Below are 72,089 nucleotides of genomic sequence, written 5' to 3' on the forward strand. Positions count from 1 at the left end.
AAATAGTAAGTGATCTCTACCAACTTAAAAAAGTAAGAAGAGATCAAGACAAGAGCCAACAAAATAATGAATTAATTGTTAATATATTTTCATAATGTTTAAATTTCATTATAAAATATTATTTTATGAATTTTCATTACTATTTTTGCTCATCGCATAATAGTGACTTGTTACATGTCTATTCATATAGCAACAGTCACATTATGCCAAGCAAATGGATAGGGAATTAATATGTTTTGTGCTTTTGGTGAGTAGATTATTAGTAGCTATACTATTGCATATGGAACAATTTTTTCATTTACTAGTACTTTTGGTGTGTGGGACTAATATTTTAGGCGCCATTGATATGCATACTTATGTGTCTAATTATGCACAAGATTATTTATTATTATTATTACAACCTTTATGCTATGGCCTTAGTGCAAGACCATTACTTTAATATGGTTAGAAATGTAATGTAGGCCTTAGAAATTATTAGCGAAAACAAGTTGTTCAAACAAGGAAAGAAAAAATCCCAAAATGATGCTTTTCATGATTTTTGGGCAAAAAAAGTAAATACAAATCATGAGAAGAAATTTCATTTTTCATCACTCATTTCTTTTGTATCAGTCATAATATTTTGATTATTTATAACAAAAACCCTTTTGTTAATCTGGTTTCCGTGTGTGTGAGTGTGCCATATTTAAGGTAAATACATGCATGAGATGCATGCATGGGGAGAGAGTGTATCTTTTCTCATGTAGTGCACTCTTATCTCTATTTCTCTCTTACTCTCTTATGTTTTTCTAACTTTTGGTGATTAATTGATTTAGTGAAGGTGGATAGCATATTTAAGGTCTCAAAGTCTCTTTAAGTCCTTCTCTGTTTATTTTTTAGTCCCATAACTGATCCACAACATTTTAGACTTAGATTCCAAAATACCCATGGCAGAAGCAATATTTATTATGACCTCTGATCATTGGGTTCACTCTTGTATAAATTATATAAACATATGGGTATATGTATTAAAATACCCCATAGACTAAATAGAGAAATCCCATGCATTGACCATTTAATCTTGTCAGCAAGCCATGAAGGCCTAGTCTAAAGACTAGGAATTGCTAGGGGATAGGAGAGGACAAAAGGATTAAGGAAGGCCACCCAAATGGAAGCCCTATCTATATATAGTGTGCTAAATTGAATAGAGAGCTCATTCTTATGTGTGCAAACTTGAGAGCTCTTTCATCCTTTTCCTTCCTTTCAATTGCCAAATGTTGTGTGTGTGTGTGTGTGTGTGGGGTGTGTGTGTGTGTGGGGGGGGGGGGGGGGGGCTCTCTTCTCCATTTCCTTGCTTTCTTCCATGTCCTTCTTCCTCTTGTGCCCATCTCCACATGAAGAGCTTAAGGTGGCCATAACACCATAACACACGCACACACACACACACACACACACACACACACACAGTCCATAGGAGAAGCTTTGCTTTCCATTATCACTTCCAATTTTCTTCTTCCTCATTGTATTATCAACATGGCATTCTTAAAGCAATTGAAAGTGGATTTAATTGAAAGGTGGCTTGAAGAATATCAAAAGAGCATCACTTGAATCATGATGCCATCAAAGCTCATCTCGATGGATCGAACTACAGTGAGAGAGGTAGAATAGGATGAGCCTACAATACCTATTCTTGAATGTTCTATTGCTTCTTTGGATTCATAGGCCTAAGTGAAAAGAGCATGGTTGAATTGGAGCATGAGTGTGAATTGACTATGTGAGAGGTAGTTTATATAAAAAGAGAGCAGAAGCATTTGGAATAATAATGTTGGCGTAAGAGGCCCTTGGGCCTACCCATGTATAGTGACCTCCCATATTCTTCATTCATATATATGAGATAATGCAATAAGGCTGTCGTATCATTTTGGACAGCACCTACATTGTGTGTGCTTTTCTCTCCCGCATCTTCCTCTTCACCTTCTCCACTGCCATTGCATCCCCTTCAATTGGTGTCACAACTTTGGATCAGAGGTTGATCGTGGAGCTTGGCCCGGCATTACTTCAGCCCGGATTGAAGACCTAGAGCTTGGAGCTTCAATGCCAGCCATGGCTTCTTCCCCCCCGAGGTAAGATTTCATCTCCTACTTCTCCTCAGCCCTCATAGGCTCTTTGCAGGTGTTCCTTGGCTTCATTGGGCACCTTGTATACCCCCATTTTCCCCCTTATCCTCAGCATAAGGCCCCACAGTCAGCTCACGTTTTTTTTGCACATGTTTCAAAATTTGGCTCCAAAATCTCATTTTTTCTCATATCTCGAGCATCCGGAACCCGATTTAGGCAAGGTAAGAGTCTAACTTGGGGTTTTGACATGCTTCGAACGCAATGGTGATGTCAAATCTACCAAATTCTAATCACAACATTTTTTGCAACAGATCTGTTGTCTTGTATGCGCTATGGTGATGCTATGCGCGACTTTGATGCTTTATAGCTGTGCACTGATGAGTTGTGCTTGCTTCATGAGAAGCATTCTTGGATTGCTCCATTGTATGGAGTTGCAAGATCGCTTATCTCCTGGATGTCGTGGACTCAGGGATGCTTGACTCTTCTTCTGCAGAGGTTCCTAACACTTCTTGCACATCACTTTCCGATTGGGCATTGGGTGAGATGTCATGATTCCTCACCTTGTCTTTTTTCTTTTCCAAAGGAAATGAGAGAGAGAGAGAGAGAGAGAGAGGAGAGAGAAAAAATGAGAGAATGAGAGGAGAGAGAAAAATATTAAACATAATAGGGAAAGAGAGAAAGAGAGGGTGAGGGTGAGGGAGGGAGAAGAAATGAGAGAGGGAGAGGAAGAGAGAAAAAGGAAATGAGAGAAGGAGAGGAGAGAGAAAAAGAGAGAAAATATATTAAACGTAATAGGGAAAGAGAGAAAGAGAGGGTGAGGGTGAAGGTGAGGGAGGGAGAGGAAATAAGAGAGAGAGAGAGAGAGAGAGAGAGAGAGAGAGAGAGAGAGAGAGAGAGAAAAGAAAATGAGAGAAGGAGAGGAGAGAGAAAAAATGAGAGAGAGAGAGAGGAGAGAAAAAAACATTAAACCTAATAGGGAAAGAGAGAAAGAGGGAGAGGGTGAGGGAGGGAGAGGAAGAGAGAAAAGGAAATGAGAGAGGGAGAGGAAATATAAAAAACATTAAACATAATAGGAAAAGAGAGAAAGAGAGGGAGAGGGTAAGCGAGGGAGAGAAAGAGAGAAAATGAAATGAGAGAGGGAAATGAGAGAGAAAAATAGAGAAAAAACATTAAACCTGATAGGGAAAGAGAGAAAGAGAGGAAGAGGGTGAGGGAGAGAGAGGAAACGAGAGAGGGAGAGAAAGAGAGAAAAGGAAATGAGAGAGGGAGAGGAGAGAGAAAAAATGAGAGAGGGAGAAAATAGAGAAAAAGAGAGAAAAAACATTAAACCTAATAGGGAATGAGAGAAAGAGGGTGAGGGAGGGAGAGGAAACGAGAGAGGGAGTGAAAGAGAGAAAAGGAAATGAGAGAGAAGAAAGAGAGAGAAAAAATGAGAGAGGGAGAGGAGAGAGAAAAAGAGAGAAAAAACATTAGACCTAATAGGGAGGGAGAGAAAGAGAAAAGAAAATGAGAGAGGAAGAGGAGAGAGAAAAAGAGAGAAAAAACATTAAACCTAATAGGGAAAGAGAGAAAGAGAGGGAGAAATGAGAGAGGGAGAGAAAGAGAGAAAAGGAAATGAGAGAGGGGGAGGAAAGAGAAAAAAATGGGAGAGGAAGAGGAGAGAGAAAAAGAGAGAAAAAAACATTAAACATAATAGGGAAAGAGATAAAGAAAGGGAGAGGAAATGAGAGAGGGAGAGGAAGAAAGAAAATGAAATGAGAGGGAGAGGAGAGAGAAAAAACATTAAACATAATAGGGAAAGAGAGAAAGAGAGGGTGAGGGTGAGGGAGGGAGAGGAAATGAGAGAGAGAGAGAGAGAGAAAGAGAGAAAAAGAAATGAGAGAGGGAGAGGAGAGAGAAAAAGAGAGAAAAAACATTAAACCTGATAGGGAAAGAGAGAAAGAGAGGGAGAGGGTGAGGGAGGGAGAGGAAGAGAGAAAAGAAAATTAATTGTTGTTTTTGTTGTAGTAGTAGTTTTTCTTTTCTTTTCTTGTTTATTGTTGTTTAGTTTTCTTGTTTTTTGTTATTGTAGTAGTAATACTTTTTTCTTCTTTTCTTGTTTATTATAGTGGTCATAGTCATGGTAGTGGTAGATGTGGTGGTCGTAGTCGTAGTCGTAGTCGTAGTCGTAGTCGTAGTCGTAGTCGTAGTAGTGGTAGTGGTAGTGGTAGTGGTAGTGGTAGTGGTAGTGGTAGTGGTAGTAGTAGTGGTAGTGGTAGTGGTCATGGCCGTAATCATAGTCGTAGTCGTAGTCGTAGTCGTAGTCGTAGTCGTAGTCGTAGTCATGGTCGTGGTCGTCATCGTGGTCGTGATCATGGTCGTAGTTGTAGTCGTGGTCTTCGTCGTAGTCATAGTCGTAGTCGTGATCGTTAAAGAAAATGAGAGAGGGGGAGGAAGAGAAAAAAGAAGGAACGAAAGAAAGGGAATAAATATACAGCATAATAAAGAAATAGAAAAAGAGAGAGAGAGATGGAAGGAGATGAGATAATGAATTGATAAAAAACAAAGAGAAAGTGGTGGTGAGGTCCGGTGCAACAACACGAGACAGAAAACACTCCGATATATATATGTTAATCTGTGGGTGGGTGGGTGGAGACTTTACATACGTTAATTTTTGCTGAGTTACAAGAGAAGAAATCCCTTCTCAAATAATTTAAGAAAGAAAAAAAGAATGATAACAAAAACAAATTGTTTATCGTAATGTAGACAAAATGGAAAACGATGAAGGTCTTGTTGTTCAAGATTGCGAGGCGTATCTTAATTAGCGTGTCCCATGTCCTTGCTCTCAATGCAAGCTGGCAATTAGACGAAAACGTCGATTGTCTATAGAACATGTACGACACTTCGGCGAGTTTCAATCTGAGACCATTGATCAAGCGATCTTGGATTTTCAACAAATGGTAAGAAAAGTTAATATCAATCATGCATTGTACTCGCAAGCTAATTGAATACCATATACAAGAAGATTGGGTGTGGCTGGCAAATTTTCTATCCAGGGAGGTGACATCTCGTCCCAAGGAGAAGTGCACCCTTTGCGGCCAATTAGAAGAGTTCGTGGGCATGCGATGGATGGAGCGCCTAAGCCAATCCACCACTTGGAAGGTACTACCCAATCTATACCGTCAATACCAAAGGAGACAGGCAGCCTTCCAGACCTACCCACAATCTTGGAGCCTGAGATGGAGGCAATGATCGATGCATTGATTCCCATGGATGTCGAGACTTCTAATCCCCTTAGAGAGGAAGCATCCATACCATTATATGATGGGTGCCGAGTATCTCACCTGAAGACATTGCTTGCACTCCTAAGCGTGCAACCAAAATACGGGTGGAGCAATGCAAGTGTGACCGAGTTATTTAATAGGTTCACAGATAGAGTTCAACGAATATCAGCGGATTCACGCACATGGAGCTACATTGACTCTACCTTCCCAGGCTTTGTCCGAGAGCCAAGGAATCTTTGGCTCAGTCTTGCAATGAATGGCGTGAACCCATTCGGTCTGGGCTCAACTTTTTACAATGTGTGGCCTATAGTCCTTGTCAACTACAATATCCCTCCATGGCTTTCTACAAAGAAAGGACATCTCATCCTTAGCTTACTCGTCCTTGGCCGCTACAAAGTAAAAAATATGGACATGTATCTTCGTCCATTAGTCGATGAACTTAAGATTTTGTGGGAGGAGGGGGTCACCATGCAAGATATGAGCAAGCGCGATGGTCGACGGTCTGCCAATATTCGAGCCATTCTCATGTGGATGATGCATGACTTTCCGGGATTCGGAGAATGCTCAGGTAAATAGGCTTCCGTTCTCATTGGTAATATCTATATTTATCTCGTTCAACTTTGTATTCACTGGATAGAGGTGTTGGAACAGGTCTGGTTACCTTAGGTTATCATGCATGTCCATTGTGGGGGCCACAGTTAGACTCTCGAAGGACACAAACCATGAAGAAGATGGTATATCAAGGACACATTGCTTTCTTGCCAATGGGTCATGAACTCAGGGAAGGTTTTCTTGGACGACCTCCAACACGTATAAATGCCGCAAGCTAGTACGAGTTGAAAATGGTCCACGCGGAGTCACATCCAAATGGAATGCGACGGTTCTCAGTTTTCTACGAGTTGCCATATTGGACCCACTTTTACAGATCAACCACTTGTTAGATCCCATCCATATTTTCAAGAAAGTGGGCAACTTGCTATGGGACTACATCACAGGAAAGAGAGACACTATAGGGGCACGAATGGATTTGAAGGAGGTAGGCAAGATGGAGGCGCTTTGGCCGCAGTCGAGTGCTGATGGTTGCGTGGAGCTACCTCGTGCTCCTTGGGTTTTTTCCACTAAGGAAGCGTGCATTGTGAAGCAAATAGTCAAGTCTATCTGCACTTCAACGGGTATGATGCGTTCTCTCAGGTCTGCATTTTCTAAAGACAACTAATTATCAAGGCTAAAATCCCATGACTGGCATAAGATATGTTAGGTTTGTACTACGAATGGATTGTAATTGGCTTGCGCATTTTTCTATTTTGAGTGTAGCCATTGTTCATAATGCTTTCTCATTTGTGGCAATTTGTACTATCGATCGTGATCGCATGATACCTTACTTCAGAAATACACATGGCCATTTACAAGTTGTCGATTTTAGTACAATGGATCTCATAGAAGGAGATTAAGACGTCCTCTATTGAATCCGCGAGGCAGGGAGCAGTGGAGACGGTCTGTCTCTTTGAGAAATACCTGCCTACCAGCATGCTCACGATACAAATCCACCTTCTTATGCATCTTGTAGATGAAGTGGAGATTGCTGGACGTGTCCATATGCGATGGATGTTCTTCTTGGAGCGCTTCATGAAAACCCTGAAAGGCTTTGTGCAATAATGAGCTCGGCTAGAAGGTAGCATGGCTGAAGGTTGGTTGGTGCCTGAGGCGCTAGTGCATATTTCACAATGGCTACCAATAGTGGATCCAAACAACAAAATGCTATGGTTGCTGAAGGACGATGATAGACTGACCGAAGATGTGGTGATTGGAAATGGGATAGAAAAAAGAATCGATGCTGCAATGGAGGAGAAGGTGAATCGCTTTTGTATGTTGCACCATGCCTCTATGGAGACGTGGCTCGCTAGGTACCAAATCGCTAGGCAAGATCGAGAGGAAGCGCGATCTGAATTTCAACGTAGTACGCGCCATCAACCGATTCAATATCCCAAGGGCATGGAAGAGATGCCGGGGTTCATGTCAACACGATGGTTGCATGGAGCTTTGACCACAGCGTCTCACGAAGAGGCGGAGGTCTCAATTGAGGAGTGGGAATTCTCGAGGGGATATAGTCCAAAGGTGATGATGTGTTTGGGATTTGTCGTATCTATATTTTATATGTGATAACTAATTTGAGTGTTTCAATGTACACTACAAAATATATAGTGCAACGTGGTTACACAGACGGCATTTTCGCGTGGAGCGTATTGACAAAATGCACTCCACAATGGACTGTGGTATCATGGCAAGGTTTCGAGCAGAAACAATTCGATGAGGTCCATCTAGATTTCTCGAAATAGATTCCGAAAAAAAATGGACGGATTTGCGTGACACCTTTATGTTGTCGGCCCATTGTGAACAGGTGCATGAACTCATTTATTTGTTAATTGTATTACGACATGGTACATGTCACAATAGTTTAATCTCTCTTGTATGTATTTGTGAATATGTAATCTTCTATCAAAACCCTCGACAACCTCGATGGTGGTATACTATACCTTCAACTCCCCAAAGTGCGAGAGTATATGATCAAAGCGATGTTCCGAGCATAGATGAGAATAATATGCAAATAGAGGGGTCAATATTGCAAGGGGTGCAGGCCACCGAAAGCTTGGAGCATGTAGAGGAGCCAGCATCGGCTAATAATGATAGAAATACAGGAGTCCAAGAATTCTTTGAGAACGAGGTGGACTCATCCTTTTGTGGCGACATGTCTATCGACCTTCCAGTGTATGTGAAGTTGTGTCAGGAGATTGACATGGGACCATAGGATACTTCATACTTGGAGCATCTACTTACTCAATTCGTTGACTAATCACTTATAAGGGTACATAAGATACGAAAGGTGAGAAGGATCGAAGCTTGAACGCGAGCTATGGCAGGAGAGCAAGAGCAAGAAAGAGAGAGACAAGAAATGGGAACTCCAACGGTCATAATGTGTGACCGGGCCTTCCTTTATTCAAACTGTCACTAAAAGAATAAAGAATAAAGTGACATGACGGGCGTCCGCCACCTGCAGTGTGCAGTGGCAGGTACTGTCAGTGTAGTAATACACGGGGGGCGGCACGGCGGAGGCGCCTTTAACCCCAACAAGATATACATTTTAAGTGAGATCATTTTTTTAGGATTTATATTAGCGTGCTTTGTATGATTTAAATTGATTATGCTAACATCGTTTTTTGCTTGTGCAGGTGACCTTTTTAGATACTTAGATCATCAGGATGAGTCGAGGGATGAGCGACAAGGAGTTCCAGGATATCTTCACGCACATGTCTCTAGATCAGATGGCCAGATTCAGAGACATGGTGGACTAGGAGTTGTTTCGGACATCATCAAGCCGCTCTATTAGATCTACTTCGACGTGATCAGATGCTTCAGCTTCGAGTAGACGAGGTCGACGCTCCAGACTTGGGCCAGAGGGAAAGAGTGCTTCAGGGTCAGGGGGATGCTATAGAGATACGGAGGCAGTGATCTCGTGGTCGGCACAGGATACAGGGCTCAAGTGGTTGCTGTGGAGGCACGGACGTGGTGTCTCCGTCTTGTCATTCTGCTGGAGTTGCGTCACCTCCAGGATTTGTCACACATATGGGGACGTCTACTCCAGTTACTTCGGCTTTTACTCAGCTATATGTATAGGTGGCACCCCTATGGGTGCTACACCGATAGATACTACCTCGGTCGGTACACCGGATGTACAGGGGTCTCTTGGATATACCCAAGATCGTGGACGCAGGTGGGAGAGGACCCATCTTAGGCATAACCCAGAGGGATATGCGTATCTTGTCAATGATAGGTCATGAGCCATCATCATGAATGATGAGGGAAGGAGGGTGATGGCTCGCATGAGAGAGTTGTGCCAACAAGTTTTTCGGCACAATGTCTTAGATAATTGGAAAAACATACCGGAGGGGAGCAAGGACTACATAGTAGCATCCTTGTATGAGGAGTTTCCGGTTCCAACCACAGCAGATAGATTTTCTACGGGTTGGATGATGGACTGCATGCATGTATATATGTCACATAGACGATCGGACACACGCAAAGCACTCAAGAGTGGGGCTGCAAAGCCCAAGTGGCTAGACGCGGACGACTGGCAACAACTGAGGGAGGAGGCTACAGATTCTCCAGGATGTTGGAGTTAGCAACGCAAGGCGGTGAGGGCACGACTAGAGGCCGGAGTGGTCCATGATCTTGGGAGTGGCGGCCACAGGACATATTTGGAGGACTTTGTAAGTTTTTCTTTTGTTTTGCTTGCTTATTTTTTTGCAATATCCTTTATACTGACAATCATGTTTCTAACAGTTAATATTTTGTTTTCTTTGCAGCACTCCATTACAAATCGCAATCCGACCGACATTGAGACTCGATATGCAGAGAGGCACGGTCTCACTGCATTGATCGACTGATTATATAGACGCGGTGGCCTTATAAGTCACTCATCTTTCTTGTCCGTAGTTACCATATTTAATTAGAATGCATTATTGTATGGTGGACCGATGTGTAGTTGTTTCTTTTTTTGCAGAGTTCGTTTGATGCTCCTTTGCAGCGGGATGAGCTTTCGGATGGTAAGGATGTATAGCTTGCCCTTGGATCCCTGGAGCTCACACACCCTTCTTTTTTGGTCGCTTAATCTGTGTAGACATTTTCTATGTAGTAGTGATATCTTGCCATGATTGTACAAGTCGCATTCATTATGCGATCATGTATTTATTTCATGTATCAGTGTTATGATTTAAGTATACTTTGTTTTTGTTTACACGAGCATTGTACACAGTGCAGAAACTATTTTGTATGGCCCAAATAAAGCACACAGTGCTATATGTGGCAGAGTAGCTTGCAAAATTTTTTCCCTGTTACCGTCGCTATTAGCATCGCAAATTTACATGCACGCATCGTTATTGGCATCATTATTAGCATTGCAGAGCATCATTATCAGCGTCGCAAATGCAATGCTGATACCTACGCAAATAACGATGCTGATAACGACACTGATATTAACTATTCTATGGCATCGCCAATAACAACACTTTTTGCGACGACCGGGGCAAATTTTGTTATTTACATTTTCGTCGCTTTTAATGTCAGTATAAGGCCTATATCTTGTAGTGATTCTCTCTCTTTCTTTTAAATTTTATCTTCTCTATAATTCTCTCTTTGTTTTTTCTCTCTCTCTCTCTCTCTCTCTTCTTCTTCTTCTTCTTCTTCTTCCTTCCCCCCTTCGTCTCTCTCAAGGTATGTAAATTTTATATTTCCCCTCTCTATAATTCTCTTTTTGTGTTCATATTCTCTATCTCTCTGTCTCCCCTTTTCTTCTCCCTCTCCTCTCTTTTCCTTCTCTCTCTCTTTACTTTTATCCTTTTTTTCTTTTTTCTCTGTCTTTGTTAAATTTTATATTTCCTCTCTCTATATTTCTCTTTCTCTATCCCCCCTCTCTCTTTCTCTTCTTTCTTTTATTCTCTCTTTGTATATTTTTCTCGGTTTTTTGTTCTCTCTCTCTCTCTCTCTCTCTCTCTCTCTCTCTCCCCCCCCCTCATTTTTCATTTTCTCTCTTTCTCTCTTTCAGGTTTTTTCTCACTCTCTTTTCTCTCTCTATATTTTTTATTCTTTCTCTTTCTTTCCTCTCTTCCCCCTTCTTTTCCCTTATTTCCTCTCTCTCTCAAAGTCAAAAACTATGTCAAAAAAGGTTTCATTTAAAAAATACTATTCTCTTTCCTCTTTTCCCCCCTCTCCCTCTTTTTTCATTTTCTTCTTTTCTCTCTCTCATTTTCTTCTCTCCTTCCTTTTCTTCTCTCTTTCTCTCTCTCCTCTCTTTTCCTTCTCTCTCTATCATCATTTTCCCTTTTTTTCTTCTCTCTCTCTCTCTCTCTCGCTCTTTTAAATTTTATATTTCTTCTGTCTCACTTCTTCTTCTCCTCTCTCACTCATTCACTCACTCTCTCCTCTTTTTTCATTTTCTTCTTATTCATTTCTCTCTTCATTCTCTCCTTAATTTTTTTCTTCTCTCTCTCTTCCCTCTTCTCTCTCTCTTTTCTTCTTTTTCTATCTCCCTCTCAAAGTGTGTGAAAAACTATATAAAAATTTTAAATTAGAAAAAAACTTTTAAAATATTTAACTAAAAGTGAAATAATTTTTTTTAAAAAACTTTTAAAAAAGATTTAATTGAAAGAGGAGAAAAAAAGAGACGAAATTTTAAATTAAAAAGTTTAATCATATATATATATAGAGCGCGCCTAGGCCCTACACATGACAGAGGGGGGGTTTCAATTAAAAAAAGAGAGGTTTGGAAAGGGGGGTAGGTTCGGGAAGCCCTATGGAAGTTTGGGGCTCCCCAAACCTACAACCAAAATAATATAGTAGTAAGATGGCATGGTTTAGTTGTTGAATTCATTTTCCAATACTTGGATCACCTAGAAATATCTTAGGAAGAAGGCTTGATCTATCATGCCATTACATCATTGGGTTTTCTCCTCCTTGAATGTTGTCTTTGTGATATGTGATCTTCTTTTTTTTTCATAATATGCATAAATTATATCAAGATAATGATAATGACATCTTCCATAAAGGGTAAAAGGTAGCTATAATACTTATGGCTAGACCAGATTTAGAAGAAGCTTGTAGAGATAGGCTACTTCATATTTTGCAAGAATTCTTACCAGCAAGGCTTAGTAAAGGGGCATTGCAATTGAAGTTGCAGAGAGGCAAGGCAGCTATAACGTTTATGGCTAGACTATCTTCAGAAGAAGCTTGGTGAGACAGACTTAAGGGTTTCATCTTTTGCAGACATTCTTAGTAGTAAGACTTAGCAAAGGGGCATTGCAAATGAAGTTGTAGGGAGGCGATATAGATGTAGAAACCTATGCACGAGGTTGTGCATGGAAGGATATCATATGTGGTCCTATTTATATTTAGTTGTTTATTGATTAAAGCAAGCCCTTATGAATACTTAATTTGTGCATGGAAGGATATTATATGTCATCCTTTTTATATTAAACTATTTATTGATTAAAGCAAGCCCTTATGAATACTTAATTTGTGCAATAGAGTAAAATGCCCTCTGAGCTTTTGGACAAATTGATGCTCGGCTGCCATTTTCACCTTATTCATTGCACATGATCAAGCCCTATTGTTCCATGAGTTTTGCATGTCGAAGGGGCAAAATCTATGACAAATTCCATTTGTGGAAATAGGATTGCTGCTAATGCCTATCGATATGATACCAACTTGTTGCAGATGCAAGCAATATAACCTTACATCAATGAAGAGGCCAATTTGATGCCATGATGCCATCATCATCATCATCATATTTAAAGTAACAAAGTTGATTCATGTTGTTGGCCCTTGTATCAGTGCAGATGTCTAAGCCCTTGTACACTCTCCAAGGCAATGTTCTCTCCTTGGAAATGGGCCTTTGTGTTCATTCACAAAGGATGTAAACCTTAATGGATCGCAAGCTTATGTATAATAGTTTTGCAAGTTATTATTGGCACTGTGCAAAGTTTCAAATTAAGAACACCCAATTTCTTCACAAGTTCAAGCTTTTGTTGTAAAGCTAACAACTAAGTTTTGAAATTAGGAAAAACGATTTCTCAAAAGCTTTAAGCTTTTAATTAAATTTTCCAGAAAGCTAGCAACTAAGAAAGAAAGAAATTGCTTCTATTTTTTTTTCTTACTTTTTGATTTATTTTTATATGAACTGAACAATTCACTCGACGCTAAACGTCAATAGTTCGTCTCGTTGAGGTCCATTTATAAGCTGCAGAAGCTTCCTTAAGCTCTCTTTCTCTCTCTGGCCGTGACACAGGAAGTGGTATTAGGATGATCGCTGCGGTGTGCTGGGTGCCCAAGGGCGTCGCCAAGCCTGTGCCTGAACCAGTCGAGCCTCCCTCTGCCGAGGAGCTGCAGTCCCTCATCCAGCTCCATCATGACCAGCTTGCCGCAGGGTAAGTTACAGTTCGACTCTCTTATCCACCCCTTTACACAATCGCAGGTTTGGCCCAATACTGTTTATTCAAGCAATTAGAGCCTCATCTCAATGCCGTGGTGAGTTCCAATGGCGTCTCAATGTCGTCAAAGGACAATGCTTTCTCTCAGAAAAGGATTCTGCACTCAGAAGATCATCAAAGAATAAGAAAAATCGAAATTGTAAAAGACAAATTTTCTCAGTAGAGGTCTTTGCACTCTCAGAAGAACATCAAATAAAAACGAAAATCACAAGAAAACATATATATTTTTTCTCAAGTAGGGCTTTTTGCACTCTCAGAAGTTTATCAAAGTAAAACTTATCGTGATGCTATGGACAGTTCTGACGATGGCTCAGACGATGAGCCCAGTCCTGAAGGGGAGGACATGCAGATTGAGGCCAGGGCTCAGAGTGATGTGGTGGCCACTGCATTGGCAGCTGCACGTGCCCTGGGATGTGATGGCTCTGCACAACCACGCATAGATGATGTTGCGGATGGGCTTGCTGAGCTTGACATGGATAATTATGATAAAGAGGACGAAGGTAAGTGTGGTGATTGATAATGCACTTGCAGAAAAGTTGTTTGATAATATTACTGAAGAGGACGAAGATAAGCGGTTTGATCTTTTGTGCACTGCCTCATCAAAAGTTTTGATATATATACTGACTGTCTTTTATTTATATGAATGCAGCAATAGAGCTTTTCGGCAATGGAGGTCTCGGGGCTGCTTATTATCCAAGCAATGAAATGGACCCTTATCTTACCAATAAAGATGTAAATATTCTTATCTTATTTGTTTCTCTTATATAGTGCTGCCTTATAAGAATGAAACAGCCAAACGAATTTATGATCTCTATTTACTTCGCCAAAAAGTATTGTTGATGATGTAGCTAGGGCTTTCCATTTATCCAACACATTTGTCTTTGTTTGAAGGACTCATCTGAATTATGTGGATGCTAAGTGTTTAGCAATGATGTCTACTGCACTGTTCTAGGAACATTTCTACACTTTTATTCGTGTGACAATGACTTTTGTGAGCAATACACCTATCTTCAATTTCTTGGCCACAAAGAGTAACGAGCACCTCTTAAAACTGCACACAACCTTTTTTTGGCAAAGAGAAAAACATTGCCTAAATACTTCTAGTTCATCTTGCTTTACCATTTGACTTACCTTTGTTTGGAATTAATTTTTAGAAAAGTAATATTAAGTTGCATGTTGCTTACTTTACGATCTTGTTTGCTCATCCTTCTACTTCAACTGCAAAGAAGTTTGATGCTTGGAACAATTTTGTGCTCCTCACTTCGTTAGTTATTTGCTCACTCTCCCAAGTCCTCAATCTAGTGCAGAGGAGATTGATGCAAGAATGGCTTTGTTTCATCATGTTATAGATGCACAGGAAGGACAACACATGGAAGAGCTATTTGCATGCTTAACTTAGCAACATATTATGCATGTTTGGGGAATGGGAATTTCTAGTTTGGGATAGATCTAGACTGAAATCCTTTGCAAGTTTTGGGAGAACATGATTTTAAGTATCAAGAATGAAGTTTGGTATGTTGGATAGTTGTTTCCATCTAAAAAAGACTAATTGGGGGGGGGGGGGGGAACACATACTACTGCTCTGGCAAAGGCCTTGTCCCTCCAAATGACATGTGGAGAAGATTTGCCAATATGAGCAAATGTAGGGGAAGCAATATTGCTCAAGGCTAGAAAAATGAGTTGTGATAGTAGTGCCATCCCTAAGCATGCCCTCAATATAAGAGTGTATAGTAGTCAGGAAAGGAAAGTGAACATGGAGAGAAAGAAACTAGCTGCAACAGGTAGGCCCCAACATGGAGGATTGAGTGTCAATGTGAGTGCTAGATGGTAGCAGGAAGATGCAATGGAAACATAGAGACCTTGGATGGATCACTTTTGAAAACTCTTGTCGGGGATGGATGAGCTAAGCCTTTAAATCAACTATGAGATGATAGTGAGAAACTATTGAAGGTGTCGTAACCTACAAAGAAGCAATAGGGACCAAGGGCCAAATCAAGGAGTCATATGACTCATGCACTGCTATCGATGAGACAAGGTTGCTCAAAAGATAAGACAGCCAAAAAAGGCTCCTCCACCTGATGAATGTGAAGAAATAATGACTTAGTGGTTACAGTTGGTGATGAAATAGAGGTAGAGGGAGGCTTCAACATAGATCCATCCTTTGCTCCTAGATGAAGGTGAGGGTATTTCTTCAAGCACTTCTGCTAGGGGTGCGAGGTCTTTCCATAGTGAGGATACTTGGGATATCCTTTGCACTTCCCCTCAAAATTTGTATTAGAATTTGAAGATGACTCCGATTTCTTCATCTTCCCTTTCTTTGGCTTGGCGTGTCTCACACATGTAGATGATGCTGCAAACTCATGGTTGTGCATTGGTCCACTAGAATCTCTCTCCCTATGATGTGCATCATACTCTAGCACCAATGGAACTAGTTAGATGCAAGTGAGTCTCTCATGTATGATAGGTGAGAAGACTGGTGTAGCACACATCATATGTCCATGATGGAAAATGTGAGAGAAGTATCACAGAGAGGTCCTTTGAAGGAATGCCTTTACCAAGGGATACAAGATCATATTGAATCTCCTCCATCTTGTTGATGTGATCCCTCATTGTAGGGGAATTAGTGATAGAGAGAGAGAGATGATGCCCTAATGTTTGGATTTGGTAGAGTTACCAATCTCTTCCAAACCTCTACAGCAATGCGGATATGTCTTACATGCACAAGCATAGAATCTGCATAACTTAAAAAGAGAAAAGTAGAAAAGGTAGAACAAGCACTTGCTCTAGGGGTGCCAAACCTGCCAATTGGGGACTTGTAGCCTTGGAAGAATGCAAAGGGAGAGGATGATAGGACGGTGGTTGATCCAAAAGGGCGGATCCACATGATCTCCCCAAACGTACACATTGTATTGGTCTCCCATAGATGTCCTTCAAGAAAACCTGGAAGAAAACACACATAAAAGATGCTGCAACTAGGATGTCCTCTGCTTGCTTGAGGTCCATTGATTTGCTAGGCAGCTAAAGACTGATGTGCAGCGGCTAGAAAAAACGTGGTGCCACCCTGCAGATGTGCTGCCCAGCTGTAGATGAATGTTGCCCAGGTAGAGGAAGCTGCCAAGGCCCAAAACACAGCATACAAAGGACTGGCTGCAGCAAAACACAGATGATCAGGGGCCTGTTCCTGCAAAAACAGCAGTCATCAGGTTGAAGTTGACACCACCTTGCACTGATAAGGTCCCGCCTGCAGCAAATGCAAGTCTGCAGCACTCCCAAGATGACACCCTACTGGCTGGTAATTTGGACAGATTGCTTCTCTTTGAAAACTCTGATTCTTGTGTGTGGCTGTGATACCATGTGAGACTGCGCAGCAGAAATGAAAGGAAAGTGAACATGGAGAGGAGGAGGCTGAATGAATGCGAGAGAGTGAACAAATTGATTGCAATGGTTAAAACTTAAAAGATACAAGGCTGTGGGTCAGCCCCAACATGCAGGAAGATTGGGGCCATGCCCATAATAGGGGTGCCCAAGACAATCTACAATGCCCAAAAAGAAATGCACCAATGTACCCTCCATCTGAAGTGCCTAAAGCACATAAAATGAAAAACAAAGTCAATGTTAGAGCTCCTAACGTCCTTGTCCAACTCAAATGGAGGCTTGCAGGTAGGAGATGTCAGTACAAGACACGTTTGTTGACACTCAATCCACTTGTCAAAGAAAGCCACAAAGATTTGAACGCAATCCACGTTTGTTGACACTCAATCCACTTGTCAAAGAAAGCCACAAAGATTTGAACATCTAGGGTTGGTAGCAAGCACTATTTTGGATTGCTTCGATGTGTTGAAGCTGACCCCAAAACAAACTTTTCCTAATGAGATTACTTTCATAACCCTTGTGGGGATGACTGTGAGAGCTATGTTAGAGCTGGACATTCTTGGATAGGCAGGAGCAATAGGTACAACAGGTGACACGTGGTAGTAGGTTGGCGGCACGTGGCAGTTGACATGGTAGGTCGGACAATTGGTTCAACCGACCTGTTATTTTTGGCATTTTCTTACTGGCCTGTTTATTGGCCTCGGTCTTTGTAGCCGACCTGTTATTTTTGGCATTTTCTTGTTGGCCTATTTATCAGCCTCGGTCTTCACAACCTTAGTTAGTTATGCTCCTAGTTTTGAGGTTGCAGAACATGGATCTGCCTTCGGGGTTCACAGAGAGTGAGATCTTTGAGGTGGAGACATATTCAGGTATTCTATTTGCATTCGTGTACGGCATTCTTCATTGCAGATTTTCTGCGTTTCAATGTCTCTTCCTCTCTCTCTCTCTCTCTCTCTCTCTCCTTTCTTTGTTCACTCTTTGTCTTGGTCATTCGCTTCTGCATTGCTTCACTTTGACATGGTATCAGAGCATTGAAGAACTGACCTAGGGTGGATCTACCTGAAGAAGAGATTTCAAGGTGACAAGGTTGCGTTTTCAGCATTCAAGGGCGAGCATGAGGGGTGCACATCAAAACAAGGCTGAGCTGAGCGTGAGTGTGTAAGAAAGGAGAAGATTTATTGAAGTTGCTGCTGATTTTTGTTGTTAGAGAAGGAAGTGTCGGAGTGCAGCGGTGCGGAAGCGTAGGACTGAGAGAGAGAGAACGCAGAGAGAGAAGAGAGAGAAAGAGACAGTGGAAGATGAAGATCTGCTGTATAAAGTGTGCTGAATACAAAGATATGCAGATATATACACGGGCGCAGTGCGCTAGACTGCGTGTCTCCACCTCGACGATGCAACCTGCTGTTCACCTCGAAATCCGCTACAGTCTGCACTGTCTCCTGTCTGAAATTTGCGAACAGAGACGGAATCTGCGCGTCACCGGTCTGTAATCTACGAGCAGAGAAGTGGAGACTGCTGGAGATGTCGGCTATTTATAGCCAGAAATCTGGGAAAAATAGGGTGCCAGAAAACTGCTTGTCGGCTGCATTAAATGCAGCCGACTGCTTGCACAGGTCGGACTGCCACGTGGCAGTCTGACTGCACACTGCTGTACCTGTCTGACTGCACCTGCCTGACTTGCCTGGCTGTGATCTCTAACATCCCATCTCAGAGCCTGGGCAGGGCAGAAGCCTGAGGGATCTGGAATGTCTCCGAAGCAGAGCCTGGGGAAGTGTCTTCGTAAACAAATCCGCAAGATTGTCCTCCGTCTTGTAGTACTCCACAGTGATGGTCTCATCCAGAAGCTTTTCTCTGATGAAGTGGTACTGGATCTCTATGTGCTTCGTCTGGGCATGAAAAATAGGGTTCCGTGCCAAGGCAATGCAACTCTCATTGTCACATTGCAGCAAAGTAGGACGAGTCTGGGGGCACCCAAGCTCCTCCAATAATCTCCGAAGCCACACAGCCTCACATGTGGTGGAAGACGCGGCCCGATACTCCGCCTCAGTAGACGAAAGGGCTACTGTGGGCTGCTTCTTGCTACTCCATGAGATAACACCTGTACCCAAGGTAAAACAGTAACCTGTAGTAGACCGCCTGTGGTCTACATCACCGGCCCAATCCGAGTCGCTCCAACCTGCAAGTACAAGTTCTGAACCATCTGTCCTTGCGGGATAATGAATCCCTAAATCAGACGTCCCCCTCAAATACCGAAGTATCCTTTGAGCAGCCTGCCAATGCACCGTCTTAGGTTCACTCATGAACCCTGCCAAGAGCCCAACAGCAAAACAAAGATCAACCCTAGTGTTGAGAAGCCAAATCAAGGACCCAATCCACTGACGATAGCGGGAAGCATCCGCCATAGGAGAAGCTGAATGGGAAGTGGCCTTCCAGTTCGGATCCATAGGAGTAGAAAGGGCCCGACAATCCTCCATCTCAAAAGACACCAAGAGCTCCTGTACATATCTCTGTTGAGAGATGAAGATCCCCCTCTGAGACTGATAAATCTCATGGCCCAAAAAGAAATGGAGTAGACCCAAGTCCGTCATCTCGAACGTCCGATGTAAAGCTGACTTCGTCTCTTGGACCTGTTGTGCATCATCACTTGTGACAATCAAATCATCAACATATAATACAAAAAGCACACAATCATCATCGGAAGTGTGAACATAAAGCTGCGGATCGGCCTTGGAACGCCGATATCCCAACTGAGACTGGAGGAACGAATCAATCTTCTCGTTCCATGCACGCGGAGCCTGCTTGAGGCCATACAAGGCCTTCTTCAACCTGTAGACTTTCCCATCTGAAGATCCAAAGCCAGGAGGCTGCTCAACATAGATCTCCTCCTTCAAATCACCATTGAGGAAGGCCGACTTTACATCCAACTGGTAAACAGGCCATCTCCTATGGCCAGCCAAGGCAAGAACAACTCTAATGGTCGCCATACGAGCTATGGGGGCAAAAGTATCATGACAATCAATCCCTGGGCGCTGTGCAAAACCTTTAGCAACAAGGCGAGCCTTGTGCTTATCCAAAGAACCATCGCTAAGGTATTTGGTCTTGAAGACCCACTTGACGCCAATCACCTTCTTATTCGGGGGGCGGGGCATGAGTGACCAAGTGCCATTCCTCTCAATAGCCTCCAACTCGGCTTCCATAGCTTTCTTCCATGGTGTGGACTGTAAAGCCTCCTTCACGGAGGTGGGCTCTCGATCCGGCATAACACGGGTCATCAAACAATAGTTAGAGCAAACAAGCTCCATAGAGTGTGCCTGGTGCCGCCGTGACCGTCGCGGACCATCCTGCGGTCCCCACTCCTCAGGAACCCCCTCGATCCCTGAATCACGGAGTGTGTCACGGGCCCACGAGGAGGAGGCCGAACCTCCCCTCGTCTCTCTTCATCAGCAAAAGACTTTGGAATATCCACCGGTGGTAATTCCTCAGGGGTGACCGGTGGAACAGTAGACTCTGTGTCAGAAACATAATCATAATCAAAAGGCACGGGCTCCAGTGGAACTGTAGCAGGAGCCCAACTCTCCCCTGGATCTCCGAGAACGGGATGCTCCTCACCCGTTGATATGGCCGGAACCTCCACAAACCGCACATCGCGGCTAGTGTACACATCCCGCTTGACGGGATCATACAATCGATAGCCTTGGGACTGGGAGCTGTAGCCAACAAATACCTGTCTTCGGGAAGCTGCGTCAAATTTATCACGGTGAGCCTTGGGAATGTGAACATAGGCATCACACCCAAAGACCCTGAAGTAAGAAACATCTGGCTTTGTCCCAAAGTAAGCCTCAAACGGGGTTATCCCTTCCACGGCCGAAGTAGGGGATCGATTAAGGATGTGGACTGCAGTAGCCATAGCCTCGGCCCACAGAACTTGAGGGGTCTGTCGGTGCTCCATCATGGTGCGCGCCATCTCGATCACACTGCGGTTCTTCCATTCAAGAATGCCATTTTCTTGAGGAGTGTTGGTATTGGCAAACTCCTGGTGAATTACCTTTATCTGCACAAAACCGAGCAAACTCATTAGAAACAAATTCACTGCCCTTGTCAGATCGCAAGGTCTTCAACTTCCTTCCCGATCGGTTCTCCTCAAAGAGAAGCCAATCCTTGAAGTGTGAGAAAGCTTCTGACTTTAATGCCAAAAAATAGGCCCATGTCATCCTGCTGTAGTCATCTACTATCAGCATGAAGTACGAGCTCCCATGCAAGGACTCATTCCTCATAGGGCCACATAGATCCGTAGATACAAGCTCCATCGGTGAAGTAGACTGCTGCGAAGCTGTGTGGGGAATGGCATCCCTATGCTGCTTCCCCCGAATGCAGGAGACACATGGCTGCTGGCTCACCACTATATCCGGCAACCCTCGAACAAGCTGTCCACGTGACGCCCTCCGAAGATAATCATAGTTGAGGTGACCAAACCGAGCATGCCATAACTCTGACTGTGACTGAGAGGTAAGAAGAAGAGTAAAGAGGGCGGTGGAAGACTTCAATTTATAAATGCCGTTCTCCTCATATCCGGATGATAGAACCTTCCTCGATCCACGATCAAGGACTCGCACCGTAGTACTGTCAAACTCCACCAAAAGGCCAAGGGAGCAAATCTTATGAACTGACAGGAGATGGTACCCTAAGCCTGGTACATGCAAAACCTTTGAGGTATGGGTACCACCTCGTCCATCTGGAATAAGCTGCATCTTACCCCGACCTGCAATAGATACTGAAGAGCTATCTCCAATGAGAATCTGCCCACGCGAGGGTCGCAACTGGGCAACACCATCTGATGAAGGAGTCATGTGCCGGGAGGCACCACTATCAACGATCCACTCTCGAACCTGGGGAGCCGTCATCGCAGCATCAGAAGCATTCGGTGAAGCGTCCTCAATGACAGCTAGATGAAGAAATGCAGCTGATGAGGGTGCAGCCACTGCTTCAGAATCCTTGGTGTCCTTCTTGTCTTTGTTAGGGCAATCCTTCTTCCAATGGCCAGTCTTTCCACAAATATGGCATGTGGAGTCTTTGTCCTTGTCCTTGTCCTTGTCCTTGTCCTTCTTGGACTTGTTATCCCCCTTCTTCTTCTTTTGGTCCTTCCCCTTCTTCTGAGAGGCTTGACCTGTCAGCGCCTCCGACTTAGAAGCAGTCTATCCCTTTAACTGTTCCTCTTGGTCCAAGACCATAGGAACCAACTCTTCCCACCGAAGAGTAGACTCTCGCCCCGAAGCAATAAGGGCAGAGTAAAATGTACCGAATCGTGGCGGCAACTGGGACAAAAGTGTGATCGCCATGTCTTCGGAGGAAATCGGCTTCCCCGCATTCTGAACCTGCATCTGAAGCTGCCTTAGCTTGTTGATGTGCTCCCGCAGCGAAAAAGACTTGTTTACGGACAAGGTCCGCATCTGTACCTCCAAAGAAACCCGCTTCATAAGGGTCATTTGATTGTACATCTGATCAAGCTCCAGCCATATCTCGCGAGCCACCGTCAAGTGCTCGATGTGAGCGATCACGGCTGTAGTACATGATAGAAAAAGAAAGGAACGAATCCTAGCATTCAGTTTGTCCCAATGAGACTGAGCCTTGGCCAACTCCGCATGAGCATCGGAAGAGAGTTTGGACTCATCTCTTATCGAGGGCCGGTCGATCTCCTCCTGTACAAGCTCCGCCAAATCATAGGACTCAAGGATGGCCAACATCATGACGCGCCAAATGCGGTAGTTGTCGCCGTCGAGCTTCTGATCTGCAGGAAGAGCCGGTAAGACAGGCACCTTCCGGTCCATAATCGACTGGAACTCCAAGTCAATCTCTATAGACATCTTCACCTGTAATGCCTTCACAAACGCAAAAGCAACCCCCTCTGACTGTGAAAACTCAGCCTGCTAAGGCTCTTCCACGTCTTGAAACTTCTTCACCCGCCGGAGGCGATGAAAAAGCAAAACCTACACTTGTCGGCTGAAAACTCAAACTTCCTCCGCGTCAAACAGCAGTAAACAGCAGCAAATCCACCACCTGGACTCCTTTCCTGTGCGCCCACACTCGCTTTAGCCTTGTTCCAAGGCGCAGCCCCCCTGTCTGCCCTCAAACGCAAAAAACACAAATTTGTGTCGCGATAGAAACTCCTCTTTAGATTGATTCTGTGCTCAGTCAGCCCTTTAACACTGCTCTGATACCATGTCAGAGTGCAGCGGTGCGGAAGTGTAGGACTGAGAGAGAGAGAACGCAGAGAGAGGAGAGAGAAAGAGACAGTGGAAGATGAAGATCTGCTGTATAAAGTGTGTTGAATACAAAGATATGCAGATATATACATGGGCGCAGTGCGCTGGACTGCGTGTCTCCACCTCGACGATGCAACCTGCTGTTCACCTCGAAGTCCTCTGCAGTCTGCACTGTCTCCTCTCTGAAATCTGCGAACAGAGACGGAATCTGCGCGTGTCACCGGTCTGTAATCTGCGAGCAGAGAAGTGTACGAGACTGCTGGAGATGTCGGCTATTTATAGCCAGAAATCTGGGAAAAATAGGGCGCCAGAAAACTGCCTGTCGGCTGCAGCGACTGCCTGCACAGGTCGGACTGCCACGTGGCAGTCCGACTGTGCAATCCGACTGCACACTGCTGTACCTGTCCGACTGCACCTGCCTGACCTGCCTGGCTGTGATCTCTAATAGGAAGAAGGCTGCGTTTTGGGCCTTCAAGTGTAGATTTTACCTTTTCATTGCCTTTGGCAGGTGAAGGAGCGAGACGAGTGGTAAAGAGCCCTAGCAAGCTGCATTCTCACAGTTAGAGGGGGGCTGCTTTGTGTTTTGTGCTAGCATTGTAGGTGAAGATGTCTTTTGAGGCCGAGATAGAGTTTCAGGCGATCATGGACTGAAAGGTGCCCATCTTACCGTGTCTTCCATCAGATAGAAAGCTCGATGGTGAGAATTACCGCATTTGGTGGGTCATGATGCTTGCCATTTTGGAGTCCTATGATTTGAGATCATGGATTGGAAGGTGCTCGTCTTACTGGCTCTTCCATCGGATCAAAAGCTCGATTGCGAGAATTACCGCATTCGGTGGGTCATGATGCTTGCTATTTTGGAGTCCTATGATTTGGTGAAGCTTGTTACGGAGGCTATTTAGCGTCCTCCTTCGCGTGATGAGCCCATACTCTCTTCCAATGATAAGGTAGAGTTGGCAAAGGCTCAAGCACATTGGGACAAACTCAATGCTCGCATTTGTTTGTTTTTATTTCTCTCATGTACTTCAATTGTCATCTCTCATATTGAGCATTTGACAATGGCTTGGGAGATATGATTGGAACTTGATCAGATGTACAATCGTATGACCATCATGAAATGAGTTTCTTTGGAAATGCAGATGAGGACCATGAGTGTCAACAAGTCATCTTCTATGCGAGAGCATATTGACAAGCTGAGACAGCTTCAAATGCAAGTACAAAACACAAGGAATGTGATCACTTCTGAAGACATGGCGATAACTCTTCTTTCACAGTAACCGCCCCGTTTTAGTGGCTTTTATTCCGCCTTGATTGCCTCAAGGTGGTTTGAGGCTCTTTGGTGGAAAGAGGAGCAGCTGAAAAGGACCAATGCTTCTAAATCTAAGGCCTTGGTTGGTTAGTCCTCTTAGAAGAAGGGGAAGGACCAAAAGGAGGAGGACAAATCCAAGAAGGCAAAGAAAAGGAGTCCACTTGTCACATTTGTGGCAAGGTAGGTCACTCGAAGAAGGATTGCCCCGACTAGGAGAAGGAGGAGAAATTTGTTAGTAGATATGCCAGCTCATGTGTGAGTCTGAGCTGCAAAGGCTTGGGCACATTATTTAGGTTATTTAGGCATTTTTTAATTGTGTCATTTTATGGTCATATTTGGCATTTATTGCTGGCCGGCCAGCATTAAATACTGGCCGACTTGACATATTTTGTGGCATTATTTGTGCCTATTGATTCTGGGCTCCTCCTCCTTAGTTGGTCAATCACCACCTAGAGGTCCCGTGGAGAGAGGAGTCAGTGCCGGTGCCCATGCAGCGAGTGACTCACTGTTGTATGTGACAGTCTCGTGTGTGATATATGGATTCTATTTCTTGAGCACACATCTGAGTTCTCATTTGTATTGTGTTCTTTATTTCCCTTTCTCTTTTGTCTTGCGTTTCAGCAGTTTATTACAGCTTATGTTTACGCTTCCATTGCTGCACCACTTCTGACATGGTATCAGATTTCAGGATTTGTGTTCATTCTGTGTTTTCTTGCTGATTTCAGGACTATTTTCACCCTTGCTAATCAGGTGATTGTTGCTCCATACAGGTAACTTGTTTTACATGCGTTTGTTGTAGATTTGCCATCGCTTGCTGTCTATAGCCCCTCTGCTGCTTGCGTTTTCAGTTTTCAGGTTGTTGTGACAGCTTTCCAGCCTGTTTGTGGCAGTACTTAGCCTACGATTTGGTGTTCTTGACTCCTTGATCGGGCGATTGTATCTTCAGGCCGTTTTTACTGTTTTTGGCAGTTTTAGACTGATTTTTTGATTTTTTGCAGCAGCTTTTGTCTTCTTTTGGTCAGATTTTGGGTTATACTGTATGTGAACTTTTGGTTTTTGTAGTCTATGCTCATGTTTTGGCTGTGTTCCCTCTCCAAATACCTTCTCTTCTCTACTTCTCTTTTAAATCCTCTACAAATGGCTCCTCCATGCACATCCACTGATGACAAGCTCCATGGACCTGATTATTACATGTGGAGTGCGGTGATGAAGGCTTAGTTTATCCAGAAGCAGTTATGGTACGTGGTTGGTGGAGCTCTTGCACGCCCTCAACAACCTTTTTCTATTCCAGTTGATTTTGATGAAGACAACCATGAGAAAGCAATACTTACATGGGATTCGGATGATGCCTGTGCTTATTCGGCCTTACTTTGGTGTATTTCCAAAGAAGTCCTACCGGTGATCACCTCCTACAGGACAACTTCAGATGTATGGTTGAAGTTGCAGTTGATGTATGAGGCTCCTTTCACCATGAGGGTTGTTACTCTCTATGGCCAGCTCCAGCAACTGAAGTTTGAAACCAAAGATATGATCCAAATCATTCCTACTTCATGTTACCCAAATCCAGGACCAGCTTCGCACTATCCAGCTTGCCCTATCAGGGGCACATATTGTTGGCACGGTACTTTACAAGCTTCCTTGGGAGTTTGATGGAGTGGCGAATGCTTTATGGGTGCAGACATCTACCACTCCTGTTAGTTTTCTTCATATGTCCTTTATGCTGCTTGAGCATGAGGCAACTTTGTGACTACAGAGGTGGCTTCCGTCACATTATGGAGGTTCAGGTGAGGCTCTTGCAGCTTCAGAGAGGGGTTCGAAGATGGAGAAGTTGAAGGCCTAGTGTTACCATTGTGGCAAAAAGGGCCATTTAAGGAAGGACTGCAAAGAGTTAGCAGCTTCTAGGAAGAAAAAGGAGCAGAAAATGAAGCGGGATGCGGACTCCTCCGATGAGTCATCATCTGCCTCAAATTCCGACTCATATTCTCTGGCCAAGGTGAAGTCCAAGGCGTGAAAGGGATCCTCTTCCTCGGATCGTGGGAAGGGCTTGGTGGCTCCTTCCTCAGCTGCTTTCTAGTGGTGGTGATGAGGTCATCCCTCATGACTCTCCAGTGCCAGAGAGGGAGTGTGAGAGGGTGGTGAGATGGGGCAGCTGTGCCTCATCTATATTTCTATACAGATGCACAGGATCCAGAGAGGGATGTCCTTGATGCATCGATCGAAGTTTGGCAGGTTCAAATCCTGGAGCTAGGATTGACATCTAGGTTCATGATGGGCTGGTTACTTGACAGAGAGTGGGTGGTTTTCATTTGGAGCTCACATGAGGGGACACTTCGGTGGTCTGGCCAAAGGAGGGGAATTCATAGTCATTTATGCATTGCGGCATTGGTGACAGGATGGTCACGTGTGCTATATTAGCGACATTGTTGATAGACATCGAGAGTTGCTCTGATCTTCTCTATCTTCAAGAGTTGGTACGATCGATATCGACATCATGTTCTCTCTCAGGCACCTTGGTGGTGGCTTGATTATCCATTGCTTGGGTATCCATTGTTCTACTTGGTGGTTCTATGTTGTATGGTTTCTGATTTATTCTCATTGTACCATTGCATTATATCAGATTATACATATTTTATGTCATTATTTGTGTCTATTTATTCTGGGCTCCTCCTCCTTAGTTAGTTAGTTCATCACCTAGAGGTCCCATGGAGAGAGGAGCCGGTGTCGATACCCATGCAGCTAGTGACTCATTGTTGTATGTGACAGTCTTGTGTATGATATATGGATTCTATTTCCTGAGCATACATTTGAGTTCTCATCTGTATTGTGTTATTTCTTTTCCTTTCTCTTTTGTTTTGTGTTTTAGCAGTTTATTACAGCTTATGTTTACGCTTCCATTGTTGCGCCACTTCTTACAAAATCTTCAAAGAATTTCGGAGCGGTGGTTGCTCCTTCATTAGTTGTTTTTCTCCACTTGGAGATGGTTGCAGATTCGACCGTGACGGTTTCTTATGCTGCAGCCCCATACACTCGGGAGTGGATTGTTGATAGTGGTGCCTCACGGCACATGACTTCTCCTTCAATAGGGACTTCTCCTTCAATAGGGTATTGCTCATTTGTAGCCTTTGCATGGCTAGATTCTCATTGGTGATAGTTTGTCTATTCCTATTCAGGGACAGGGTGACATGCATCTTTTTCCAGATGGGTGAGGTGGTGCCCATATATTCGAGGTGCTTTATGTGCCGGCCTTGGGATACCATCTACTTTCGGTGCACAAGATTTGTGCCCTCCGTCTCTTGGTTGAATTTGATGTGGATTCTTGATCGTGGATCAAGACAAGTCCTTCAGGTTATGAGGAGAACAGAGTCTATAAGTTGCGGTCTTCTTTTGCCTTGACTTCTTTTCTTCTTACCTCACAAACTCAGACCGAGCTTTGGCATGCTCAGTTTGGCCACCTCAACTATGATTACCTTTGGAAGGTGTCAAAGAGACAGCTTGTTCGAGGTTTGTCAAAATCGTGGTGAGCTAGCAACCTTGTGTATCCTGCATCCGTGGGAAGCAGACTTGTGATGCCGTTCCCAGCAAGGCTTCAAGGCGGTCTTCAATACCCTTGGAGCTTGTTTCTACTGATCTTTGTGGACCGATGAGGATGGAATCCCTTAGAGGGAGCTTGTGTTTCATGCTAATTGTGGATGATTACAACAAGATGGCATGTGCTTATTTATTTAAGCTGAAGTCGGATGCTTTCTCCAACTTTAAGGATTGTTTGCTCTTTGAGGAGAATTGATCGGGTCGGAAACTAAAGACCTTACGATCAGATAAGGGCGGAGAATTTGTTTTTAATGAGCTTGCTTGTTTTTGTGCAGATCGTGGTATTCACTAGGAGTTTGCCAACACAAACACCTCTCAGGAGTATGGCATATTGGACGGGAAGAATCGTAGTGTGATCGAGATGGCTTGTACCATGATGGAGCATCATTAGACACCTCAGTGTCTATGGGCTGAAGCTTGAGGCTGTGGCTATTGCAGTTCACATGTACTTTGGGTCTAAGCTAGATGTTTCTTATTTCAGGGTTTTTGGGTGTGATGCCTATGTTCATATCCTGAAGACACAACGTGACAAATTTGAAGCAGCTTTCAAAAGACAAGTGTTTGTGGGCTATAGCTCGCAATCTCAAGGCTCTACTGATTGTATGATCCCGTTAAGCGGGATGTCTACACATGTTTAGCAAATAGGCTCATTTTATTCCAATCAAGAAGACTATCAAGTCTCAATATATAACTAGAATATTTATTCAACAAATCTTTAAGTATTATGGGTTACCGCAATTCATCGTGGGTGATAGAGATCTATAAACCACTAGTCTCTTTTGGCGAGCTCTTTCTGAAAATATGGATACAAAGCTTACTTTTTTTTTCCCTATCATCCTCAAACAAATGGTTAAAGTGAGAGAGTCAATCTCACAATATTAAATATACTGAAGTGCTATTGCCATGAAGCCAATCAACAATGGAAAAATAATTTACCTTTAGTAAAATATGTCTATAACAACACAATTCATATTTCTATAACTAAAGCACCATTTGAGATCATATATGAAAAACCACTCTTATTATCTATTTTTAAAACAAAGAAGGAGATATTTCATGTTGATGAGTTTGTGCATGATACGGATACAACTTTTTCTCAAGTTAGACGAGCTATCCAAAGATCTCAAGAAAAACAAAAGAAAACAATAAATTAGCATAGAGTGCACTTGATTTTACAAAAAAGAGATTGGGTGTGGTTGAAATTTGACAAAGCTCGTCTAAGAAGCTCTAACAAGCCTTCATTTCAAGTTACTAAGCTCGCAACAAGAAATCATGGGCCATTTTAAGTCACTTAAAACATTAATGATGTTTGTTATAGGTTACAACTTTCAGAGCATTGAAAAATTCACAATGCTTTTCATATCTATCTTTTGAAGTCTTATGAAGGGTCTCCACCATTGGAACTTGTAATAGAGGATCCTCCTGAAGTAGATGAACTGGAGGAGAATTAGAGCAAGTAGTCTTTCATATGATCAGGAAACGAGAAAGAAATATTTTTAGAAAATTCATTTTGAAATTTAAAAAGTACTCTTATTTAAATTCTAAATGTATATCAAAAGAGTATTTTAAAGACTATCTAGAAATATTTTTAACTTATGAAGAAACTACATGATAAAAAATACTTCAAGCAACGTTTTGAGGACAAGACAGATTTCAAAAGGGAGAGATGTAACAAATCTTTTGTATATCAATTGCTATGAATATATATTGGCTCAATGATTCCAAATTAATTTGATATTTATGTACTTTGAAAGGTGATTTGTATTATTGAAGTATTTCAAAATATGAATAAATGTTTAACTTTCTATTTAAGGGTAGTCAATGGTGAGAATGCCTTAGAATTATACTTGGGTCGTCATTGATGAGATGCTCAAGAGAAATTAAAAGTTTAGTCGAGCGGTTAGATTGACCAGAAAGCTTAGATAATTAAGACTTTTATACTCAAATAGTCACATTGATTAGAAGCCCATATAATGGGTGGTTTTAAAAAGTGAAACAAGATACTTATAATCAAGGAAACCAACTACGAACCGATGAACCTATATAATGAAGCTTCTCTAGAAGCTAAATTTGGCGACTTTTAAAATTGAGGAGGTTGCTATTCTTGGAAGTTGCTCAAATGGAAATTTAGTATGTGTCAAAGGCTCTGGAATTTAGCAAGGAACAATTTTGTTTTTTGTAGCTATCTCAAAAATCTTTAACCATTTGAGAGATTTTTAGAGTGAAAGGTTTGGAAGCTTCTTTCTCTAGAAAAGTGACATGTGGCATTTAGAATAGGCCATGTGTCATTTTGAAGAGACAAGTGTCCCTACACTTGTTATTTTTAACAAACACTTGTCATTTGTAACCTCTACTTTTCACTTTTGAGCAACCAAGCCCCACACCTATATATTGGATGTCTCTCACTTCATTTGGAATAAGTTCTCATGCTGAAATTTTAGCCACATGCTTTGTACTCTCCTATCTATCTCTCAAGAAGCACTTTCTACTTAGCTTGATCTAATCCAAGCACTAAATAAGAAAATTAGCTTGCTACTTGGAGTTTGCAGAAATTAGGGTTTCAGAACTGTAATTTTCAAAATTGCAACAAATCAGCCCTTTTATATATGGTTAAAGCACTTGTTGCCCGTTGTTTTGTTTTAATAAATTTCTATAAAGGGGGGGGGGGGGGGGCGGAGGGGGGGACTGGTTCCCCTCTCAACGTGGTGTTGACCTCTCTCTCTCTCTCTCTGTCTCTCTCTCTCTCTGTGTACCTTCTAATTTTCATGGTGATAATTGATCGAGTTGGTTAAGTTCAAAGGTATTGTCATTCTTACGTTCTTCCCAACGCTTACATACATTGCCCTAATATTTTTCTACAAAACTAGAAAAATTATAAGAATGGTAACATGAATTGTAAATATTTCAACAAAACTTACGCTTTGAAAAACAAGCAGCCCTTATATACATAACACACAAAGCTCTAGGTAAAAGGAGGAGGATCATTTCAGCCTTTGGATTTTCTTCTCTTTTAACTTGTAGGTGTCTTAGAGTGAATTTTTGGAATGACAACCTTCAACAGTTTTTCCGCATTTATACCGTCATCACAATGGTCATTTGACAACCTTCAACAGTTCTTGCACATTTATACCGTCATCACAATGGTCATTAGGAAATAAGTTTAGGCACGTTTCACTTCTTATACACTTTCTTTCCCTTCCCTTTCTTTTTGCGCACCAAGCAAAAGGGAAAAAAGGCACACTCATGCACTGTTTTTGGAGGTAAATTTGCTATCATTACTTGGTTTTTGTTTATATCTGCATGCACATACACATAAGTATCACATGGACTTGTTTAAATGTTTGAACATGACTTAACCCGCACTTTGAAGAAAAAATGCCCACAATGGGCCACCATTACATGTATTTTTTTGAAGCTCAAGTTCATCAACTACTGGCAGTTGTATATTAGGTTGGATGCCTTTAAAGGCATTTGCTTTCATTATTACTGAGAGGTTTGTTCATAAACTCAATTCGTTGGATACTCATTAGATTATAGTATGCTCATAAAAGTGCCAATTATGATGCCATCAAAACATTTCAAAAATTACCAACCCTATCAAGTGGTTGTTGCTAATACCATCATATCATGTTCCAGAGTGAAGATGAAGAGGAGATTGAAGACATGACAATAAATCCAGCAGATTTGCTCTTATTGACTGCAAGAAATGAGGATGATGTGAGCCATCTTGAGGTGAGCAATACGATGTGGTAAAACTTTTACCAATTTCTCTCTTCAAGTAGCCAACTTGAGCTAGCTTTTTTCAATGCTATCAGATGTGGATATATGAAGAAGAGACAGAAGATGCTGGCCATAATATGTATGTGCATCATGATGTCATGCTACCAGCATTCCCTCTATGTCTAGCTTGGCTCGATTGTGATCTCAAAGGAGGCGAAAAGGGTACATGCGAGCCATTCATGCATACCAACTAGCTAAATTTGTGCTGGGCCTTCTCTTATTTAATGATGCAATTTGTAGGTAACTATGTTGCTGTTGGCACAATGCAACCTGACATTGAGATATGGGATCTTGATCTAGTACGTAAGTTCTGAAATCTTTTGCATAATTCGGTGGTTGGTTGCTTTGGTTTGACTCCCAAATATGGTATGACATTGAACTTAAATTCAGCAATGTTTGAAAACTTGGGTAGCTGGATGCTGTTGAGCCGGCTGCTGTGCTGGGGGGGTATCTACCTGCTGCTGAAAAAGATTTCAATAAGGCTAAAGACAAGAAGAAGAAGAAGAAAAAGAAGGTAATGCAAGTTTTTGCATAGAAGTTGTTTATTGAAATCAAGTTTTTTCTGTTTGTGCTTTCTTAACACGGAAACTCTTACCTAGGCTGGAAAATTGAAAGAGGGAAGCCACTCAGATGCTGTCCTTGGTCTAGCTTGGAATACAGAGTACAGGTATGAGCTTTTGCTGTGACACTCTTTTTCTGTTTCTCTTATAGAGCCTTGCTAACGTTGAGTGCATATTTTCCTTTTATATGTCATAAGGAATGTCCTAGCCAGTGCAAGTGCAGATTCTTCTATCAAAATTTGGGACATTGTGACTCAGAAATGTGAGCACACAATCTGTTCCCATTCAGATAAGGTACAAAATCAAATTTGCGTTTCTGTTTGTATCTGCATCTCTAGTATGACTAAATTGTTATAACCCTGTTCCTGCTACAGTGCTCGCATTCTCATCACCATCATCCTCCTTTCTTGCTTTTACCATGCTTTCTCCCTTTCTTGGCCCTCTTTTTTTGTTTTTCTATCCTAGTTAGTAGTCCAAATCCCTTTTGAAATAGGTAATGGAAATGCCTTGTGATCTCATAGTACATTGGCATTGCATATGTAGTCTCCTCAATCTCCTTCTCAAGTGGCAAATCTGGCGGATCTAGTACTTCGGGGCGAGGGAATCTGCTTGATAGCGATCAGTCTTTCTTCATAATTGGAGTGAGGATTTGTAGAGCTGACCAATGGCACATTGTACTCCATGGGACAAGTATGTCTCCATGTATCTCAACCGAATCACAAAACTATTAGGGGACATATGTAGAAGATGCTTTCGGTAAGAAGCATAGTTGTAAGGTATGATACCGTACGGTATGGTAAAATACGGTACTAAATGGTAACTTAGATTTTATAAGGTATGGTACGATATTAGTACATTTAAAAAAACTTGATTATTTTGGAATAAAGATGATAGAATAGATGTTTAAAGTCTAAATAGCGATGCTATTAGAGTACATAAGATGAACACTTGAGAATAACATGCCAAAACCTTATGCCTCATGCACAACATGCACTAGTGTTGCCTACAACTTACAACTGCATAGTTGGGAGTGGATGCATCATACATGAATGATCATACAAATAAGAGAAGTATAGGTGTAAACGCCCCGTACAACGTAGTATGCTTAACAATTATGAAATTCGCTTCTTTTCGAGACTTAATATAAAAGAGAATGAACACTTAAAGCTGAAAATGAAAATTACTCACAAAATTTCAGCCATGAAAATGTAAAAGTAATGGAGACAAGATTGAGGGTTGAAGATGGGCAACCCCTTCTCCCCCCCCCGAAGGAATGTATTTCTGCTCAACCCAAGTCCCTTAGGGAAGAGCTCAGTTACAATCAACCTGAGAGTGAGGAGAAGTAATTCTCACTCTCACAAGATCATGCAAAGATGTACAAATACATATGTATTATCTATTATGCAATGATAAGAACTGATTTCTTTACAGTATGAGAGAAGAAAGAGGGGAAAACAGCCTTTCTCCATCGTTGATCAGGAGTACATGGATAGGGCTTATTTCTTGTTGCTAAAATGGAAGAAAGAGCTCGAGAAGGAGGTGTTGTAATGAATTTACAGGCTTGCTGTCTTGTAAAACAGCAGTGATAGAAGAGGGAATATGGAGGAATTTGATAATGGAGAAGTGGGGGATGATGATGGGGATGGATGGGGCCAGTTTCTGGCTATCTGTGGGTGTTGTATATGAGTTTACAGCAAAGAAAAATGATGCTGAATGAAGAAAAACGAGCTCTTATTTATAGGGGAGGGAAGAGCTAGTACAAAAGGAGAAAGTGGAGTAGCACAAGACAAGTGTCCAGCCACATGTCATTGTTAGTAGAGTATTTGTCAGCTCATGTGTGAGTCTGAGCTTGATTTGGGCTGGGCATTTTTATTAGGTATTTTAGGTATTTTCTGGTGTGGCATTTTATGCCAGTGGAGCATTTTATGCACCAGTCGGCCAGCATTAATGCTATCCGACCAGCATTTATTGCTTCCCACTTTTCAGCCTATTTATACTCAGTGGCTCCTCCTCAGTCATCATCATCATCTTCACCATCTGCAGACTCTGTGGAGAGAGGAGCCAGAGCCAGTGCCAGTGCCAGTGCCCACGCAGCCAATGACTCACTGTTGTATGCAACTGTCTCGTGTTCAGATATATGGATTCCATTTCTCGTGCATACATCTGAGTTCTCATTTGTATCGTGTTCTTTTCTTTTCTCTTTTTGTCTTGTGTTTCAGCAGTTTATTTCAGCACATGTTTATGCTTCCACCGCTGCTCCACTTCTGACATGGTATCAGATTTCAGGATCTATGCTCCTGCTGTAGTTTCTTGCTGATTTCAAGACTGTTTTCCCCTTTTCTGATTAAGCGGCTTGTTGTTCCATACAAACGACCTGTTTGACCTGCGTTTTCTGCAGTTTTGCCATCGCCTGCTGCCTATGAACCCTCTGCTGCCTGCGTTTTCCATCAGCAGCTGCTGGCGACAGCTTTCTACCTGTTTTTCTGTAGTTTACCGCCTGCGTTTTGCTGCTTCAACGTCTCTCGTGGCTGGATGACTATTACTTCAGGCCGTTTTTGCTGTTTTTGGCAGTTTTTGACTGATTTTTTTGACTTTCTGCCGTAGATTTTGTCTTCTCTTGATCAGATTTTGGGTTCTATTGCATGTGAACTCTCATTTTCTGCAGTCTGTGCTTGTGTTTTGGCTGTGTTTTCTCTCTACCTTCCATATGGCTCCTCCGTGCACTTCCACTGATGATAAGTTACATGGACCTGATTATCTCACATGGAGTGCTGTCATGAAAGCTTGGTTTGTGCAGAAGCGGTTATGGTACATCGTCTGTGGAGCTATTCCTCGACCTCTCCGTCCTTTTCCTCTTCTTGAAGACTTTGATGAGGACAACTATGAGGAAGCGGTGCTCACATGGGACTCGGACGATACGCATGCTTACTCGGCGTTGATTCGGTGTATTTCTAAAGCGGTCTTACCGGCGGTTACCTCCTGTAGGACATCTCCTGAAGAATGGCAGAAGTTGCAGCAGATGTACGAGTCACCTTCCACCATGCGGGCAATCACACTTTATGGCCAGCTCCAATAGATGAAGTTTGAGCCGAAAGATACTATTCAGTCTTTTCTTCTTCGTGTTACGCAGGTACAGGACCAGCTTCGGCACATGCAATCTGCTCTTTCCGAGGCGCATCTCGTCGAGACGGTCCTCTACAAGCTCCCCTCGGAGTTTGATGGAGTGGCCAATGCTTTGCGGGCGCAGACATCATCGACTCCTGTCAGTTTTACACATGTGACCTCGATGCTTCTTGAGCATGAGATTTCTTGAGATTACAGGGGCGGCTTCCGGCACATTATGGAGGCGAGACTTATGTAGCTTCAGAGAGGGGTAACGGGAAGAAGAACTCGAAGGCCCAGTGTTACCACTGTGGCAAGAAGGGACATTTGCGGAAGGACTGCAAGACGTTAGCGGCTTCTAGGAAGGAGGAGCAGAAGACGAAGCGGGATGTTGACTCTACCGATGAGTCCTCTCCTTCATCAGACTCCGACTCCGATCCTCCGACCAAGGTGAAGTCCAAGGCGCGGAAGGGATCCTTTTCTTCGGATCGCGGGAAGGGCTTGGTGGCCCCTTCCTCAGCTGCTTTCTAGTGGTGGTGATAAGGTCATCCCTCACGACTCTCTTGTGCCAGAGAGGGAGTGTGAGCGGGTGTTCAGATGGGGCAGCCACGCCTCATCTATACTTTTATATAGGTGCACAGGTTCCAGAGAGGGACGTCCCTGACGCATCGACTTCAGTCTGGTGGAATCAAATCCTGGAGCTGGGATTGACATCCAGGTTTATGATGAGCTGGTTATGTGACAGAGAGCGGGAGGCTTTCGTCTGGAGCTCACATGAGGGGACACTTTGGCAGTCTGGCGAAAGGCGGGAATCCATGGTCACCTATGTTCAGGGGCATTTTTGACAGGATGGTCTTGTATGCTACTGAGATATTGGTGATGGACATAGAGATATGCTATGATCTTCTCTATTTTCAGGTGTTTGGTACGATCGACATTGACCTCAGGTTCTCTCCGAGGCACCTTGGTGGTGGCTTGATCACCCACTACTTGGGTATCCATGGTTCTACTTGGTGGTTCTATGTTGTATAGTTTCTGATCCCTTTTCATTGTACTATTGTATTGTATCAGATCACCCATGATCTGAGAGAGGATGTTAGTAGAGTATTTGTCAGCTCATGTGTGAGTCTGAGCTTGATCTGGGCTAGGCATTTTTATCAGGTATTTTAGGTATTTTCTGGTGTGGCATTTTATGCACCAGTTGGCTAGCATTAATGCTGTCCGACCAGCATTTATTGCTCCCCACTTTTCAGCCTATTTATACTCAGTGGCTCCTCCTCAGTCATCATCATCATCTTCACCATCTGCAGACTCTGTGGAGAGAAGAGCCAGAGCCAGAGCTAGTGCCAGTGCCCACGCAACCAGTGACTCACTGTTGTATGCGACTGTCTCGTGTTCAGATATATGGATTCCATTTCTCGTGCATACATCTGAGTTCTCATCTGTATCGTGTTTTTTTCTTTTCTCTTTTTGTCTTGTGTTTCAGCAGTTTATTTCAGCATATGTTTATGCTTCCACCGCTGCTCCACTTCTGACAGTCATGAGATGTGACAAGCGGTGGGACACTTGGAAACTTGTGTGACAAGTGTCTTGACACTTGTCTCTTCTCTATGGCCTTCCTTTTTGGGCTGAATATTGTCAAGAATAGAAACAACCAAATTTAGTAAGCATAGTTAGAGTACAGAATTTACTATTTTTAGAATGACATTCCTATTTTTTAGGACTAGCATTTTTAGGCTAATTCGAGGATCCTAAAATTTAGGGACCTCCTAAAATTTAGGGACCCCCCAATATGGGTGTCATATGAAAGCTTATTCCGTGTACATCGCAAAAACAGTATCAGAATCTTCATGTGACTTTCCTATGCAAAGAAATGTGCATTTCAAGCTTTCAGCCCACACATGCACTTTGTACAAGCATTTCATGATCATACCATCTTGTTGATTGTAACTGTCTGTTCTGGCGGATCTAGCCCACACTTCAAGGCATCAATCCTTTCTGTGTGCGAGTCTAACCCTGATATGTGTGAGTTCTGGTCACAGGCGCCCAATCGGGCCATATAGGTGGAAGTGTGATCTATCTTTTCTCTAACCCACCGTGTGGGTCCACCATAACCTGTGACCACTCATCAGTGGCCAGCTCCAATGCACTTTTCTTTATATCTAATAATTAGTGCAAAGGAAACAAGTTTAATAAATCATTATATAGACAAATTAATGAAAAAGGATACAAATTCTGTTTCTATAGAGTTGTGACAGTAGGCTTGAGAGAGAGAGAGAGAGAGAGAGAGAGAGAGAGAGAGAGAGAGAGAGAGAGAGATGAAATGATATATTAACATTTGCAAAAGGCAATTCTGTCTTTACCGTTGTCTCCATCAAAACATAGATTTTTGGGTGATTGCAAGATCGAAGATGTCTTATTAGTTCACAAGCTTTAATGATTGAGAGGAGGGGCCCCTTTCCAAAGACTCTTTTGAGTAGAGATCTGTTTATCCCAATTATGGTCAGTGAGAGGAATCCCCTGTGTGCACTTGTCCCCTTTCTATTCATTTATCACAAAAGGCTCTGTCTCGAGGTGAAGATGCCGTCCTTGATATCCTTAGTGTAGGTGCCTATCTTACCTTCATTACCTGAAGAAGATAAACTCGATGGTTCAAACTATTCGTTGCAGTCATATAATGTGGAGTGCATACTCGACACCTTTAATCTTTGGGCTCTTGTTTCAGATTCCATTCCTTGTCCTAAGGAGGATTGAGAAGATGGGAGTTCTATGGACCGAACAGCCCTGTGGGATCAGCTTAACTCTCGAGCGTGATCCTTTCTCTTTATGAGTTTGCAAGATGCTGTCCTTATTAGTCTGAGTCGGACGAGGACTTTAAGAGATTTGACTTGTTTGTCACTTGTTTTGACAGAGGGGGTAGCTCATTCTAGAGCACTCAATTTATTGCCTTTTAAACATTTTTTCCTTTAGTCGAGATTTTGTGTGCATTTTTTGGGTAGTTTTTGCATACATTAGTCTATTTCATCTGTCGGACATTGTCCATCATTTTTGGGATTTTTTTGGAGATTTTTTGGCATTATACCACTTGAATTTTGGTTAGCGATATTTTGGCCCTAGATTTCAGGTCGGCTAGATTTGGGGGTATTTGGCTATTATAGCCTTTCCCACTGAGTTGGCATATTCATTCATTCATCTTCTTCCTTCCTTGGTAGATGCACACTCTGACTCCGTCATTTTCCTCCTGCTCCGGTATTGCTGTTATCATTAGCTTGATTTGGTGCCCTCACTAACACTATGGGCTGCATGCGAGGATTGATCAGTCCTCTTTCTATATTCAATATTCTTTCCTTGTTTAGTGCAGATCTCTTTCTTCTTTTCTTGCAGTCTCTCTTTGTTCCTTTGTCTCTGTGTTCGTGTTCCTTCTTTCATTGCGCACTCTCACATGGTATTAGAGCATGGTATCATCGGCTAAGAGAGACATAGAGCTGATTTCTCATGGAGGAGACCACCCAAATTGCCAGGCGACCTTGCCACATCAGTGTTTTGCTGAAAATGCAGCTTTCTTATTGAAGGCGGCAGCTTCTTTGTGTAGGTGATAATATTTCTTCCCCAGGCGGACCCTTTATATCGACTTCCTTGTGATCTTGTAGCCGTTTCCTCCTGTTTCGGGGTTGTCTACCACCAAAACACAAATTTCTTGTGGGTGTCTTGTAGGATTTTGAAGATGTCTTACAACTAGTTTTATGGCTTTGAGAATACAGATTGAGGAGCCCTCTCAGTACTCCTCTGAACAATGGCGAGATTGTTGCGAAGATTATCGCACGGATCGTGAAGAACGGAGGTTACCTAGCCTGTTTGTTTGGGAACCCTCTCCTCCTCATTCTCTCCATCTCTTACAGAAGGCCCGTTCTACTGGCCTCCATATGCCATCCATGGCACCCTCTATATAGGTGTCCATACTTCCTTCTTTGCCCAAAGAAGACCGGCTTGATGGTTCAAACTACTTGCTTTGGTTGTGTAAGGTGGAGTATATTCTTGATACCTTTGATCTTTGGGAGTTTGTTACCTACCCCATTCTCCGTCTAGTGGAGGATTTTACTGTTGAATCATCGATGGATTGTGCGGCCTTATGGGATTGGCTCAAATCTAGAGCCTGATCTTTTCTCTTTATGAGCTTATAGGATTGTCCTAGTGTATGTGTGTAGGTTGCGGAAAGCAGTGGAAGTGTGGACAAAGCTTGCTACTTTGTACCATCAGAAGATATTTGTCCACCGAATTACTCTTGAGAAGAAATTATGGATGCTCATTGTTGATGATTCTCCTTCCATGAAGGATCATATTAAATTAATAGATTGGTGGATATGAGAGATGAGTTTGCGTCCCTTGGTAGGATGATCTCTTCAAAGGATATGGCTATGATTCTTTTGACTCAATTGCCATCTCCCCGGTTTGATGTCTTCTACACCAATCTTCTCACATCGAGGATCCATGAGAAGCTTCTTTGGGAGCAGCTTGTCCCGCTTGTTTTGGGGCATGATGAGCTCACCCCAAAGAGGGTGCTAGTGGATCCACCTCCATCAAAGCTTTTGTTGCAGGTTCGAGAGGGGGAAAGAAGAAGAAAGGGAAGTCAAAGGCTAAACAATAAGAGAGTTCTTTCGGCTGTGACTCCGATTTGGAGAAGCCTAAATGCCCATATTGTGGCAAGGGGACACATCCAGTGGAGAAATGTTGGAAGAAGTACCCTTACCTTCGTCTGGGAGCGAAGGATGGAGCTAAAACACCCGAGCCTTCTATCTCTACTCCAGCGGCTACCCATAAATAAGTGTTCCATTATATTGTTGAGTTGGAGGAGCCTTATTCTATGGTTACCTCGTCTTTAGAGAGGCCTTGGCCAGTTAGTAGTGACGCTTCTAGTCATATGACTCCACGAGGTGATTTGTTGTAGGATCTATGTCCTTTTGAGGGTTCAGTCACTGTTGATGACATTGTATTGTGCCTATTAGTGGTATTGGCACTTTGCCTTTGTTTCTTCATCGCAGTTCGTGCTCCCTTTCACAGGCCCTTTATGTTCTAGACTTGGGCTTTCCACTCCTCTTAGTTTATGACGTTACTAGGCTTGGTACTTGAGTTATCTTCATTGAGTAGGCCGTTTGTATTTTGAGGATTCTTCTATAGGGGCTATTATCGTGATAGGTTGGCAGGAGAGTGGGCTTTACAGACTTCATTCCCCTTCTCTTATGCAGGGTCTTGCGAGGCAGTTGTCTATTGCTACACCCGTTCTTGCTTGTGCGCCATGTATTCCACAGGTTCCTTCCCATCCCCCATCCTCTCCTTCGGTGGTTTCCTTGTATCCCCCATACCCTTTTAGAGGGGGACAATCTCGGTGATACAACTGTGGATTCCTTGGTGCCTAGTGTTTCAGAGGGGGTTTCCCAATTGTGAGGAGCTTCTTTATCGGTAGGCCTTTTTGATGGACTTCATTGACATTGGCATTCCGCTTACTAGCTCGGCATTTGTTTCTTCCTTGGCCTTCCGCCACATCCAGGATCTGAGAGGAGATGTTAGCAGTCATGAATGTCATGCCTTGTCATCTCTTGCTTGTGAGGCTGTGTGCAGGAACTGATCTGTCCTTCTGTATTCAGTATTGTTTCCTTGTTGAATGCAAATTTCTTTATTCTTTTCTTATAGTCTCTCTTTGTATCTTTGTCTCTGTGTTTGTGTTTTTTCTTGCGTTGCGCACTCTCATAGTGTTTGTATCACCAGACCAACTTGAATCATTGTAAGCTTGTAGATGCAAGTCTTCTGCCTGGGAAATAATAATGCATGTGATTGAGTACCTTGCAAATATTTGAAGATCCGCTTAATATCTTGCCAAAGAATGGTCCGTGGACTATGCATATACTTGCTCATTTGAGATATTTCATATTGAATGTTAGGGCGTGTGTTGCAAAGATAAATAAGACAGCCAATCGCTTGGCTATAAATTGCAACATCAGACATCCCTTCACCATCATGCATAGACAACTTTAAGCTTGGCTCCATAGGAGTGCACATAGATTTGCAATCTTGCATATTTAACCTATGTAACGGCTTATCCACATATTGTGATTGTGACATGATGATACCATACTGATTTTGGGTGAATTGAATCCCCAAATAATAGTATAGACAACCCATATCTGACATAGCGAATGCATGTCTTAGTTCAACTTTAAAATCTGCAATTTATCCCTTTGTAGGTTTAGTGAGAAGCATGTCATCCACATAAAGAATGATAATCAGCAAGTTCCCCCTTCATTCTTAATGTATAGAGTGGGAGCAATTAGACTATTTTTGAACCCTTTGTTGGCCAAATATGCATCAGTTTTTGAGTACCATGCATGAAGTGCCTCTTTAAGACCATAAAGAGCTTTATGCAGCTTGTATACCATGTGCTCTTTCCCTTTAATCACAAACCTTGGAGGTTGTGACATATAAACATCCTCATGTAAATCCCCATTCAAGAATGTTAACAATCTTAATGTCTGATTGATGTACTTTCCAGCCATAATATCCAGCCATCGCAATCACACATCTCACTGTACTCATACGGGATGTAGGAGCAAAAGTTTCCTCATAATCTATGCCTTTCTTCCATGCATAGCCTTTTGCTACCAACCGTGTCTTGTACATGTCAATTGTATTGTATCATCAGTTTTACGTTTGAATTTGAAAATCCACTTAGTGACGATGGCCTTCTTGCCAAGTGTTGCAAATCCTCCTGACTGTAATCCAATAAATCTAAAACTGTATTTATATTGGATCTTTTGAGACAATGATAGACTCTAGTAGGTAATTCTAATTGATCAATGAATGTATTCTTTGATGTAGCTTCCCTAGCTGATTTATCCATGTCGTTCCAATGAGAAGAAGATGGTCTTGTGCAACTGAAAATAATATCATTGCTTTCAAAACAATTAGCATTTTGTTTCATTTGCAGAAAGGGATCAAACAAATCTATGAGATTTTTGGAAGCCTCATAAAGTGCTTCACTTGGGGTCATACTACCATCGGTCCATGTTTCAATGAATGATATTTCCCCAATTTCTTTAGGACTTTCAAATGGATGTATACTATGACTTGCGTTTCAGACAGGTGTAAATATGGCATCAATGGGAAATTCCCCACTCTTATATTCCTCAGAGTTATTTATTTGATATCCGTAACCCTTTTCAATTATTAGATCAATATTCGGAGAAACTGGTTGGGTAACAATCGCTATGTACTGTGAATGATCAACTGCCCGCACGGTGGGTGGTAATAAAATATCCCCAGCAGTGACCTTTTTGGGACCAGTTACATATAAAGAAGCCTTTTGAATATCACAAGAATCGCTTCTAAATACAATTTCTTTCAGATTAACTAAAATATCATGAATTGTCTCTTAAATACCCATTATAGTAGAATACTCGTGCACCGCTCCTCTGAATTTGGCATATGTTATACTTGTGCCTTCTACTTCTCCCAACGAAGCCTTATGCATTGCAATTCCCACAATACCAGCCTGTCCACGTTTAAAGGGGGATACAGCGAAGCGGCTGTAATTAAGACGATCAGTTTCTATTTTGGATTTGACACATTTACATTGTACTGTTTGACCATAAATCGAGATTCCATTTTGAGTCATATTGAAATCCTTCCCTGTTTAATGACATATTAAAAAATCAGACACGTTTTTTTTTTGGAGATCTGCATCCATTATGGGGCATTGGGGTCACATCATGGGCGAGGGTCACATCGCGGACGAAATTGAGGGTTATATCGCTTCGACGAATAGCTCGTAGAGCCGTGTCCCTTCCCGAACTAGGTCCACTTATCATTACTTCCGTTTGTTTAACACCCCGGTCGATCGATGATTGGATGACATTTTCGGTTGTAGTCTGAGCAGCAAATGGTGTACCCTTTTGTGTGCCTTTGAATCCAGAAACACCCGCCGAGCACCAAAGGGCGACTTATCCTCGAACATCCGTAACAGTAACGATGGTATTATTAAAGCCTGCGTGAATATGAAAAATTCCTTTGGGTAGGCTGCGCTTCCCCTTCCGTGAACGATTCTTTTTTGATATTTCATCATATTTAGTTGGTTATTCATGATGAATTGATTATCCTAGCTTATTCTAATTTTTGTCTGGTGCACCGTCACCCCTGCCCCTGTTTGTGTCTCGGGTTAAAACATATCACCATAATTTGTCTCCGTCTATGGATCAATCGTCACTTTTCACACATTTTTCGAATAGAGGCGCGAATTTTCATATCTGTAACTCCAGGTTGATTTAGTAAGTTCGTGTTATGAACCAGGCAAGCCTCTCTTCCTTGATGGATGCCCTAACCCTTCCCTTTGCTTCCTCACGATCAAAAAAGAAAATCTATCAATTGAAAACTCAATAAACATTGAATAGTCAAAATTTCATTTAAGTATCGTTTATTTGCTTATTCTTGAGGCGATACGTGATTCATCCCTTGGTAAGATCATAAGGACTTAACTCGACCCTCGCTCTATCTCTCGGCGGTATTCTTATGTAATTACGTCGGATTCTTCTTGATATGTGAGTCAAGACTTGACATCCATCGTCTGAGCATACTCGAAACATTGCATTGGGAAGTGGTTCCGTGACTGTCCCTTCTATATCAATCAGATCTTGTTTCTTTATCATTTAGAAGTAATCCTTCTTTTATTTCGGTATTTACATTGAATCGTTGCATATTGCTAAAATCTTTATGAGAAAAAATAGATACGCTTTTTCTGAAGGGGGGGTGCTCACGCAAACAATTTAACAAATAAATTTCTTTCATCAATAAATACAACACACTATTTCTCCACCAATTTTTTTCTGTCTAGCATCCCGATCTGTCATAATTCCACGGGATGTTGATGAAATCGCGATTTCCATACCACCCAAAATTCTCGGAATTCCTCGGTGATCCGAATAGATTCTTAACCCAGGTTTACTAATGCGTTGGATAGCTGTTATATAAGCTTTTCTCTTCCTACCTCAATATTTAAGACCTATATCTAAAAAATATTGTTGATTTTCTTTGTGTTCCGCTATGCTTTTTACAAAACCTTCCTTTGGCAGAACCCTTCCAATACCTCTCGTCGTTCCTGTAGCAGGTATCCTAATCACTGGGTTTTTCCTCATATTTCCATTTCGGATAGTAGTGATTGCGGCAGAAATTATATCGTTATTCGTAGCATATCAATCAATAGTTATTTACTCTCAAAAGGGATTCCAATTTGTTATTTTTATTTGTCAAGATGAATCCTACCCGAGATTTTTTTCATGTTGATGAATCAAGATTCGCCTTGCATTACGTGACTAATCGCCAATTACTCGGATTTAACCAATTGGTTCCATCGTTATAATGGATGAATCTGAGAAGATATCAGGTATTTCAATAATACAGCAAAACAAAGAGAAGTGAAAGACAAGAAAAACAAAGAGAAGTGAAAGACAAGAGTTTCTTTTAGCATTAACAAAAGTATTAACAAAGAGGATTCATCTATCTATTTTTACATATCTTACTAAATTTCGGTCTCTCTGTTTTGTAATCCACCCAACACTTTTGTTTGGAAATTCTAGAAAAGTAATAAGTTCATTGAATTCTTAACTCTCATTTATTTAACATTTCATCATTCTTACTTTTTGTTTCGGTTACAACACTTCGGGAGCTAGCAAAACTATTCTAGTAAGACCATATTCTTTTGATTCTCTAGCTACTGGCCCAAAAACCCTCATTCCTTTTGGATTACTTTCCTGATTGACAACAACTGCTGCATTATCATCAAATTTCAGAATCATTCCATTTATTCGTTTTAACTCTCTACGAGTATGAACTATCACTGCTCTAACAACTTCCGATTTTTTAAGAGACATGTTGGGTACAGCTTCCTTGACCACGGCCACTATGGTAGCGCCAATAGTTGCATATTTACGATCACTAGCTCCTAATATTCGGATACACATTAGTTTTTGGGCTCCACTGTTGTCGGTTACGTTTAAGTAACTTTGAGATTGAATCATTCGTTGATTAAAAAATAGGATATAGTATATCCACCCGCTTTTATCTTGTCCATATATGCGGAATCCATAAGGGTGGATAACATCAAATTTTAATATTATCTTGTAAATAAATAAATAAATTTATTTATAAATTATCGTTTCACTATATTGCTACCACTCTATTTACAATTTCTTGTTTTGGATCCACAAGATCCCATGTAGAGTTAATGGAGTCTTACTCCTCTTGCATGGCTTGCATCCAATGTACATCTTGTTGAGCTTTGTTCAAGGAAATAGGCTCATTATCATCCAACAGTGACCTTATAAACACATGCTCATTGCAATCATCTACTTCCATTATATTAGCTAAATGTGCCCCCCTTGCATCATGTGTTGCATGCCTAGCAGCCTGTTTAGTACGGTGAGGTAATGGGGCATCCATTTTACTCTCTTGGAGAGTTTGTAACAGCCATCTCGGGACTATTTTTGCGGAATTTACAGCAGCCCTTTCATATTGAATTGCTGCCTCCATTGCATGTGGCAAACCCTCATCAATACCTTGCTGTTCAGGAGCATATGGAGCAGCAACAGCTTGCTGTAATAGGTTTGTCCTGCTATTTACAGAAGGCACGGACTCCAAAGAAAGTGGTAAAAGGCCTTCAAAAACATTGCCAATGTTATGTGTGGCTGGCATTTGAAATTGGTCATGAGAAAATTGCTATATTTTCAGCAAATATGACATCTCTACTGACAAACATATTCTAGAAGTAAGCAAATATGACATCCCTACTGACACGCTTCCCAAAGGGGCTGAATGCAAAGAAGTAAACAAGCACTTTCTAGAAGTGATGTGCTTTGAAGCACCATTGTCCAAATACCATGTTTGTTGCGTTTCAGCAACATTAAATTCTGAATCAGCCATAGAAGAATCATAACTGCATGTGAGAAATGAGTAATCCTCCTCTACCAAGTTGGCTGAAGCATCACCATTTACTGATTTGTTGGCTGATGTCCCTTGGACAGCCAAACCGGAGTCTTTCTTCTTCTCTTTGGCCAATGTCTTTCTGCATTCACAAATATAGTGAGCGGGCTTCTTGCAATAATGGCATTTTCCCTTCTTTTTAGACTTATTTGAGTCTTGGACAACCTTGTTTGATGGCTGTCCAACATTACCCTTTTGCTGATTTTTTGCTTTTTGTCCGACTTTATCTTTGCCTTTGAACTTGGAAAGCATAGCCACATCACCTGAATGCAATGCAACATTCTTCCAAGTCAGCTCCTCTTGCAACAAGAGGCCTTGCAACTCCACAAATGTAAGAGCTTGCTGCCCCCCTCACAATGACAATATGAAAGAGGTGTGAAAACCAAGATATGACTTTGGAAGAGGGTTCAAGGTGATGTTCACCAATTCACTGACTTGAATAATCTTATCAACATTGAGCATCTACTCACGCAAATCTTGTATATGAGTAAGGTGATCTGCCATGCTATCACCCTGATTCATGTTTACATTTGCAAACTCTCTGCGAAGATAGGAGATCTTGGCCTCATTGCGGCAACAAATATGCACTCAAGTATGTCTCATGCTGATTTTTAGGTCTTGCAAGACTAAATAATGATGGTCCTTTTTACTGACAATGCTATCAAGGAAAGTGCTTGAGCACCCTTAGAATCCCATTTTCTCTGATCCTTCGTAGGAGGGGGAGGAGGGGCAGTAGTAGCAACACCAAACACCTGCCCTCGGGCATGACATTGAAGTGTTTGAGGTTTGAGACCCCTTGGTTGCTGCAAGTTACCTCTAACATAGTTCCACAAGTCCTTCGCAACAAGAAGGTTGTAGACCATAAAACTCCTCAACAGGTAGTTGGAGTTATCAAGCTTGTCTTGTTAAGCGAGGACACCAAGGATGCTGCTTTGATCATTGTTTCCTTGAAAGTTGATGTGCCATGCTGTCAAGAACACGCAAAAATCTCCAGCCAAATACTTGAATGCTGAAGTATAATGTATGTACTCCTTAGAGTACAAGAAATCCTTTGGGATTGTCAAACAAGTGCCAAACTGTCTCACACATGCCAAAGTGTGCACAATGCCACCCAAATCAGCACTCAACCACAAGAATAACAGCAAAATGCACTGCTGTAGTACACCTACCTTGTAATGCGTACCCACAGAATTACAAATTCCAGCAATTTAATGTCGATTCTCACCAAAATTTTTGAATCTCCTCCAAATTTTCTGTTCAATTTGATTGTGGCAGCAATTAAATGCTGCTGTACCACTAATTTCTTGCCTTGGGATGCATGAAAGGCAAAAGTCCCAAATTTTTTCTTAGTATTTCAAAGAAATTGAAGAAATTTTTACCTTATAGTTTGAATTTTTGCAGAAATGTTGCCTTGGGGTGTGTGCCAACAGTAACCAGCAGCTAGAATCTACCTTGTGATGTGTGTTGAAGCCAAAAACTTGAAAAGCCCCAAATTTATCGCACCAATGTCAAATAAATTGCACAATGTTGGTAATTTCGGTGGAGATTTACACACGGAAACTCAAATAGGGAAAAAGTCCCAACTTTCCTTGGAGAAATTTTGAGAAATTTTAGAAATTGGGAGAATCAACCAACCCAAATTCCTTGGTGCCGAGTGTGAGAAATTGATAATTCCTTCAAAATTAGGTATGAGACGAAGCAAGATGGATGAGAAATTGCAGAGATTTTCAAAACCCCTAAAATTTGGAAAGTTAGGGTTTTTGTGTTTTTTCTCAGATCTGCAAAAAATGGCAGGCAAGGTTGAGAATATTACAAACAGGGCTGAGGGAGGCTACGTGTACACAGTTGCATGCAAGACTGCACATGGGATTGCGTGCAGGAAATAGTAGCAACATCTCCTCAAAAACAACCTCTCTTCCTTGGGCTGAACATTGGTTGGCTGTAGCAAGACCTTGGCAGAGCGGCACTGGCTGAGGGTGGTTGTTCAGGATGTGCACAGAGAAGTTGCTTTGATACCAAATGTTGGAAATGGCGGAAGAGAGAGAATGAGCACAAGACAATGAGTAAGAGTGGACAACAATTCCACACTCAGAAGATGAAAGTGCTAAAAAAATAGAATGAACGTACAATAGGTCTTAAGTAAGTCAGACCTATCCCAAACTCAAGTAGAGTTAATTTAACTCTAGAATTAACGCTAGAAGTGGTGATACAACTTATGAATGTAGTTGTCTTCACATTACAAACCAAATAACTAAAACATTGGGCACTGTCTATGGAATTGGCAAATTCTAACAATATTAGCCTTGTTCTTTGCTGCTAGTGTTGGTGATGCAGGTCACTCTTCATGATTCTCTAGTGCCAAAGAGGGACTGTGAGAGGGTGGTAGAGGTGGGGTAGTCGAGTCTCATCCATATAAAATCGTTGCATGGTATCATCCCGAAGGGAGCGCTTTGTGTGGGCTGAGTGTGGAGATGCTACAGTTACTACTGTACCAGAGCCTCATTGAATTGCTGTGCGAGGCTCGAGCTCATCTGGTGGAATGTTAGGATCAGCATCATATAACAATTTGAAGATCTTTGTGTTAGCTTTATTTATCCTCTTGTGTGAACACACATTATTATGTGTAAAGGTGCAGGTTTAGGTGTGAACGCCTTTTACCCACTTAGTATTAAATAAGAGTCGAAGGTTTAGCTACACAACTCAACTTATATATTTAGGCTCTATTACTTGTACTTTCATCACGCCTCTCTCACTTATTATTACCAATCTATCTACTCAATTTGTGTACTTGCAAGTGCTCTCTCTCTCTCTCTTGTGTGTGCTCCCAGGGGCCCCCTTTCATGGAGTTCCATCCACCATAGCTTGTTGGTCACATGTGAGCTCCATACACAATAGTGGTACCAGAACATGAAGATACCTATGGTTGTTGCCTTCACTAGCGGACATTTGTGCCACCCCGGTAACTTCGCCTAATCAACTGCCACACTATCATTGCTTGCTTGTGCACTTTGGCGTGTGTGTAGAATCCAACCTAGCAAGACCAACTTCAGCAAATGAAGAAGAAGAATAAGTTGAAGAAGAGAAGAGGAAGAGGAAGGAATAGTAGTAGTTTTGCTTGTTCTGAGTCCAGCCCCCATGTGGCTCAAACCAGTGTGAGAAGAAGCCAAAAGAGAAAGATCTGTCGGCCGCCTTGCTACATGATTGCCTTGCCACATGACTTGTGATAGTTCCTGCGCGTCTGACTTGTCACTTTGACTGGTCACATTAGTGACCGACGGGTTTGGACATACCTATCAGCCACACCGAACTGTAGGCTGCACGGTGCCAATGTGCCGCTCATCTCTCAATTTGCAGCCTTTGTCTCTGCAATCGCTACGTCATCTTGCCTATTGACCATCACGTCTCGGTGGCCTAGCTTGTCATCCACCAAAATCCACAATACAAGAGGTATAAGGTTTACATTAAACCTTAATAATTTTAAGCCTAAAACTTTTGTTAGGGTTTGTTCACATGAAAATTGGGGCTTTGCAATTTCACTCGAAATTTCATGAACAAAGTTTGGGGCTTTTTCAATCCGAGTCCAATTTCTCCAAAAATTTCATTGAAATTTGGGCCTTTTTGTCTTGGAGCCCTTCACCATTGAATTAAGGCATCGAACAACATGTAGAAGGCTGCTCATGTGCTCGCCTTTGACATTGAGCGAAAAATGACCCGCGAAGTGTCTAGTGCTTGGTGATGTTATTGCAAGCGAACAACATTGATCACGATGTCCTCGACATCAACATCAAGGGGGGATTTTTAATCTTGATAAATTGTTTTTAAAAAGGGCAAAAATAAAAATTAAGAAGATATAGAAATTAAAAGTTAAAGACCTTCCCATCACTTATTAAATAATAGTGTGGGGTTCTCTATTCGGAATTAAATCCAAAATAAGTTGTATTTTCTTCTATTTCCTTTCGTTCTGATACAAAAAGAGTTATGTTTCAGGGGGGATTCTAACCACCTTGCGCATGACCTCTGAGTTGATCTAGAAAATATACTTGTATTTTTTGCCTCTGGTCATGTGCCCAGTGCCTCTGAGCCATGTTGGCTTTTGATCAGCCTTTGAGCCATGCACACGCACCTCTGAACCTTGTCTTACATTGGGTCCTTCAGCTTGTCCATAGGCCACCTCACGACCTACCTCATGTTGTATCTCTCTTATGTATTTCCTTTTCTAGAATCATTGTACGGGATTAGACACTACCTCTTCAAGGGAAGACCTTTCCTTTTCCTTTTTCATATATTTCGTGTCACGGATTTAGTCACCCATGACCCGAAGGGGGGTTTGTCAACTTTATTTATCCTCGTGTGTGAACACACATTATTGTGTGTAAAAGTGCGTGTTTAGGTGTGAATACCTTTTACACCAATTAGCATTAAATAAGGGTCAAAAGCTGCACAGCTCAGTCTATATATTGAGGCTTTGACACTTGTACTTTCATCACACCTCTCTCATGTATTATTATCAATCTATCTATTCAGTTTGTGTACTTGCAAGAGTTCTCCTGCTCCCACCCCAAAAAACATGGAGTTCCATCTGCCATAGCCTGTTGGTCACATGTGAGCTCCATACCCAACACTCTGCTAAGTAGATATCCTTTCTCACTTTGGAGAAGTAATACCTTAGATGTTGCTGAGCCACCTGAGGGGTATCTCCATGAGTGAACTGGATACCTACTATCATCTATAAATGATAGGTATGCACGATCCACTGCAATACCGATCAGGCACAGTGAATGACTAATCAATGCATAGAAACGAATATGGCAAAGATTGTCTTGCTTAATGAAAAATGCTTTTGCACACAAAAATACTAGTGTTGTTTATGGTGGTGAAAGAAACATGCATTGTTTGAAGGGGCACATTTTCGAGCTCAGAGGCTGTGGTTTGTTGGAATGGTGGTCCCAAGTCAAAAGTCTCAAGTTTTTATTTGATTGTTCAGGTACAAGCTGTTGCATGGAACCCGCATGAGTCAACAGTTTTACTTAGTGGATCATTTGATCACACTGTGTCAATGGTATCATCAAACTTCCTTTTCTTGTTTTTGTTCCAGTGTTTTTTTCTTCGATCATTTGATAAGCGAGATGTCAATGGTATCTTGTAACTTTCTTGTGTTAGTATCTTTTATATAGTTTCTCAAATGATTACTAATAGAAAATGATTTGTGCAGTCAGATATGAGAGCACCTGGGCATGAGGGGGTTAAATGGCCAGTTGCTGCTGATGTAGAATCTCTCGCCTGGGACCCTCACAAACTGCATTCTTTTGTGGTTCGTGGCATATTCTGACTAAATGGCTGTTGTTACTTTGTGCTTTTTGCTTACTGGCTGTGTTATTTCCAGAATGAGGTGAAAATAAGCAGATTGTGAGAAGTGGTTTATTAATGGCAGGTTAGTCTGGAAGATGGAACAGTTTGTGGACATGACATACGTGCAGCATCTTCTGCCTCTGCTTCTGGTGGCCTCAAGGAGAAAGCAAGACCATTGTTTAATCTCCATGCACACGATAAAGCCGTGTGTGCGGTCTCATACAATATGGCTGCACCAAATGTAATCCTGTGTGCCATCACTTGAGTTTGTGTGCAGTTTCTTAGAAAAATGATCAAGTAGTAGTGTTTATTGAAGGGTTGTAATTGGATTTATTGTTTGCTTGCAGCTGTTGGCTACAGCATCTGCTGATAAAATGGTACTTTCTCATTGCTACAGCTATTTTTATGAATTTTCAGACATGTCATGTTTATGAATCTTCACGTATATTCAAGGAAGTATAATTTGGTTTCGGTGCGTGTTAATTTATCCCTAGGCTTTGTTTGCAATTCCTGCTTTTGGAATGGATGCTTTCTGACTCAGGCTAGGGTGAGGAATGCTTTATTTGGAGTGTGCATATATATATGATATACAGGTGGGGTTGCTACAATATTGTGTCAAGCAAACACCGACTGAAATATTTGAGCTTACGCAGGTTAAATTATGGGACATGAAGGATAATCATCCCACGTGTATCTGCTCAAAGAATCCAAAAGTGGTATGGATCTGATTGGCTTGAACTTATTTCTTACATTCTATCCTGCCATGCAACAGCAGATCTCATTTTGTTCATGTGTCTATGCAGGGAGCTGTATTTGGTGCTGCTTTTTGTAAAGATTCTCCATTTCTTTTGGCAGTTGGTGGTTCCAAAGGGAATTTGGATGTAAGTTTACTGTTGATGCCAAGATTGGCACCTTTCCTAATTCCCTATTACATGTCATCTGAAATTAGATAAATGGTGTGGGCATCATTTTCTCTGTGCAGGTATGGAACATTTTGAGCGAGGCGGAAGTAATGCGTCGGTTTGGAAAATTTGCTGTGCATAGGCCACCTTCAAAACCTGTTGAATGATGTGTATTCATTGATATTTTGAAGATGAGTCAGTAATGTTTGAAAAGCCTTAAGACCTTGATGTTCATGAAAGAAAGAGTTGTTTGTAGCTTATTTTCCTCGTTTCAGAAAGCAGGTTGTCTCTTTTCAGTTACTAGACTTGTGGGTCTTTTCACTCAAAATGAGATAATCTACAAGCTTTTCAATATTTTCACAATATAGTGGTTCTTCATGCATTCGGATGTCTTATTGTTCTTCACGCAACTGGTGGGTTTTCACGCTTGTTGCTCATTGTATTATTCTATTCAAATGTTGTCTAATTTACTGCAGTCTGTTGGCTTTCTTTGATCAATCACCTAGAGTAGTTGCAATACCATGATCAACCATAACACACTGCAGTTTTACTGGCAGTATTTAATAAACAAGGTTGTGGTAGAGAGGTTAACCTTGTCTTCATGAAAAACAAGCATGCCACATGTTCAGCTCACATTAGGTCTTCTAAGAAAGCGAGGCCAGTAGTGGTCCTTTGTTTGATTTAGTTGTTGAATAAAGTGCAGACGCTCAAGGAACTTGTACCCTTTTGATCCAAGTGATTGATGATCAGGGTTTACGAAACTTTCCTTGAAGGCAAGACATTTTGAAACAAGGTTAATCTCCAACATTGTGTTGGTTTGATATTAAAAAAAGCATTTATTATAAGTAATGATAATCTTTTGCACTTATTTTAATATCATGCTTCCATGTTCTTTCGTCACTTTCAACTGTTTGTCCACATCTCCGTGTTTAGATGATTCACATCCGCATCTCATTATTTAGACGATTTGTAAAACCCCAAGTCCCCCCTTGTGATGCACTTGCATTCGTTACTCAACACGGTATAGAAAGGTAACACTATATGTGAGAGCAAGGTATACTCTTGTATTATTCAATCAAAGAAATAGTACAACATAGGCACATCCTAGGACTACACCCTTGTGACGCTTCACATAAGAGGGCTCACCATTGGATATAGGGAATCACATGTAGAGTGGAAACCAAGCAGGGCTCAGAGTCATTACTCCCTATGTAGGTGTTTTCAATGATAATGTCATGGTATAGCTACAAAGCCCTTATACTTACCCTCGCTTATTAGATTATTGTCCTCAGTAATCTAAGGGTAGCATTTATTTTTGACTCATCTGGGGTCTTAACACAACTTTTGCTAACAAGTTGGTCAGTATCTGTCAGTTTAGGACTTGGTGAGACATTCGTGGAATCTTAACACAGTTTATACTATCAGATTGGTCAGTGTCTGTCCCATTAGGACTTGGGGGTCTTAATACAGCTTTCTTTAGCAGGTTGGTTAGTGTCTGTCCATCTAGACTTGGTAGGGACTCTTTGGGTTTATTGTTTTTGGTTACCATGCAAGTACATCCTCGACTTAAGTACATTTGAGGAGTGGAGGTGCTACTGGGCCTATGATTGAGGATTACTTGTTTGGGAACGCTCAAGGGGCGTTGGAAGGATTGACAGGATTCTCCTTGAGCCAGATGGTGAAGGCGTCTTTGCCATGTTTGTGTGTCTTCACTTTCGAAATCCAAGTGGCTTCCTTGAGGGGATGTTTGCGCCACTTGGTGAGATACTTTGGGGATTCTTTTTGTTCCCGACATTGGAGAAAAGCTACTTTGAAGGGGCTGTCGGAATGGAGCATTGATACGTGCCACTCCCATTGGTTGTTGGGACAGAACTTGTGCAGAAGAGGAGCATGAAAAGCACATTTGTGCGCCTTTGCTTTCGAAATCCAAGTGGCTTCCTTGAGGGGATGTCTGCGCCACTTGGTGAGATACTCAGGGGATCCTTTTTGTTCTCGGCATTGGAGGAATGCTACTTTGAAGGGGCTGTTGGAATGGAGCATTGATACGTGCCACCTCCAATGGGTTGGGATAGAACCTGTGCAAAAGACGAGCATGAAAAGCATTATGAACACATACTTTTTGGCAGGTTGAGTTTGTAGGTGACTTTGTTCAATACTTGAGTGATGCGATAGGGTCCATAATAGCGGTGATTGAACTTGGGGCTCATATTCTTTGGGAGCGACATATTCTTAGAGCTGACTAGGACATTTCTCTTTTTGTTGGCTTGCTTTGTCAAGGTGATTTCGCTTTGTTCTAGACTTTGCTTGGTCATTAAATTCCGGTCTCTCCATTTCTTCAAGAATTCCTTTGCATCTCGATCTTCAGCTTTGGTTGCTCTAGATGCTAAGGCAAGGGGTGTGATGACTTCTTTTCATGTGGCCAATTCAATGGGTGTGTAACTTGTGGTGGAGTGGATGGAGTTGTAGTGAAATTCCAGCACATTGAGGTACAAGGTCCAATCCTTTTGGTCCACCCGAGCACAACTCCTAAGATAATCTTAAATGCCTTGGTTGACTCTTTTTGTTTGCCCATCTGTTTCAGGGTGGAAGGATGATGAGAATCGCAACTGTGTTTTTGAGGTCTTGAAGAGTTTTTTTTACATGTCACTCATGAATCTTTGATCTCTATTTGACACTATGGCTAAGGGTAGGCCATGTAGCTTGAATACGTGTAAAGAGGTGGGTTACCTCTTTGGCATTCAATGGTGGTTTGGCAGGGATGAAGTGGGCTTGCTTGGAGAAATAGTCCACCACTAAAAAAATGATGGTGTATCCATGGGATTTAGGGAGCTCCACAATGAAATCCATGCTAATTACATCCCGTGGGCAGCTAGGTATTGGCATAGGTTAAAGAAAACTTGTTGGCTTAGAGCGTGGTGCCTTTACAAGTTGGCAAGTAGGACATGTCTTGATGTAGTCAATGACTTCTTCTTTCATGTTGGGCCAAAAGAACTGCTTCCTAAGGGCCTCCAATGTTTTGCTCTGTCCTTTGTGTCCTAGTTTTCCATCATGTATTTCATGTAAGATGAGTTTTTAAGCTCCACATTGTTGGGGATATATAATCTTTTTCCTACAATTAGGATTCCCTCCTCGAGGGTGTACATTCTATGCGTTGTCTTGTCAGCTTTCACATCTTGTATAATTTTATGCATATTTTGGTCATGTTCCAAGGCTTGTTTCACTAATTCCATGAAGTTGCTACTGACCACACTGATGGCTTTCAAGTCAGCTTTACGGCTCAAGGTATCTGCTATCTTGTTGGTAGAGCCTGGCTTGTGTTTTATCTCCAAGTCAAATTTGGCTAGGAAGTCTAGCTAATGAGCTTGTTTGGCCGATAGCTTGGGTTGGGATCAAAAGTATTTGAGGGAGATGTTCTTCGTGAAGACTGCTATGTGTTTGTCTTGAACATAATGCTTTCATTTTTTGATGCAGTGGATGATTGCGAGCATTTCCTTCTCATGTGTGCTCCACTTGGTTTCAGCATATGTAAAATTCTTGGATTCATAAGCTATGGGGTGACCTTGCACCAGTACGCCCCCAATGCCATAGTCGGATACATTTGTGGAGATCTCAAAGGGTTTGGTGAAGTTAGGGACTTTTAAGATAGGGGTTTGACTCGTGCATTTCTTCATCTGTTCAAAAGCATCCTGTTGCTCAATAAAAGTGTGATCTTCTTTGGTGAGGTGGGATAGGGGTGTGGTGATGAGGCTATAATCCTTGATGAACCTTTTGCAAAATATTGTGAGGTCAAGGAACTTTCGCACTTTCCTTACAGTATTTAGTACATGCCATTTTTGGACAGCTTCTACTTTCTTGGGATCCACTTTGATACCGGCTGCTCCTACAATGAAGCCTAGGAATTCTAACTCTTTTACTGCAAACTCACATTTTTTTGGTTTGGCATATAGCTTATGTTGCTGCATCTTCTCAAAGACTAAGCGTAAGTGTTGCTTGTGTTATTCTAGGGTTTTGCTATAGACTAGTAGATCATCAATGTAGATAATGACAAATATATCTATCTCGGGTCTAAAGACTCCATCGATGAGGCCACAAAATGTGCTTGACCCATTGCTTAGTCTGAATCCTAAGACTAACCATTCAAAAATACCATATCGGGTGCGGAAAGCTGTTTTGGGGATATCTTCTTCTGCTATGCGAATCTGTTGACCTAAGGTTTATGCGGCTAAAGAACTTGGCTCCATGTAGCCTATCTAAGAGGTCCTCCACTAGGGGCATGGGATATTTGTTTTTGATGGTGTTTTTATTAAGGGCCCTATAATCTACACATAGGCTAAGCCCCTTATCCTTCTTCTTAACAAAAAACACTGGGGCACCAAAGGGGAATTTGCTGGGGTGGATGAAACCTTGTTCTTCTAATTCATGCAATTGCTTCTTCAATTCCATGAGTTCTGTGTGATTCATGCGATAAGGGGCTCTGGATAGTGGGGCGGCTCCTGAGATGAGTTCGATTTTGTGATCCACGTTCCTTCTAGGTGATAGGCTCTTGGGTAGCTCTGATGGCATTACATCTTTGAACTCCTCAAGTATTTCTACCACTTCTGTGCTGCTGGTTTGGGGTTTGGGCTTCTTGGTGGTCTCTTGCTCAATGGGTCGAATCATACATAGGTAGACCACGTCTTCTTGCTTAATTGATTTCTCCACTTGCTTGGCATTGCACGTCATGGTGCATGGCTTAATAGGGTTCACTTGACATGACGTTGCTTGGGTTGGCACTCTTGGTTGGTTTAGGCTTGACTTCATTGTTTGGCAAGAAACTCTAGGCTTGTTCTCTTTCATTTGCACTTTGATTGGTGTCTTGCCTGGCAACTGCGTTCTTTCACAAGGTACTCTAACGCCTTCTCCTTGCATATCTAGCATAATCTCATTAACTCCCTTTCCAAAGATTGCAATGACACATTTATCATAGAATTCCAAGCCTAGGATAACTTTAAAATTATCCATGGGGATTACTAAGAAGTTGAGCTTTGATTTCCATTTCCTGGCTTCAACTTGTATTGCAAAGATCTGTTTCACTTCTTTGGTCTCTCCTTGTGCGAATGTTAATGTTAATCCTTCCGAGGCCTTAGACAATTTCAATCCATGTTTGGGTGCGCACTCCGATGTGATAAAGTTGTGAGTGGCCCTTGTGTCCACCATAATAGCTTGATTCCCTTTGCTCACTCTGCCTTTGATGTATAGATGGTGGACCGCTGCTACCCGGGCCTCTATGCATTGGGATCGTACATTGACTGTCCCCATTTCATCACTTCCACTTGGGATTTCTTGGATGCGCGGGGCTTGCGGTTCCTCTCCTCCATACACACTACTGACGTTCACCCTCGACTTGCTTGATGAGGCTGTGTCTTCCATGGGGCATCTGTCTTGATAGTGTGGTCCCCCGCATTTGAAACATCTGATCCCCCTGGTTGGAGTTGGGGGTCTCCACCATGATGTGTTTGATCCCATGGGACCATATGATGCACTTGGAGTTGGCATGTAGTGGTTGTTCCCCCATCTGCCAACTACTCCTCTTGGTACTAATGCAAATTGTGATGCGACTGGTGTTATGCTAGAGGTTTAGCTTTGCGTCTCTGTGAACATGCGTCTAGGAGCATCAGGTCTCGGGGTCCATGAATTGTTGTTGAGGTTGGTGTTGAATCTGTTCTGGTTCCCTTGGGCTATCCTCCTACCTTCCAAGTCCACTAGTTTTTTAGCCATTCTAATGGTTTGGGCTAAGCTGGTTGGTTCCTGCCTCTCTATGTCTCTTCTAGCCCATTCTTGCATCCTAAATAAGAATCCATACAATTTGGTGTCAGTGTCCATGTTGGGTAGTTACAGCATGAGCTGCTTGCATTTGTTGATGTATTTCTTAATCTTCCCTTGCGTTTGCTTGAGGTTTCTCCATTCATCTCTGACTTTGAATTTTTCCATCTTTGGAATGAAGTAATATTTGAGTTCCTCTTGGAGTTCTTCCCATGAAAAGATGGTGTGTCCCTGCTCCTATTCCATCAGGTATCAACTAGTAGCATCCTCCTCCAAGTAGATGGTTTCCACCTCTATCTTCCTATATTCAGTGATCCTGGCATATTTCAAGTATTTGTCCACCTTTGTAATCCACTTCTTTAGAACCAACCAGTCTCTCTCTTCTTTGTAATTGGCAGGTTGGGGCATCTTGAATTTGTTGTAGTCGTCTTCTGAGCTGTCACTATCTTCCTCTTCTCTATGGTTGTGCTTCTTGTCCTTCTTCTTACTTCCGGCTTCTACTACCTTCTCCTTGTCTTTTCTGGTATCTTGCACCCTCCTAGAAGTTTCCTCTCTCCCTAATCTATCCATCTCCTCTTATATTTTCTACCTTTTCTCTTGTTGTTGTTGTTGTAACACCCATTCTCTATAACCCTGCTCCACTTCTATTTTCCTTCTCCTTTTCTCTTTCTCTTCCTTCATATGCATGTTTCTCCAAATTGACTCTAGCATGCTTGACATGCCCTCCAACTGCCTCTCCAATCCGGCTACCTTCTCCTCTTGCGCTACTCTCTCCATTCTTTCCCTCTACTCTTCTTCATCTCTTCCATTGTTGGGATGGGTACATTCTCTCTATCATCCTCCATGTGGTCGGTGGGGGTTGTCGACCCGTGGAAGCCGTGTTTCACCTTTAGGTGGTGGTTGTGCTGCGGGGAAGCCACGTCACGTCTTCAAATGGCGGATGGTGTCACGGTTGCCGTGCTGAGGTGTCACGTCGGGATCGACGTGACGTGGGGTTACACGATGTGGGTCGTTTCGGCTCGTTCTCTTTGGGACACTAGATATTCTCTCTTGCTTTGATACCAAGTGTGATGCACCTGCACTTGTTACTCACTCAACACGGCACAGAATGGTAACATGATATGTGAGAGCAAGGTATACTCTTGTATTATTCAATCAAAGAAATGGTACAACATAGGCACATCCCAGGAGTACACCCTCATGACGTCGCACATAAGAGGGTTCACCACTAGGTATAGGGAATCACACGTACAGTGGAAACCAATTAGGGCTCAGAGTCACTACTACTCCCTATATAGGTGTTTCTAGTGATAACGCCATGGTATAGCTACAAAGCCCTTACCCCCCCCCCCCCCCCCCCCCCCCCAAAAAAAAAAAGAAAAGGAACTTCGTGTCAACTTGTAATGAGGTACAGAAATGGCATAGCGGAAAGGCACACAAGATATATCAATAAGGAATCCTTTTGTATTCATGATATAAAAAGAGAGAGAAAAGAGAGAAGAAGTGAGAAGAGAGAGGAGAGAAGAAGAAAGAGAAGGAGAATAAGAGGAAGAAGGAGAAGGAGAAGGAGAAGAAGAAGGGTGAGAGAGAAGAGGAGGAGAAGAGAAGGAAGATAAGGGAAGAGGAAGAGAGAGAGAGAAGAAGTGAGAAGAAAGAGAAGAAGTGAGAAGAGAGAGGAGAGAAGAAGAAAGAGAAGGAGAATAAGAGGAAGAAGAAGAAGGAGAAGGAAGAGAAGGAGAAGAAGAAGGGTGAGAGAGAAGAGGAGGAGAGTCTAGGGGAGATAAATAGAGAGAATATAGACCGAGAGAGAAAGGTTAAGAAAAACAAATAGGCGGAAATAAAGGGAGAAGGTGAGAGTTTTTGGCTAGCTAGTTACCATGGCCCCCAAACGCAAAGAAGGAGTGAAGACCGCGGGAGCTACCATAGTTTCTCAAGAGACAACTACAGATGGAATTCATGGTGCAGTTGGAGCCATTGGAATTGCGGCCATTAATGGAGCACCGGGCATAGCCAATGCGGGAATTAGCACAACTCCAAACCCCGTCTCGCGGAACCGGGTTCTCCTTGGCATAGGGAAGAACTATTGATTTCATTCTGCTACATGAAATGATAAGGTTTTCATAATATATCACATAAAATGATAGACTTTCACTTAGTTTAGTGCATGATTTGTTAACTATAATTCATTGTTTACTTCCGTGATTAAAATAAATACATGAAATGTTAGCTTCCATTCATAGGATGCAACTGCACAGAAGCATAGAGGACTTGTCATCTATCTTGCATTCCACGCGGAAGACAGGTCTTGATCTTGCATAGCACAAATAGGTTGTCTTATCCTATGATAGCTAGTGTTTATGTTTGGAGATTGCATGAAATATTAGGGTAAAATTGCATTTAGAATACTAATAGGTTCTTAGACTTTCATGGATCGCGTACAAGGAAAGATTTTTTTAATCCATTATATGATTATCTTTTACCTATGTTAGAGCATAGAGGTGATAAGTGAATTGAGTTTAAACTTTTATATACTCAAGTCACATGGGACCCTGCACTTTAGGAACAAGTACTCATTGCCAGATATAAAGAGAGTTAAAGATTGTCTAGGCTGTACTAATATATTAAACGCACCGTGTGCATGCAAGATAAGTTTGATTAGAAAATTCTGCATAGCATCGCACAAAGAGAGGATGGAAAGAATGTATGACAAAGTCTTGCAATATATTGTGTTTTGAAGATTACAAAGCATGTTAAAAGACGTGCAAAGAATCGAGGGTTCACAACTTGGAACCCTAGGATAAAACCCAGGGGAAAGAGGGATTTAAAAGAAGTTGAGTGATTAAACACACGTGCTGTGAGTTGTTCTTAATGATATTGTTTTGGATTATTGAAAGTGGTTACCCTCCTAGTTTAAGCTAGGCTAGTAACCTGACTCCAAATGGAATGTTGATCAAGGCTTATGCTTGGTTGTCTTGAAAATGATAATTCTAAGTGAATTTGGCTAGTTGCCTTGGTAAGAGGAGATTCTACTAAGGACAAGTGGTTTATAAGCAAAGTGATTGCTTGATGTAGAAAATGATATTTTCTTGATTGAAAATGAAAGGGATGTGTGATTGATTCCCTAAAGGAATAATTAAGAAAGGATGGTGCTAGCTACCCCCCGCGAGCTGCCAATCCGCATCGGGAATGTGGACCGAACCTGCCGTGAGAGGTCTCTTCGTGGAAATTACTTGGAGTAGGAGGACGCTTGGGTGCCAGTGGGGGCTCTAGCCGTAAATCTCAATGTCTCCGGGCCCTACACTTGTTCTACATGACTCGAGATGGGATCTCGAGGCCTTGATACTAGTTACAAGGCGGAATCTTGGGAGGATAAACCTTCGGGTTTTATTGCCGGGAGATGGAAGGATTTTTCTGCGGAGGCAGTGTGGAGGCAGAAAAGAATACTTAATTCTCATGTATGGGCAAGAGACAAACATTAATCTTAAGATAAGTTAAGGAAGTGTTTGATCTTGTTTTATCTTGTCTTTGTGTCAGTGTCCTAAATTACGTAAAGGAACCTATGACTAATGGGTTAATTAAGGGTTCCATGCTTCACAACTCTGCAAGCCAATATCGATAAGTAAGTAAGGAAATGTTCTTAACGGCAACATTGCTCTACTTCCCCTCATTAAGTTTTCTTGTAAATATTAGATCCTGTTGGTTCGCTCTGATACCAACTGTAAAGTGTCCCCCTATCCACTTGTAGGACACGTCTTAGCATCCCATTGGGAAGAGAGTCTAGAAAGCGCCGCCCGGCACTCACAAGGAATGTCATGGGGTTTGCGATCTAGGTCTTCCTGAGTTTGCCATGAAGCGGAAGCATTCCGATCATTCCCACTTAGGACCGACCTGTATCAAGGTTTTCCTAATAGTCCAGTTTCTAGGAGGTAGCTAGCGTCAAGCCCTAGATGAACTACTTTGCATAGAAATGTCAGGATAGAAGCGGATTTATACTACACTTGGTTTAAGGAGAATGGGAAACGAGAGGGATGCGAAGCTCAACCTCTCTACCCGTAAGACATAGTCCCGGCCAACCGGGACTATCCTTTCGTAGGACGGACCCAAGGTCACATCCACCACACTTTCCTCAGGTTGCTTTAGTTATCTAATTACCTACCACATTTAGTTTGACAAGCAAAAATAACTTCCTTAATTAACCAATTAATCACTGGTTCCTTCGCGTAACTTAGGCATTGACACAGAAAAACAATGTCAAGCAAGTTCCTTTTTCAACATTTGATCTTTATTTATCAGTCTTTGGAATACATCAAATAAACCTGCCCGAAGGCTATTCCAGCAATCCTCAGGGATTGCTATTCCAAGTTCCGCCCGTTGACTAGTATACGGGCCTTGAGATCCCATCTCGAGTCACGTCGGCCTCTTGTGCAGGATCCGGAGGCAAGGGATTTATGGTCAGAGCCTCCCTTGGCACCCAAGCGTCCTCCTCCTCCAAGTAGCACCCATGGAGAGACCTCTCGCGGGGGTTCAATCCACGTACCAACGCGGCTAACAACCCCCTTGGATAGGGTCAGGCAGACAGTCGGAGGTAACTAATACTGCCTCTCCCTCCACGCTTTCAACCTAAAGCATTAGTTATTTTTCTGGCATTAGTTTCTTGAGCAAAGAAGTACAAATAGTGCTCCTAGGTGTACAATCACAAGCATTCCAGTGGTCATTTGTACGGCCAACTGCTAAGGTATAATTCCTTCTCCTCGAATACTTCCAACATTCGATCCTGGATCAATCACGACTTGGCAAGATCCCAAGGGTTTTGTAAGCTGAGTTGCTTGTTTACCCTTTTTTCTTGGATTAGGGTTTATACCCTATTAACCCAAATTGTCTCTACCTTAGGTTTCCTTAAATTATAGACAATAAATACTGGGCAACCTCGTCGCCCTAACTTGGTCGGTCAATTGCTTCCTTGACAATTCATTACTACCTTGGCTTCACAAATCAGTCTTCAAGGAAGAGTGTTGAAGCATGACAACTACTCAATTTCTAGAAAAATTAGACTTGTAATTAGAACTCGCCAAACTTGGTCTAAGGAGTAGCAATACTATTTTTGTGATTTAGACGCAAGAGTATAAGATGCTAAAGCTTGTTGCACGAGATAGGTGTCAACCCCTAACTTGAGGGATTATTTTTCTCATCACACGGTATTCCTTGATCAAGAATACCTTCGATCAAGATATAGGGTTTGGGAGTCCTATTGACCCAATCCAAAACCTTAACCCTGCTAGGCCGATAAACGTTTTGGTCCTAGGATCCCTAAATTCCTTGCGGAGGTCTAGTATTTGGTTAACCGATCCTTAGGGTGAGAACCCTAGATCATTCTTGCACGGGTGATTAGATAGTTCTAACATTTCGAGAATGTGGGTAGGATCTTTGAGATCCGAAATATTAGATAGGCATCCTAAGTGCGATACTAGGCAGAATTTTTACATAGGTTAACCCTACCTAGCACATTGAGGTGATTGTCATATGCTAACTAATTGTACCTTTATGACTTTCATGTAAGCTACTCAATTATACGCAAATTACTTAGTTGATCTAACCAACCCACGATTAAAGATAATCTTTCCTTTAAAGATGCAAATACTTTCTTCTAAATTTGCAAGTACTTTCCCTAAAAGATGTAAGTAATTGCAAGATGAGTGAGATGTATCATTCCATGCAAATATGCAATTTCAAGACCATAGACCTATTTCCTTTATGCAACTATAGGATCTATAGTGATCTTTCTTTTCCATGCCCTATGCGATATTGTTTGACATTCAGAGCTATTCTTATAAACCCTACACTTTATACATCGAATTCAAGCTTTAGTATTTTAATGAAGATGCATCCTTTCCCAAATTCAAACTTTGATAAAAGAACTCCATGCATGGGTGTATCATTCTGTCATGATCAGATGCCATGAATCCATCATTGTTTTAATCCTTCTTTTATTGCTTTATCTCAATCTAAAATGAAGCTATCTTTGCATGTAAATTGCATAATATATATGTTTTATTGTCAAAGTTCATAAATTTTTTCCTTTCAATGCAACTATTTAGACATCATTTAATGTCCGTCTACGATTATCTTCTACATGAGTCACAACCAAGAGTTTATTTCATAAGTGCATTATGAGTCATAAACCCTGTCCTTTGCGTGAAGCAACAAGGATGCCTTTGCACAATTTCGTCTTTTAACTTATGCATCATACGTTCAAGAATGCAACTACCCTTGACCATGAAAGTGCAAGCAAATGCAAGTGCTAGTCATGCAATTTGCCATTATTGTGGCAAAACAGGTCATATTGCAGTCCATTGTTATGCTAAGAAGGATGATATTCACAATGGTAAATTGCATCAAGAAAACTATGCATCATCTTCACGATAAAATGAAGAAAAAAATGAGTATTTGTTTGTTATACAACATATGATGAACGCAGTTACAGGAAATGGGACACATGATGATGCATGATATGTCAATTCAGGTGCACGTAATCATATGACCAGTCATTTTGAATGGTTTGAAGAGATACATGACTTACAAAATCTAGGTTATGTGCAGACGGGTGATGATTCATGCCACCCAATTTCACACATTGGAAAGGTTCCCTTGTCCTTGCATGATGGCCAGATAAAGAGTCTGACAGATGTATTACATGTGCCTTCAATCACAAAGAATGTAGTGTCTATTGGCCAAATGGTAGAGCAAGGGTTGCATGTCCAATTCAATGCAAAAGATTATTTTGTAGAAGACTTTAATGATAAGTGTAGCTTGGTCACCAAAGGAAGCAGAGTTGGCCGCATGTTCACTTTAGATGTTGGAATTCCTACAATGGATGCTATTATGCATGCTAAAGGAAAAGGAGTGGTTGCAGACATTGAAATATGGCATAAACATATTGGACATACAAATGTGCAAAAGCTGAAATTAATGCATTCCAGAGGATTGGTTATAGGGTTGCCTTCCTTTAGAGTTGCAGAATTTCATGAAGTCTATGAAGCATGCAAGTTTGGTAAGCAAGCAAGACAACCCTTTTCGCACGATAGAGAAGTGAGAAAAAATATACTTGATGTAGTGCATACAGATGTTTGGGGACCTACACAAATGTATCTCTTGGTGGCAGCAAATACTTTATCACATTTATTGATGACTGTTCAAAGAAGCTATGGGTATATTTCATGAAGGAAAAGAGTGATGTATTTGAGCACTTCAAATCTTGCAAGGCAATTGTTGAAACAAAAATAAGCTTGAAAGTGAAGTGCTTGAGATCAGATGGAGGGGGAGAGTACCTCTCTAATGAGTTTAGTAGCTTTTTAAGGACTCATGGGATAAATAGGCAATTTACTTATGTATACCCCACAGCAAAATGGGATTATAAAACGAAAAATTAGGCATATTGCTGAAATTGCACGGGGCATTAATGGCTGAAAAGAATATGCCAAATCATTTTTTGTGTGCTGTCCATATTGTTGTCTATATTATGAACATAAGTTCCACAACTGCAGTTCATGGGATGACTCCTGAAGAATGCTTTATTGGCAAGAAGCCCAATGTATCACACTTGAAGGTATTTGGCTATATTGCATATGTTCATGTACTAGATGAGCTACGAAAGAAGCTTGATCCAAAGGCTAAAAAATGTATTTTTATTGGATACTCTTTAGAGCAAAAAGGGTATTGTTGTTATAACCTTGTCACAGGTGAGTTCAGAGTGAGCAGGGATGTTATTTTTGATGAGATGATCAATTGGTATGCATCTGCCAGTAATGTATTGGATGATGATAATGATCATGATAGCTATGTGCAGAAAGAAAATCAAGAATCACAATCTTAGTGGACCAGAAACATCATCTCGTACTACACCTACAATGAGCCCTTAATCTGGGAGACTAAGGAGTAGCCCCACATCTTCAGGTGGATCTATAAGTGTTGCATGCAAAGACAAAGGAAAGAAGAAAGTGTTGGATAGTAATGATGCATCTACTAGTCATTTGGGATTTGATGGAGATTCTAGTGGTTCAGAGCTGATGAGCTTGGTATTCCTTCAGTTAGGACACCAGGTGTACAGAGAGCTTATAGTAATGTAAAGGCTCTATTGAGTGATCTAGTGGTATGCAGGACTAGTAAGGTCAGATACCCTATTAAAAGATTTGGTTTTGAAGGTTATGTAGCTCACCATTATGCTTATATGGTGAAACTAGTTGAGGATGTTGAGCCCACTTCTTTTGAGGATGATGTTGGTCATGCTTATTGGGATGCAACAATGGATAAGAAGATGGCTACATTAGAATCCAATAAGACTTGGGATTTAGTACACTTGCCTAAGGATAAGAAAGCTATTGGTTGTAAGTGGGTTTACAAAGTTAAGCATAATGCGGATGGTTTCATTAGTAGGTATACGACTAGGCTAGTTGCAAAAGGCTATGCTCAAACATATGGCATAGATTATGAAGAGACATTTAGTGTAGTTGCTAGGATAGCAACTGTTAGATGTGTGATTGCCTTGGCATTAGCCAAAGGTTGGAGTTTGCAGCAAATGGATATTAAGAATGCCTTCTTGCATGGTGAATTGCAAGAAGAAGTGTATAGGAGCAACCAATAGGTTATGAGGATTTAGAGCATCCCACATATGTGTACAGGTTAAAGAAGGCACTCTATGGGCTGAAGCAAGAACCTAGAGCATGGTCTGACAAGATTGAAGAGTGTCTTGTCAATATTGGATTTTTTATTTTTGATGTTGATCACTCACTTTATGTGAGAAGGGGAGATTCAAGTTTGGTCATTATAGTCATTTATGTGGATGACTTGATTATTACAGGTGACAGTGACAATGGGATTGCTAAAGTTAGGGACTTCTTGAAGAAGAAGTTTGAGATGAAGGATTTGGGTGAGCTGAGATACTTTCTTGGTATTGAGGTGATCAAATGTGATGATGGTATATGGCTATCCCAAAGGCAGTATGGCTTGGATATGTTATCCAAGTATGGTATGACAACATGTAAGCCTGAGGATACTAGGGAGTTTGATTTATGTGACTATTACAAGGCTAGACTTGAGCTATGTTGTTGCCTTATTAGTCATCTTATGCAGATGCCTAGAAAGCCTCATTTGAATGCAGTTAGATATATATTGAGATATGTGAGTCCACTTTACATTATGGGCTTTTCTATGAGGCAGATAAGGATGTATAGGTCTTTGGATACATAGATGCAGATTGGCTGGTAGCATGTCAAAGACAGAAGATATACTAATGGATTCATGTTTTCCCTTGGTAGAGTAGCAGTTACATGGAGCAGCAAAAAGCAACCTACAGTTGCTTGATCGAGTACAGAGGCTGAGTATAGAGATGCTGCTATGGCAACATGTGAGGTGGTATGGCTGCACAAGTTATTAGGTGATTTGGATATGCTGGGAGATGATCCAGTTGTCATTCATTATGACAACATGAGCAACATACAACTAGCTAGGAATCTAGTGTTCCATGCTAGGACAAAACACATTGAGGTGCACTACCACTTTTTGAGAGAGAAGGTATTTGCAGGAGAGATTGACTTGGTATATGTTAGCACACTGGATCAGATATCTGACATTTTCACAAAGGCATTGGTGCAAAGAAGCTTCAAAAGTTCTGAAGCTTACTTGGAGTTGTCGAGATAGAGTTGAGCTTGACGGGAGTATTGAGATGGCAAGCTCAACACGTGCGGACATTGATGATGGACCGCCTAGCTAGATGGGTCTGTACGTCTATAGTTAGCACGTTGGTGGTCATTATGATACTCGCATGGCCGTTGACTTATCACTTATTATATTTAGTTTATTACACCTACCTACAGCTGGCAAAGATATAGCTCCAATCAATTAGTGTAGTGTGTTATGCATTGTTTGACTTAGTATGCCACTTTTCTTTATGTTGTATCTTATCTATACTTTGTGTATATAGTATAGTGTGTGAAAGAAGAAGAAGAAATCAGCAAGAAAACGTTTTTGCCTTCATCTCTCTTCTTGTATTCTTGAGTGAGCTTCTTCTTGTGTATACAGTGTGTGCTTGGTGCAGTAGCTCAAGCAAGTCCCCCCATCATGTGATTCTTGACATAGACCTAATGTTATTCCCTCCCCTTTGATTTCCCTCCCAAAAGAGAACCATCTTTAATTATGTTATAATTTGAGGGCCAACTTTTCTTGGTTGGTATCCTATTTAATGCCCTAGGCTCTCTTCTCCAACCATTCATCATTTGGAACTTCCTCACCACATCCTATTGAAGAGAGGAAGCCAATGTCAATGGCCACATAGCCAATCACTCACAATTATATTTGACCATCTCATGACTTGGTATATGATTTTCATTTTCTCAACATTTATTTAAGTTCTTTACAATATTCTTCTTTTCTTTTGCAATCTTTTTTCTTTCTTGTATTGTGTAGTATATTGAAATAAATTCTCATGCTTCCATCACTCCATCCACTTTTGAGAAATCTCTCCCCTTTAGAGCTTAATAACACAATATATGAGGTCAAGAGAGGCAAGTCCCCAAGTCCTGGTGATCTTCTCAATGAGTTTTTTTAAGCATTTAAGAAAGTCTCGATCCTCCTACTATTGGCTATATGGAAAGAGCCACTCTCTCATGAGGCTCCTCCTCCATAACATGAATGCAAGGGTTATTGTTTAGTTTATCACAACAAATTCTCATGCTTTCACCATTGCACCCACTTCTAACAAATCTCTCCCCTCTCTAGAGCTTAATGAAATCATAGATGACCTACGAAGAGGCAAGTCCCTAAGTCTTGATGATATTCCTAATGAGTTTCTTTGAGCATTTAAGGAAGTCCTCATCTCCCCACTATTGGTTGTATGGAAAGTATCACTCTATCCCGAGGCTCTCTCTCCATAGCATGAATGCAAGGGTTGCTAAGATTATACAAGAACAAAATAATAGATAATAAATCTTGGCTCAAAAACTAGAGACCCAATAAAAGGGAGATTCATCCAAGACTCTAGAATAGCTCTTTGGAAAGGGATAGAATATTCCCAAGAGATAAGGCATGATCTTTACTTCCTTAAATTAGAGTTTGGCAAGGGCTATCATAAACTAGAATGGGACTTCATCTTCCAATCCCTACAAGACATGAAATTGAACAAGAAATTTATTAAATGTGCCATGGCTCTATTTGGGAATGCATCTTCAAGAGTGGTTGTTAATGGGGACCTTACCCCTTTTTTCCCCTTAAGAAAATCCATAAGGCAAGGTTGTACATTAGCCCTCTTATTTTTTTCAATAAAGCTAACTAATGGCCTAGGATGACTAGTTAAAGCAGAAATTAGGGCGTATAATTTAAAAGGCATCACTCTCTAGAACAATAAAAAACAAAAGGTACTTGTTGATGACACAAATGACACTAAACAATGATGAGAAGTCCCTAAATACATTCCGAGACTATACTTCAAACGATTATTGCTTTTAGATTAGTATGAACTATAAAAAGACATGCATCAAGAGTATCATCAAACAAAAATATTCTCATGGCGTCCATTATCTACTACCTCTCTTGTAAAGACCACTCAAAGGACACTGAAGGAGCTAGAAAGATGATGCAAGTACTTCCTATGGTGAAAAGGTTGAGTATACTAAGAAACACAAAAAAAGTAGCATGGTATGTATGTACCCTACCCAATGGTAAAGGAGAATCATGCATCCAAGATTTGCAAACCATGGCTTATGGGCTAGCAACAAAGTGGGTTCCCAAAAGTACTCTCGACCACCGAAAGAATTGAGCAATTTTACTCTATAGAAGTGTTGGGTAGTTCTACTTCAAAGTCTTGAAAACTTGAAAAAACCTCAATTATATTATTTGGCCTTGTCTAACTACTAGTTTTATGTGGGCAAAGCCTCCCCTGTAGCAAACAATCTCTAGACCTCATGGTCGTTGGTTGAGAAAAAAACAACCATGGATCTTTCAAAGACTTTGGTTTAATTTTTTCTATGACCATATTTCCTAACACATCCTTTAGTATGCACGTAAAATTTTCAAAAAAGGGCTAGCTACAATAAGCAAAGTATATTTAGGAGTTTCAATGAGTAAACTAGAAGAGTGCAAACACAAACATACAATAATTTTCAACTCAAGAACATTGAGGTTATCCTTGTCCATGGGAGCAATACTCTCTAGAAACCTAGTTTGGCAAAAGCCAGGGACAATTTAATCCTAGATCTTTTGAGGGAAAATCAGGCCAATCCCTCACCTCTTGCAAAAATGAGACACTTGATCAAGAAAAAGAGAAACAACATTAGAGTGGATGCAAGACCAATGGGAATTTAGGTTCAAAGACCTTTGGTCCCCATATATCCCTACAAAAATCTCATCACTCCTTTGACTAAACATGCACACAGGGAGTGAGGCATTCAAAATCGAGGTTTGGACATTGCCTCTACCCTAGATGTAAGGTGTTTTCTCGAGCACGTGTTGATTTGTTGAGCATCCTAAACCACACCACTAGCCATTTCCATCCTTGCTTTTATCACCTCGAAAGAAGTGCTCCTTGGGAAAGCCAAACATCATTTTCTAAGTAAAATTGTGTCCAAGCCTGAAGGTTGGGAGTACCTCAAGAGCTAAAGATAAGGTATATATCTGGTTGTCATTCTTCTAAAATATCTGGCTGCAAAGAAATTGTTCTAGGCAAATTTTCTATACATTATGAACAAAAGATTTTCTAGCTTAGAAGTTATCTATGTAATTGTCTATACATGGGATGATAGGTTTAGGACTACTCGCTCATGAAAAATGATCTATGGTATTTTCTAAATAGTGACCATTGCAACAGCATGTAAAGTCTTCTTCTATCTTCTATCAATACAAGTTCCCAACCGAGAGAACAAGAAAGAAGCTTCAAGAGTTTTAAGGGGAGTTCTTCACACCTCCATCGCTGGTGGGTTCCACCGACCTTGCAATGGGTAAAAGGGCCAATCCATCAGCCTGCATCTGGCGGGATGATCTAGATGGCTTCCCTGGGTCTTTGGTGCTACAGTTTTTTAGTCGGGCTCTTGACAAGGTCGTTCATTGCCAGAAGCCCTCCTAAAAAACCGCACCATAAAAAACTAGGGGTCTCGAGCACCCTTCGAGCATTGCATTTGCGGTAGAGCTGAGAGGCCATGTGCTTGTTTGGATGTAGGAGGCTGGTAGGGAGAGGCATGAGTTGGAAGCAATGCCATGAAAGAAGAGCTCCTCCTCCTCCTCCTCCTCCTCTCATTCCACCATGACACTGCTTCTAACTCATGCTCCTCCCTCCACAATAGAACCACCTCTTGTCAGACCGATATGATGCTCCTGCGAGGGAAGGAGACTAACTGGATTGCAGGCAGGCCACGACTGAAGATAAGGCATTGGAGATGGATATGGGCTGGGATCTTTGAATGGGCATCATTGGTTTAGAACACCATATTGGGGAATATGGGAATTTCCCATAAGTTTGGCACGTGGTCAAATCTTTGGATTTTTCATAACTTGAACAATATAACTCCAAATCGAGCAATCTATAGCTCAATAGATTCCATTTTTCAAGCACTTTCCAATGATAGGTCACATCATACAGTTTTGAGAAACTTATGGGTATGCTATT

General features: G+C 41.7%; 1 protein-coding gene across 1 annotated transcript; it reads left to right on the forward strand.

Annotated features, from left to right (window-relative positions):
* The first annotated feature begins 13,129 nt into the window (after positions 1 to 13,129).
* Positions 13,130 to 52,942, forward strand: LOC148012994 (putative WD repeat-containing protein C17D11.16). The gene is made up of 16 exons (XM_087667816.1): positions 13,130 to 13,332; positions 13,693 to 13,895; positions 14,045 to 14,127; positions 31,561 to 31,656; positions 31,740 to 31,866; positions 31,945 to 32,003; positions 32,117 to 32,218; positions 32,304 to 32,371; positions 32,462 to 32,558; positions 51,373 to 51,447; positions 51,601 to 51,699; positions 51,820 to 51,978; positions 52,085 to 52,114; positions 52,391 to 52,453; positions 52,541 to 52,618; positions 52,720 to 52,942. Exons 1-16 carry the CDS (start codon positions 13,208 to 13,210, stop codon positions 52,804 to 52,806), a joined length of 1,551 nt encoding a protein of 516 aa, XP_087523942.1. The 5' UTR covers positions 13,130 to 13,207; the 3' UTR covers positions 52,807 to 52,942.
* Positions 52,943 to 72,089: the final 19,147 nt, after the last annotated feature.

This window comes from Lygodium microphyllum, chromosome 26, assembly GCF_053477565.2.
Source record: "Lygodium microphyllum isolate KBCC chromosome 26, Lygodium_microphyllum_v1.1.10, whole genome shotgun sequence".
Lineage (NCBI taxonomy): Eukaryota > Viridiplantae > Streptophyta > Polypodiopsida > Schizaeales > Lygodiaceae > Lygodium > Lygodium microphyllum.

What these genes read in the sequence shown, in the direction of transcription:
- LOC148012994 (XM_087667816.1), top strand. Translation starts at nt 13,208, where the DNA reads ATGATCGCTGCGGTGTGCTGGGTGCCCAAGGGCGTCGCCAAGCCTGTG. An exon ending in TCTGTTCCCATTCAGATAAG is followed by an intron (nt 32,559 to 51,372) that starts GTACAAAATCAA and finishes TTGATTGTTCAG; the next exon opens with GTACAAGCTGTTGCATGGAA. An exon ending in GTTCCAAAGGGAATTTGGAT is followed by an intron (nt 52,619 to 52,719) that starts GTAAGTTTACTG and finishes TTCTCTGTGCAG; the next exon opens with GTATGGAACATTTTGAGCGA.